Here is a 71479-nt window from a genome sequence, read left to right as displayed (position 1 = left end):
AGTCACAACCCACAATACTGCCCACCCTGCAAGCCCCCTGCCTGGGTGGTGTGCACGCGGACGGGGCCGACATTTCTCCAGCCTGCTTGCTGCTTTAAGGAACAGATTATGATTCCTGCATGGGCTGCATCTGCAACCAACTTGAGAGAAATAATTGTCGAGTGAGTTGAAAGAAAAAAAAACTGTAGTAAGGAACTTCAATCCAGTCATCCATCCGTGTCATTGAATTAGGATAATCTAAATCCTCAGAGCCTAATTTAGCAGCCTCCAGGCAACCTCCCTATGCCTCTCTGGAGTTCCTATTATAAAGTCGTAGGCAGACAAGCTCTTTGGCAACAGTGGACAGTAATGGCCTGGCAGACTGAAGATACAGGGCCCGTGAGGGACACCAGCTGCTTTCCAGGGACCAGTGCAGGAGGAAGCCTGAACCAGCGCCTGTCCTTGCATTGCCTCTGCCTCCGAATGAGCTGTCCTTACACCCCCAGGACCCTCGTCTTCACCCTAACCCTCTACTATTTCAGTGGCCAAGAGGGCTGAGGAGGAAAAGAACCCTCAGACAGAGGAGCTGACACCTGAACCTGCAAAGTTGTCCTAGCGATGCTCATCATGTCTCACACCACGGGACTTCTCTGGAGCCCTGGTTTCAAACACAGGACTCATTGACACTGAGCCACAGTTGGCTGGAAGGAGGCACGAACTGAGCCTGCATGATAGTACTTGCTTCATCGGAACCTCCGGGCTCATGGCTTCACCAACTCACTAAGACACTTGCTGACTCAATTCGATGACCCCCCCCCCTTTACACATTATTTTCCCTCATTCTGTCTGAGATTCACTCATCCACCCATTGCCTCTTTTCCACCTTCCCTCCTTCTATTCCGTGCTTTGTGAGCTGCTCAGAGGATTGAGAACCCAGGGAACTCCTATATCTACACTGTGCCCCCACTTTTCCCATTCCTCTCTTCTTACCTCTGGCTCCCTACTGCCCCTTTGGTGGCATCATCTCCTATCAGCACCCTGCACGGGGCATACAAACTGATGGTGGCGAGTGGAGAGGCTCTGGCCAGGGGAACTTGGGAGAGGGCAAGGTGCTGAACTGACCTGATAAATGAACTAGTGGAGATGTGTGGCCTGGCTCCCCCACCCCTTTGATCAAAAGCCTCTGAACCCCTGATGACATCCCATGGCGTATTCCTCTATTAATCAGAAAAGCCTTGACAGATGTAAGCAATTTGTCTTTGGAGAGGACCGAAGGGGGGTGTGGGAGTCGAGCTCAGCCATCAGGCTAGAGAAGATGGTGAGGGGAAGGCTTGAGATGGGGGCTGAATACATGCATATTAAGAAGGCAGGAGCAAGAGGGACCAGGCAGATCAGAAAGGGAAGCGTTTTCATTTCAAAGCATATTTCCTCCTTGATTGAATGGCCCCCCAACTACTACCACCAAACCAAGATGCAGGAATGAGGCTGAGATCCAGGGGTTAATCCTACCCAGGCCCCTGAGGGGCTCAGAAGCACGACTCAGTGGGCTCGGTGTTGGGGATCAGGATGGTGTTCTCATTCTTAGGACCCTTGTGATGTTGCCGGGAGCTTCTGCCCTGGTTGGTTGATGCTGGTGATACAGAGCTTGTAAGCACTGTACACCCTTAATAAATCTGCCATGCATACAGAGGTCAGGAGCTGGGCACTAGGGATTCAGAGAAGCAACATTAGCTCAGCAAAAGTCTATAGACCCCAGTCTATAGGCTGGCTTCTGAAACCCCATATGGAGTCATAGAGTACAAGGTTTCTGGACAAGAAAAGACCAAAAATAATTTAAAATCAAATGTGCAATGAATCAGGCATTTCTGGCAGTGCTCACCTGTGTTGTGTCATGTGACTTCACTGCAGCCTTGGTTCCAGATGAGTACATGCTCTCTTTGAACTATGCATGCCACTCTACCATGAAATGCTGTGAATAGCACCTGAAATAGTCTGGCTCAGAATTTGAGAGGACTGCATGTTATGAATGACAGTGTTTTATTTCACATGTAAAGTTTTCTGCCTTTCTAGGACCATAATGATTTAACTACTGAAATGGACTTTTTATGCACACATATGTGTATGTGTGAATGCAGATATGTGTAGGTGTTTGTACAGGTGCTTGTGAGTTCATGTGCAGGTGCATGTGAGCGTGTGTGCAGGTGCATGTAGGTGCAGGATGAGGCCAGAGGACAACTTCAAGTGTCATCCTCAGAAATGCCATCAACTTCCTTTTGAGACAGATCTCCCCATTAGCCTGTACCAGTCAAATTAGACTGGGTGGCCAGCAAGCCGCAGGGATCCTCCTGTCCCCATCTTTCCAGTGCTGGGACCTGATGTAGGATTCCCTGCTGTATGCTGTGAATACCATTGGTTAATAAAGAAACTGGCTTGGCCTGCTAGGGTAGAACAGAGCTAGGTGGGGAAAACTAAACTCATTGCTGGGAGAAAGAAGGGCAGAGTCAGAGAGAAGCCATGGAGCCTCCTCCGGAGACAAATGCGCTGAAACTTTGCTGGTAGGCCACGATCCCATGGTGATGTACAGATTAATGGAGATGGGTAAAATTAAGAATAAGAGTTAGCCAATAAGAAGCTAGAGCTAATGGGCCAAGCAGTGATTTAAATAATAAAGTTTCTGTGTGATTATTTTGGGGCTGAGCAGTCAGAAGCAAACAAGCGGCTCTCTATACTACAGGGACCTGCTACTGTGCCTCGCTTTTATGTGGATTCTGGGTATTTCGCTCAGATTCTGAAGTTTTCAAAGCAAACACTTTACCGACGTTGCTTTCTCTGTAGCCTAGAAAAGAAAGTTAATATTTTCTTACCTTCATTCCTCAACACTAACATATCAAATTGGTATATCTTTGGGTTGAACTGAATTAATTTTACAAATTGCTATTTGGGATTCTGAATTAGGTTTAATAAAACAAAAATTATTCAATGAATTTAGGCTTGAGATGAGGACAGATTTCCTAAGAATTAAGAAAGGCCCCAAACATTCTTCTGCCATTCTGTACTATACACATTTATGCAAAATGGTGTTCTCAGCATCAATGATTACAAAATCAATTATCATTATCAGTCTCCTCTGAGAAAATTTCAAAATGCTGTCTGCCCTGCAGTATCAATATCCAACCAAGTTATATTACACCTTAATCCTTATGGATATAGCCCCAGAGAGGATAGCAGCTAGCTTTTGCAGGATGAGCTGATCTGCTCATCTGAGAAGGCCCCTTTCTTGCCTGCCTGTTTGGAGGACTCTTGCTCATCCTGAGAATTCAGCTGGGTTTCTTCCTCCACCCCACTCTTTCCCTTGCTAAGTTTTGAGATAAAAAGCTGTGTCTGACTTTAGTCTCAGTGTCCAGGCCAGAGCGCTTGGGATAGAGTGGCTCCCTGTGAGTGGGATGTAGGTAGCAACAGAGGTAATGGTGTGTGCAAAGGTATGGAAGCCAGCACGAGGCAGGCTGGGTGACAGCCTTGTGGCCTGGGCCTCTGCGCAAGGAGGCTGCATCTAAGCAACACAGAAATTGAAAACAAAACTCATTTTTTTAAATCTCAGTTTCCACACTTGGGAATCTGGCTCTAAACTAATAAGAGCCTAGCGATTTGACTGCAGCTGAGTATCATAGGATCTCTAGCAAGTGGCTTGGGAGTGGAGGAGTGCTCCATGAATCTGCTTAGATGCTTCAAACCGAACCTTTAAAACTGACTCTTGCAAGTGTCCTAGACTCAAGCCACGGCCAATGTTTTGATCATTCGCCTCTTTCCCCTTCCAATAAACACCTCACGCACTTTGCCAAGCTTTCTTGTGGGCGGGATTTACAGATGTGTGACTCACCAGAGTGAGCCAGGGAACATGAAAAGATGTCGCTGGGGAGAAATATGCAGGAAAGGATGGGAGAGGTCAGTGCCTCCGCCAAGCAGGACAGACTCCCACAGCTTTTCCTAATAAACAAGTTTCCAAGGCCCTTTGAATTCTTCCGGAGAGGAGAAGAGCATCCGCGTCCACAGTGAGGGGAGGGGAGGAAGATTATGGACCACATGGTCCTGGTCGTTATATGGGAGTGAGTGGAACTGGGAGGACACAGAGCTGGGAAGTGACTGGCACCAAGGCCATGGCTGCTTACAGCCATCATAGGTCACCTGCTGTTTGCCAGATTCTGGCTTAGGCCCATGTCATAAAGCTCTGAGAGTCCAGGGGCTATGTCTCTGGTGGCCACTAAGAAAGAAGGGAGGCTGGAACTGCTGCTTCTTAAGCCCCAGTCTGTCCAGGCTCCACTGTGATTTGGGCAAGTCCTGGATTGTTCAACACAGCTCTGACCTGGAGTCTGGACTGGAGCTACCTTACTGTGTAGACCCCAGTGCTATGGTAACAATAAGGATGCTTTTCCGAGGCCAAGAACCCCCAGCTAGTTTGGAATGTGAGGGTTCTTCATGGGACTTGCCCCAGTCTGTGATCATCATTTTGCACATATGATCTGAATTAATTCAACCTATGCAAAGGTGAGTTCTCTTGTCTTTGATTACCAGATGAGATCATGGAGACCCAAGGAGGCTATGGAACTTGCCAAAAATCACATAGACTGTGACAGGCTGTGCCCTGCCGTTGATCTTAACTTCCTAGGTGAGAGGGGACCGGCCTCTCCGTCCTCGGGTGCCATCTAAATCTACTTTCCCCTGTCTATTCAAGATACTTTGGTAGGCTCAAAATTCAACACATTGCTTCAGAAGGTCTAATGCGTCTGAGTGTGCATGTGGTTCTCTGAAGCTATGTGCACATATGAAATTCTATGTGAGCTGATTTTGTGAGTGTGGGGGGGGGTGTGAGTGTGTTGGAGGTGAAGGTGTAAGCAGATGAGTGAGCAAGACCTAGAGGGCTCCTGTTCTCGGCCTTACCCCATAAGGAACTAGACAACAACAAGCAGACACTAGGGTCCCAGCCGGAGGATACAGAGACTGGTGAGCCTGGGATGGCTGGAGCCCTGCAGGGAAGACACCCCGCCTCCACGATGGACTTGGTAATGGCTGCCAGGAAGCCTGTGACAAACATGTAGGAACAGCCTAAACAGATAAGCTTTGAAGAGATAGATAGTGCCATTAACTGAGTGCTTACAATGTGCTAAGTGTTCTGTAGATATGAAAGCATGCAACCCGCAGACCACTGTAGGGACAGGCTGTGATTCTTTCTTGTTGAATGAGGAACATGGCTCAGAGAGGTGATGGAGCTTGCCAAGGCCACCCAGCAGATTGATGACGATGGTAACCACGACAGGACAAGCTGTGTTTGCTTTCCAGTTACTGGGCTAAGACCTTTTTGAGGTGCACAGTCAGTGACCTGAAGCCCAAATGATGAATTCCAGAAAGCTGCAGAGGAGAAGCGTATGGGGAAGCTCAGCCAGAAAACAGGTCTATTGACATGGAGGAGGCAGGGGAAGAGAAGGAAAGACCATTTCCATGTGCTAATAAGACAGCAGAAGGTGCTATTCATGGCTTTCTATGGAGTATCAAATAGACAGAGAGCTGGAGTCGGAAGACAGCCCTGGGAACTGGTGGGCACATCTTTGTAACAGCCAAAAGGGTACCTGAAGAGCCTGTAGATACTTATCTAATTAGGAGACTGTGTATAAATGCCTCTCAACATATATCCCAACACCAGGACCCTTTGAGCCCTCCTATTGAAAAGTCAAAGTCAGGAAGTTGGTGCTGCAGAATGAAGAGCAGGCATGGCCCCAGAAGACTGGCAGCCTGGGAATCCCATCAGAAGACAGGGGCGACAACCAAGTCGTATCATTCAGATTCCACACTATACCTCAGGAATCCTAAGAGAGACCTGGTGTAAGGACATGCAGGTAAACTGAAGGGTGGATCTGACTTCAGGGATTATTATTCCCAAGGAAGCAGACGAACGTTCTCAGAGAAGTACAGCCTCCAACATGGTGCCACCAGCAAAGACAGCATCAGGGCTGAGCCAAGAAACCACAACCCCAGTGACGAGCTTCTGTCCCCTAACAGAAGCCTGGAGCTGTCCTCAAGTCCTACCAGCGTGAGAAGCGGGAGGGAGAGCTGTGTGGGGCAGCCACCGTGAGGGTAGAAATGGTCCCTCAGAACAGGGGAGACTGGGCAGGGCCAGTGGTGCACATGGATAAGGCAGAGGATTCCCCAGAATCCCGGAGACAGGATGAGCCAAGCCAGTCCAGGGGTCCCAGAGCAGAACACAAGTTCTCAGACCCAAGTATGAGAGGAAGGACAAGAAAACAGCCAGGCTTCTGTCTCGCTTCTTTCTCTCCAGTCTCTCTTTTCACCAAAGGCGAATCCTCACTGACTCTTCGTCTACCTGCTGTCCCTAAGAACCACTGCTGTAAACAGCCAAGACAGCAGGCCTTCAAAGACGTTCTGCCCTACTTTTCCCTGTAAGTGGGAGTGTTCTAGCCATGCCCCTCATCTTTTCACTCAAACCCCAGAAGCAGGGGCCAGGTGGGAGAGAATGAAAAGAGAGCGGTGGTTTCTCCAGTTCGCCCGGCTTAGCTGCTGTCCCATAGGGCAGGAGGACAGACAGATGCCAATCAGAGCCTCATAGATAGTCTGAAATAGTCTTTGCTGTCTTCGTTTTAGGGATAAGAGTAACCAAGAGATTTAGAAAACCTGACTGTGCACAAGAAGATGAATCTAAAGCCGGTTTAATGACACAGAGGTCGCATGGAGGTTCAAAGCTCTTTCTGTGTTTTACCCTTCACGGTGGCATTATCGCTTCCGTACATGTTGCCTCATGACTACAATATTGCAACCACAATTCGAGACATCCCATTCCCGTGCAGTTGTGTTCAAATCTGCATCACGTCTTTCTCTTTTCTGAGAAGAAGGACATTTCTCCCAGAAGGTTAGCTAGGACTACTTTCTCTAAAATCAAGACACCAATCACGGAACCAGAGAAGAAGTCGGAGTGACTGCGGGCCAGGAAACCAACAGTGTCTGCTACTGACGTAAGTGGGACAAGGCAGAGCAAGGAGCTTCATGTGGCAGAAATGAAAGTCAGACCAGAAAGAATGTTCACAGTGGCCCCTGCTGAGCTCAGAGCGGGTGGTGCTGATGCTGCCAGTGATAGTGATGGTTGTGATGGAGGTGAATTCTCTGATGAAAAAAAAAAAACTGAAGGAAGGATGTGTTTATTTTGGCTAGTAGTTTGGGGACACAGTCTCCATGGTCGGGAGGCATGGTGGCAGGATCACATGGAGGCAGCTGGTCACATTGTATCTGTAGTCAGGAAACTGAGGGAGGCTTGCTTTCTCCTTTTGATACAGACCAAGACCTCAGCACAGGGAATGGTGGCACATTCAGGGTGGCTCTTGCCTGCTCCATTGAACCTTTCTAGAAATGCCCTCATAGGCACACCCAGGGTATGTATGTTTCCGTGGTGATTATAAATCCTATCAGGTTCATGATCAAGAACAGCTGCGACACTGATGACGGTCATAGCTGTGGTGTGGAGAAGATAAAACTGGGAGCTACAAGTTAAGGGACACAAATCAAATGTCACCTCAATTGTTCTAGCCCGCTGCTTTCTCTAGAAGGGAGCCGAGGCTTGGTCTCAAGTGATGGAGCTGAGATCTTTTCTGTGTGGTCCTGCTGCTGCTGCGGGCTGTAGGAAGTACTCCGAGGCTTGGTCATGCACATGTGCAGACGCCTGCTCTCTTCTGTCGTAAACTTAACCAGTACCCAGTGTCTTTCCTGTTAGGCCCATCAAACACACTGGCATTCCTGGGGACAGTGGAAGACAGAAAACATCAAGATCCGTCTCCCAAAGAGCTCCCTTCTAGCAGGATGCAGGCATGCTAATAATCAACTAATCAATAAACGGAGGAAGAATCAGATCAGGATAAGGATAATGAGGACATTGTGACCAGTTAGTGCCACCAGAGTGCTTGGGGACACAGCTTTTTTTGCTTATGAGTCTGGGAAAGAGTGGCTGGAGCTTCCAGGTGAGATGGGCCGCATGGAAAACCCCAGGGAAGGGAATTCTGGGCCTGACGATCAGCGAGGGCACAGGAAGCTGGGGGTAAGAGGAAACAACTTTTGAAAACCACCCTGGCCGGAAGGCTTTGCAGATCAGGGGCTGGTGTGTGCTGCCTTGGAGCCTAGGTTTTCATTTCTAGTGATGAGGAATGCAGTAGAGACAACAACAGTAAAATGCATCGTTGACTTACGCTTCTAGAAGGTTTCTCCTGGGCATAGCATGGCCCTTGCGAATGGCACGTGCTCATGTTCCTCGCCCCATGTTTCTTCTATCGTGCCTCCCCAGACCTGTAAGTTCATGCAGTGAGAGAGGAGTTTCCCTCCCTTTGCACCTGCCTGAGGGCATCAGCTCTGAGCCTCCAGAAGAGGTGCTGAGTGCCAAAGTGTTAGAAGCTCCCAGGGTTCCCTGAAGGAACATGAAAACCACAGCCCCCTGCAGAAAGTGGAAGGTACCTGCCTCCCAGAAGCTCCTGAGCCTACCAAAGTAGCAAAGCAGACTGGGAAACCCTTCTCCTGGTTACGTGGTTCTTCTCCATCCTGTCTTCTGCACCAGCCAACGGCATCACTGGGTCTCATTAGGAGGGGGCTGTCAGTGGGGGAAGCTCAGTGTCCGGCGGGTCATTCCTGCAATGATACCTGATAGGTAGCAGACGTGTGTGCTGGGGGTGACCTGGCATGCAGTCATCCCTCTGCCCCTGCCTGCCAACTAAGGGGCTCCCCTGCCCCTCCAAGGTGCTCTGCAGAACTCGGCTCCAAATACATGAAACATGAGGCCATCCTCATAATCAGAGCTGACTTGTGGGAAAATTAAACACAGAAGGGCACGCCAGCCCCGAGCAGCCTCTCTGTCTCTCTCTGCCTTCCTGGAGGCACAGTCTAGGGCTGGGCACCTCAAGGAAGAGAGGCTGACCTGCTGTCAGCCAGAGAGTTGTGACCTCGAGTGACAGTTGCCTCGAGATGACATGTTTGTATCAACTAGAGCAGGGTAACTAATAACAAAAGGTGATAAAAGGGGAGATATTTTTTTGGTTTAGAGCGGCTGTCCACTCTCCTAAGTTCTTGTGCTTGGATGTCATTTGTTTTCATTAAGTTTTACCAGGTGAGTTCGTTGCAAGTTACGTAATTCCTTCTGAAGGCACTGGAAGGAATGCAGGGTTTGTGGACGATACCATGTGAGCTGTGGTGGAAAACTTTCAGTGTCAACACACAGTTGGGCCAGAGAGCTCCGGGCAAAGGTTTCAGAGGACAGAACCCGGTAGGGCCGAGGCAGAGCTGGTCCCCAGATCCACTCAACAGACACCTGTGTGGGTTGAGGGACACGCCAGAGGTCTTCCTTTTGGGGTGTCATTAACCCCGTCCGCAGGACCCCAGGGCGGCACTGAGCTAGAGGGCTTCTTCATGTGTCCTCTCTTGTCCAGAAAGCCCTTTGAAGGCTGCTGTGGGCTCCCTTCTCACTCCCAAAGGTCCTTTCTCATTAGGATTTAAAGCATATGCCTGGCCGAGGCTGTCAAAATGCATCACAGAGATGCTCCCAAACCAACCACAGAGCACCCCCCTGTCCTGATCAAAGCGGAAGAGGCATCCTCCTGCTCCCAGGGGTTGGAGCGGAGTATGGGGGAAGCAGGTGGGACTTGAGGCTGACAGGCCTGCCGGCTAAAGACCAGGGGCCCTGGCCCCACAATGTGGAACAGTTGTACAACTGGAGAGGTCTAGTATGGAAGGTATTGGTGACTTCTCTTTCCAAAACCAGAGCCTAGGGAATCCATCAGTTACATGCCGTCAGGGTGATGGGCTAGGAATATAGATGAGGAGTACCTGTGGGCCTGGTGTGGGAGGCTGTGTGCTTGTATCTAGGAGGTTGGTGAAGGGCCAAAGGAAAACCTAGAAGATGAATCAGAACTGACTGCAGTAGCTCTGCTGCTGGAGGGCTTACACTGTTTAATTTCTTAATTAGAAATTCTATTTAATATTCATACATGCATATAATATGCCTGGATCCCTCCAACTATGCATTTCCCTAGCTTTTCCCTCCCAACTTCATTCTATCTATCTATCTATCTGTCTGTCTGTCTGTCTGTCTGTCTGTCTATCTCTCCCTCTTTCTCATTTAAGCCACCCATCTTCACTGCACTACGATGTCCTGGGATAGTTGAAGCCACGTTTTCCCCTTCCCATGGTAAATTTTACCTGCCTGTCAGGCCGTGCTGAGAAGGAAGGGTTGCTAGAGGAACCTGCAAGGTTGGAGACTGAAGGGACCTGCAAGGCTGGAGGCAGAAGGGACCTGCTCCTTCATCTGGGCTTTGTGTTTCCCCCTAATGTGTGTGACAACCAGACCTTGCACCCTCTACCCCTGGTAGCAAGTGTTGGTTCTGCACATTTCCGGAAGCAGCGCTGAGGGACCCTTACAGAGGTCCTTCGAAAGCCCTACAGGCCCCTCTTCCGAGTGTGTACACCTTTAACCCCCAGCTCTAGCCTTTGCTGCTGCAGCCCTGGGGATTGCTGCTAACCTGAGCATCCTTCATACACTCATTTCTTTAAAGTATCTGTGCAAACCATTTGCCTAGTTTTTAAAAACCTGAGCTGATTTCTCACCACCGAGTTGCAGGAATCCTTTCCTTGTGTATCTGTGCTGTCATTTCCACTGTGAAATTTGCTCTTGGAAAGATGTATCATCTCCTGATGGAATCACCTGTCCATGCCTCCGATTTCTTCTTTATCTTATAGGACAGGGATGTCACAACACAATGGCTATGAGGAGTTGGCCAGGAAACTCCTTGTAAAAAGTTTAATCCAGACCTAGTAATGAAGGGGAACTTCACTAAAGGTTCAGCAGCTCCAATAGGACCCTATTCAGGCTCCTTCAAGCACGGTGGTCCCCCGGGTTGCTTTCGGATCAAGGGAAGGCTGAAGTGTTCTTGCTGGGGTCAGTTGTCTCCTCTAGAGATATTTTGTTATTTTTTCCTGGAAAATCTATTTGTTATTCATCCAGACGGAGAAGAACAGACCGGAGAAATATTCCACCCAAGTCCAGCTTGACCCAGTGACTTGACTGGGGTCCCCTGATAAGAGCGAGGTTGAGGGGTGATGCCTGAATGACCCACAGGCAGCTGCATCACCAAAACACCCACAATAGTGTGGGTGAAAGCTGCGTGCGGGGAAGTTACCTACAAGGCCCGCCAAACAGTGCCCTCTCCCTGAGCAACTGCCTACTGCTTGCATGACATGGGACATGCAACCCCCCTCCCCCTCCCCCCGCGCGCATGCAGTGTGAGGCGCATCCCCGCCCTGCAGGAGGGAACATTTCAATGGAAGGAAATGGCAGCACAACAGAAGGCAATTTTTGAAAAAAGGACTGAGAACCAATGCCCGAAGGAAAAATAGTCCTTTTTACTTGTACAGCCTAATCATGCAGAGTCTTAGTGAGAAATTTTAGAAACTCTCTGCTCTTCAAACTACAGTGTTTAGAAATAAAAAAGGTAAATCATAGACTTGTAGGAACCAACTCAACAATTTGATTATCAGTGATTAAAACAATTAAGCAAAAGATCTGAGCAGACAGCTCAGGGAGATATCTAAACTACTAGCAGGCACGTGAGAAACTGCTCAGTGTAGTTAGTCATCAATAAATTCAAGTTAATTTGAATGCAGCCCCATCGCCACCTGCTAGACTGACTGGAGAAACCCAGTGTTGGCAAACACGTGGCGCGGCCGGAACTGTAACACATTGCTGGTGGGTTGCAAAAGTAATAATAATAATACGGTTCCCTCAGAAAATGGTCAGCTTCTTATAAAGTTCAACATACTTATAATACGACGCAGCAATACCATTCGGAGATATTTACCTGCGGGAAGTGAAAACATATGTCCACCAAGCTTTGTATGCAAATGTCCATTGATGTTTTATTCACTATGGCCAAAACCTAAAACAATCCACATGTCCGACCACTGTGACACGTTAGCCCAGTGGGATACAAACTCGGCCAGGAAGCCAGTGAATAGTGACAGGGTGGATCTGGGAGCAGCAGTGCAGAGAGGCTGAGAACAGACACGGGAGGGAAGACGTGCCGTTTATAGGACTCTGTAGAAAAGAATGATGGAATCTATAATAACAGGAAGTCAACCAGTGTGTGCTCAGGACCAGGCTGGTATGAGTCCAATAGAGTAGGGCAGTGGTTACTTTAGACTGAGGATAAAATTCTATACATTGTGTCAGTATTTATGTGGGTCCATACACTTGCCACTAAAATACATGACTAACACAGATGCATTTTATTGTGTATTAACTGAACCTCAATAAGGATGATTTAAAAAAATAAATCACTTTGGCATGAAGCAGCCTTCACAAGACTGACATCTAAGATGGGGACTCAACACCAATGAGAGGCTCCAAATGGACCCTGTTGTGGTGATATTTTGTTTGTGCTTTAACAAATAAAGCTTGCCTGAAGATCAGTGTGGAGCTAAACCACTAGTCAGCCGTAGAGACCAGGCAGTGGTAGCACACACCTTTAATCCCAGCACTCAGGAGGCAGAGGCAGATGGATCTCTATTAGTTCAAGGCCACCCTGGGCTGTACAAGATCCATCCCATCTAAAAGAGAAACAGAGCCAGGTGGTGATGGCTCACACCTTTAATCCCCGTAGTTGGGAGTCTCACGCCTTTAATCCTAGCACTAGGAAGGTGGAGACAGGAAGGGATATAACTGGGCAGAGAGAGGAATATAAAAGCAGGAGGAGATGGGAACTTGGAGCATTCAGTGTGAGGACTTGTAGAGACAGAACACCCCATTTGGTCTGAGGATTTCGTAGAAGTGACTGGTTGCTCTGCTTCTCTGATCTTTCAGCTTTCACCCCCTAATATCTGACTCTGGGTTTTTATTATTAAGATTAATTAGAATTCACACAACACCCTGTTAAAACGAAACCCTTTTATACACACCTGTGTCCAGGACTCTGCCCAGGAAGGAAGCTGTGAACAGGTCTTGCCCCTTGTTAGATTAGACTGAATCAGGGTACCAGCAGGAGCTCCAAGTGGAAGATGAGGGTAATGTTTATTCCTCTAGCCAGCACTGCAGGGGTGCTCCAGGCTTCCCACATCCCTGCTCTGAAGGTCCCAGATGCCTCTAGACAGCCTGTCTAGACTGTTTGAGCTCTCCAGGGTCGGGCAAGCCTGACACCCTCCTATCTGCCAGTCTGTGCTGTCCAGCTGCTTCCCAACAGCTTCCTCACACTGCCTGGCTTGTGATAATTTCTTAATTAAACCATCTTCAAATGATTCCTATCAGAGTGTCGTCTCTCCCCCCCCCTCCCGGGACCCAACTGACATTTGCCTGATGTTGGTGGACTGAAACGGAGGCTGGGACTATGGCAGGAGAATCAGGGTGCCAGCGGGAAGGAGGACAGCAGACCAGGAGGCACCATCTTTCCTGTTGACGTGTGAATTTTCATGCCACCGCCTGTGCCAGGACTCAAGTTCTTTCCCTAGGATCCATATGGAGTTAATCTTTTTTATTATTTTTTTACTTAGTCAATACTAATAGGCATTATTGGGAACGCGGATGGAGAGAATGCTAGAGGCCCAAAGCATTATCAGTGGTGTGGTGCAGGGATGAACATCCCAGGCGGCCCCGCCCACTGAACTACTTCAATGAAGCCCACAGTGGAAGCTGCTGATGGCGGTAGCTGATGTGTCCTGGGTGTTAGAATGCCCCTGCTACATTACTTCATCTTCCCTCATGCCAACATTGATATGTGCTCATGATACAGACATTGGGTTTTATGCATGATGTAATTAGGGCTCAACTAAGCTAAGTAACATGTCCAAGCCCTCGTGGCTTACAAGAAGCAAGCCAAGATGCAAATGCTTCTGAGTGTCAATTCAAACTCCCTTCCTTATGGATTTAGAGGTACAAATGAGTCTGTTTTGAAGGTGTGCCCACAACTGGAAGCCAAGAACTGAAAAAAACAAATCTACTTCCAAGAACCACCCAGAATGCCACAGTGAAGCCCTAGAAATCTACACCTTCTTAAGAAGTGTGTTGGGGTAGGATTGCACACCCCCATCTGTCTCCCTGGGGTCTTCCACTGTGCTCCTCACTTTCCCTTGTACCTTTTGCTGTGCCCTGGAGTGGAGGAGAGACCAGCGAACTCATATCCCTGCTCAGGGCACTCAGCACTGGCATAGAGAGCCCCACCATGCTCTTCTTTCATTTAAGGTTAAAAATGAGGGTTGCACTGCCCAGATAGCTGACGTGCTTGTAAGAGTTTCCCTGGGCATCCCTGGCAGCTGGGTGACAAGACTGGTTTCACCCAGATCCCCAGATGCGCAATTGCATTCTTCAGTCTTAGCTTCGGAGTTTGTAAAATATTTACAGTTTAAAGGGTACGACACACACACACAGACAATTTTGTATATTAACAACCCCTGTAAGCATCTGGGAAGGTGTCTCAAAATCAACACTATGGCATTTGGGGGAGGATGACTCTTGAGTGTGTGGTGGGTGCGAAACTGTCCTATGTTGTAGCATTCTTGGCCACCTTCCTCATCAGAGCATTCAGTGGATGTCAATGATGTTCTTCCCTCTTTCCCCCTGGCCCTGAGTATCACAAAACCGAGCTCCTGACACTGCCAAATACACCCTACATGTGAGTTAGCTGCCTGTCGCTGTGAGATGTCTGAGAAAGGCACGGTTTACTTTGGTTCTCAGTTCCCATCCATCATCATCTGGTCCAGCTACTTCCGGTGTGTGGAGAAGGCGCATGGTGGTGGAGGCTGCTCACTTTGTGGTGGCCAGGGAGCAACGAGGATGGAATGAGAAGGGGTGGGGCTCGTATCCCCAAATCTCCTTTAGGAGTAAGTCCCAGTTGCCTAATTTCTTCCCACTAGCCCCCAGCTCCTGCAAGTTCCCTCATTTCTCAACAGCACCACAGGCTGATGACCAAGTCTTTCTCACAAGGGTCTTTGCAAGTCTTTCTCACAAGGGTCTTTGAGGGAAACCCTGGGGAAAGGAAATCATCCCCAGCTGAGACTCGGTCCTGGAAGAAACCAACAAATAGGCAAACCATTCTTCTGACTTAGGGTATATCCCGGCTTTGGGGAGTGTTTTCTGACTTGGGGTACATCTTGGCTTTGACTTGTAGATTTATGATTCCCCTCCTAGAGGCAAACATCCAAAAAGTAGTCCAGTTTTGCCCTACATGCTTTGAAGCATTGTAGAAATGGGGAGTCCTGCATCTTCCTGTGTCTGGCTTCTTTGGCTTGTTGCTGATTCCTTGGGAGTCATCTTTATTTGCCTGTGCAGCCTCATACGCGTTTCCATTGCCCTATAGCTGGCCTCGTGTGTGTTTCCATTGCCCCGTAGCCTTCTATGGTGTGACCTGTTTATTCACTCATATTCTAGCTCCTGGGGAGTGGGGCGGGGCTGTAGTGTGAAGCGGCGGGGCTGCGTCCCGCCGCCCAGTTCCCAGCAACCGGCTAACTTTATCCGAAATAATTACACGGAAACTGTATTCTTTTAAACACTGCCTGGCCCATAGTTTCAGCCTCTTATTAGTTAATTCTCACATCTTCCTTTAACCCATATTTAGTAATCTGGGTAGCACCACGAGTTGTGGCTTACCAGGAGAGATCTTAACCTGCGTCCATCTCGGAGAGGCTCAGCATGGAGACTCACTATGGCGAATGCCTGAAGCGTCTCCCCCACTCTACTTCCTTGTTCCCACAATTCTGTTCTGTCTACTCCACCTACCTAATTTTCTCTTAAAGGGCCAAGGCAGTTTTCTTTATTAATAATGAAAGTAACATAGACAGATAACTCTCCTCCATCATTTCCCCTTTTTCTGTTTAAACAAAAAAGAAAGGCTTTAACTTTAACATAGTAAAATTACATGTAACAAAACAGTTATCAAGCAAGTATTACAGTTACAATATTTAAATCTATTTTATCTTTTATCATAACTAAGGAAAGCTATAACTATCTATTTATTCTTCAACTCCATCAAAGACTCCAGAAGGATATAATGCTACCTAAGTAAATAAGAAATAAGTAACTTATAAAACTCTAGAAATGACAGAGACAACTCGCTGCCTGGACAGTCACCCAAAGTTCCTCTGTACCGTTGAGGCATCCATCTTCAGCCTTCAGGCCCATAGTGTCCAGCAGACTTTTTCATGAAGCAGGAAATTCCAAAGACAGTTCAGTCACTTTCTGCTGTGTCCTGCAGAACGTCTCGCAGACTCTTTCACGAATCAGGAACCCTGAGAGACCATCTCACCTTTAGGCAAGTTTAGCAGTCCTCTTTCTGTGGGTTCCTTGTGTCCAGTTTATGCAACAGTCCAGGCAAGAGCAGTTTCTTGCCCAAATGGCTAACAAACTCCATAAGTAGCCTCTTCGATGCCCATCTTTCTCTTGAAGTAGATTGGTGCTGCCAGGAGCAGACGTGTCTCATTGTCATGAAAAACCCTAAGTTATTAAAACATTAAATGCCATATTCTGCAGTCTTTGAAAGATATGAAGAATGTCTATCTAACTGAAATATATCTCTACATATCTAGAAAATCTAATAACATGACTATAAGCTTAACTATTATCAATGATTATCCATTAACAACCTATATTTCCTAATTATACATTACAATTTTTAAAATGAACTACAATCACAATAGCTTAATCAAGATCAGAAATACATATACATATAACAAAATTGACCTTAAAATCTATACCAATGCAAATTCATATCTATATCATCTCCCCCTTTAAATGTAAAAGAACATTTATAAGCAATATTTGGGAAAATGGGCGCAGTTTTTTCTCTCCAAACTGCTTCCTGCTGAATGGGGGCGCTGTTATTTAGGTCTTTCATGGTGTAACCTGTGTGCTAGGTTCCTCTCAGTTGGCAGTTGAGTGAAGTAATTTTTTGAAGATGTTCACAGGGGAAATGATGGAGGAGAGTTATCTGTCTATGTTTCTTTCATTGGTTAATTAATAAAGAAAACTGCCTTGGCCCTTTAAGAACAGAAAATTAGGTAGGTGGAGTAGACAGAACAGAATTGTGGGAACAAGGAAGTAGAGTTGGGGAGACGCTTCAGGCAGTCGCGTGGTGAGTCTCCATGCTGCTCCTCTCCGAGATGGACACAGGTTAAGATCTCTCCTGGTAAGCCACAACTCGTGGTGCTACCCAGATTACTAAATATGGGTTAAAGGAAGATGTGAGAATTAACTAATAAGAGGCTGAAACTATGGGCCAGGCAGTGTTTAAAAGAATACAGTTTCCGTGTAATTATTTCGGATAAAGTTAGCCGGTTGCTGGGAACTGGGCGGCGGGACGCAGCCCCGCCGCTTCACACTACAGTTTGGCGCGCCAACGTGGTGACCAAATCCACGTAAAAACCTGAAAAAGCTTTAAATAAAGGAGAGAGAGAGTTTAACACGGCTTTTTGCTGTTTGCCTGGACATGCTGTAGAGAGATCTCCTGTTTCCGCAATAGCGGCACAAAAAAAAAAAAAAAAAAAAAAAGCTGAGTCATTTTAAAATGCAGCTTCCTGCGCTGTGCCGCCAGTGCAAACTCTGGCTATAAAACATTTCAGTGGCTTTTATGGACTGGATGTTTGTGTGCCCGCTGGGGATCGGAAAGAAGGTTCTCTGAGACCATGCTCTGAGGCAGGAGTGGCTTTGGCTCTGCTCCGCCATGCTGAATTGTGCTGACCTCAGGCAGGAACTATCGTAATTACCATGATAACAGCGCAGTTAAGGTTTAGACTTGGCTATAAACAGGCAGTACCGTATTATTTTAAGAAGTGGTTAACCTTTTAAGAAATGCTCCTGGATAGTAAAAAATTACAGATTCACAATAGAAAAGATTCAGACATAGAAGGCCTTTAAATGGCTCACGTAGGCTTAAAAGAGAGAAAAAGAAAATATAGAGAATAAAGTTAATGCCTTAAAAAAAAAAGGTTAAAGTCTTTAAAGAGACAGAGTACAGATAGTTATAGATTAAAAGAAGTAAAGTGATAGAGTAAAAATAAGCCACGTAAAAATGGAAAATTCACAGAGAGTCTGGATTATGTATTTTGTTGTGTTTTCTTTGATTTTTTTGACTGTAAAGGAGCTAAGTACAGAGAGACATTTCATTATATGGGCTGCCAGTCTAGACCAGAATGGACATCTTAACGGTATGACTTCAGGATTTGGATCTAAGAACATGATGCTTTGGAAAAGAGTTTCTTCTTTTGTTTTCACAGAGGACGAGACTCTGTGGATTGCTTCTATCCCAATATGGTATGATAGACCACGCCCTCCTGAAAGGTTGCTATGAACATCTTCAAAAAATTACTTCACTCAACTGCCAACTGAGAGGAACCTAGCACACAGGTTACACCATAAAAGACCTAAATAACAGCGCCCCCATTCAGCAGGAAGCAGTTTGGAGAGAAAAAACTGCGCCCATTTTCCCAAATATTGTTTATAAATGTTCTTTTACATTTAAAGGGGGAGATGATATAGATATGAATAATTTGCATTGGTATAGATTTTAAGGACAATTTGTTATATGTATATGTATTTCTGATCTTGATTAAGCTATTTTGATTGTGTAGTTCATTTTAAAAACTGTAATGTATAATTAGGAAATATAGGTTGTTAATGGATAATCATTGATAATAGTTAAGCTTGTAGTCATGTTATTAGATTTTCTAGATATGTAGAGATATATTTCAGTTAGATAGACATTCTTCATATCTTTCAAAGACTGCAGAATATGGCATTTAATGTTTTAATAACTTAGGGTTTTTCATGACAATGAGACACGTCTGCTCCTGGCAGCACCAATCTACTTCGAGAGGAAGATGGGCATCGAAGAGGCTACTTATGGAGTTTGTTAGCCATTTGGGCAAGAAACTGCTCTTGCCTGGACTGTTGCATAAATTGGACACAAGGAACCCACAGAAAGAGGACTGCTGAACTTGCCTAAAGGTGAGATGGCCTTTTGGGGTTCCTGATTCATGAAAGAGTCTGCGAGACGTTCTGCAGGACATAGCAGAAAGTGACTGAACTGTCTTTGGAATTTCCTGCTTCATGAAAAAGTCTGCTGGACACTATGGGCCTAAAGGCTGAAGATGGATGCCCCAACGGTACAGAGGAACTTTGGGTGACTGTCCAGGCAGCGAGTTGTCTCTGTCATTTCTAGAGTTTTATAAGTTACTTATTTCTTGTTTACTTAGGTAGCATTATATCCTTCTGGAGTCTTTGATGGAGTTGAAGAATAAATAGTTATAGCTTTCCTTAGTTATGATAAAAGATAAAATAGATTTAAATATTGTAACTGTAATACTTGCTTGATAACTGTTTTGTTATATGTAATTTTGCTATGTTAAAGTTGAAGCCTTTCTTTTTTGTTTAAACAGAAAAAGGGGAAGTGATGGAGGAGTGTCTATGTGTTACTTTCATTATTAATAAAGAAAACTGCCTTGGCCCTTTAAGAGAACAGAAAATTAGGTAGGCGGAGTAGACAGAACAGAATGCTGGGAAGCAGGAGTTGGAGAGACGCTTCAGGCAGTCACGATAGTGAGTCTCCATGCTGCTCCTCTCCGAGATGGACGCAGGTTAAGATCTCTCCTGGTAAGCCACAACTCGTGGTGCTACCCAGATTACTAAATATGGGTTAAAGGAAGATGTGAGAATTAACTAATAAGAGGCTGAAACTATGGGCCAGGCAGTGTTTTAAAAGAATACAGTTTCCGTGTAATTATTTCGGGTGTAAAGCTAGCCAGCGGCGGGTGGCGGGACGCAGCCCCGCCGCTTCTCACTACACGGGGCTTCCACTTCACAACTCTTGAGAGTGGTGCCAGAATGCAAAGGTCCAGTTCTCCTGGGGCACAGGAGGCTGTTTCCCTGGGTCACACACCTAGAGAAGGAATCCCTGGGACACAGGGATGGGCCTTTCCAAAAATCATTCTGGAGCCATTGTTCTGAACTGGCTTTTCAGTGGTAGGATGTGACATCCTGGTTGAACAATACCTTTGCCAGCAGTTGAGGTGGCCAAATTTTAAACTTGCCAGCCATGCCTACATATACCGTAAGTGTGTATGTGTGTGTGTGTGTGTGTGTAAAATAACAATTATTATTATTCACAATCCCTTTTGCCCACATATCCTTGGGCATTTGCCTGCCCCTGAATACTATCCCAAGGAACCCAGACTTCCTCCTGTGTAAGCTCTCTTCACTTAGTCATGGCTACTTCATCTCTATGCCACCCTCTGTGTGCCCTGGACCCAAGAGGCAGCAATGCAAGTGGGTGAGTCAGCCACAGAGGCAATCCATGCATGGGCTTCTCTCCCTATGACAAGACAGAGAACTGCAAGATACCAGGGCAAAAAGAGGAGCCTGGGGCTCCTGTGGAGGCAGGGCAGAGGCTCCTGTTCCTTAGCTATAGTCCTCCCAGTGTGACACATGATTGTTCCATGGGCTGATGGGACCCCAGATTCTGCCTCCTTATCCCTTCCCCGAGGATCTTGGTTACTCTGCAGGCTTTGGCTGGGAATGAGCAACGGCGGACTGCTGGTGCAAGCCCCTCTATCTCTCTGCTGTACTGGGAGCAATGCCAGTGCTGCCAAAGGAAAGCATACCCAGTGAGGGCTGGGGAGGAGACAGCAGGCAGGTGCTGAGGACGCAAGGCCGGCGGCTTGGAATGCTGAGAGCTATACAGACAAGTGTGGGGGACCAGTGTGAGGGTGACCCTTCCTCCCAGATAGACCTTCCAGTGGCTGCCAGGAAGCTGTCTGGCATATCAGAGCAGGTAAGAGGCAGTGAGAGTAGCAGGTGTCTCCGGTCAGTCAGGGCAGGAGGCTTTCTTTTTTAAAAAAACATCAGCTCACTTTCCACTCAGACGCACCTTTGAGATAGGGCTGCATCCATCTTTCCCAGGGAGTGGGGAGATGCAAGCGCTCCAAGCTGGCAAGCAGTCTTTCTTGGGTTCTTGCTTCTCCAGCAGAGCACACAGCCCACTCGGGCTGTTAAATGGACCCATGAGCCCATCTCCGCTGTCCTACAGACACCCCTCGATGACTCCAGTGGCAAGTCAAGGCCACACTGATATCAGGGTGGGGGCGGAGTATTGTGGGTAGAATTGTCATCTCCCCAAAACTCATATTCTGCAGTATGAATAGGGATAAGATCTTCAAGAGATAGTAAAGCGTTGGTGATGTCCTAGAGTCCCCCAAGAATGTGTGGCCTCATAAAAAGAAGAGAAGGGACAATGGAGATAGCTCAACTGATAAAATGCTTACTACAGAAGCGTAAGGACCCGAGTTCAAGCCCCAGGACCCACATAGAAAGGTGTACCTGCAATCCCAACACCAAGGAGATAAGGTAGATCCCTGGAGCTCACTGGTGGGTTAACAGAGTGTCTCCCATGCTATACTCCCAAAGCGCTCTCAGTTTCAAAGCTCCTCCACCCTCGTGACTGCTTATGAAAGAACTCTCTTGAAAGAATAAGTTTGCCAAATAAAATACAGCATGACCAGTTAACACTGAATCCCAGATAAATGTTGAATATTATTTTTAATGCAGGTATGTACTAAAATGTTACGTGGGAAGCACTCGGACTGAAAGATTGTTGATTATTTGAGGTTCACATTATGTGGACATATTGACTGTTTGCTCAGCCTGGCTACCCTGGGAAGGAAACCTGTGCTGGTGCCATCTCCAGGTTACTGGAAAAGCTGGATAGCGCCCCAGAGAGGAGTATGGGGTCTGCCTGGCACAGGACCTAGGCTCTTCACTGCACACAGCTGCCACCTCTGAGAGCTAATTGTTAAACAGAGCTGCAACCTGACATCTGGGCATGTGTCAAACCACAACAGAGTCCTTCTTCTCTTTCATCGGGCCGGCCGGGCTGCGGGGAGCTGCCAGAGCCAGGGAGGGCGGGGGAGCCCTCACTTCAAAGGCCTCCTCCGCAGAATCCCAACCTCAGCCCTCAGGTTTGCTTTGGGCTCAGTGTCTTGAACTCACTTGGCTTTGGGGGTGGAGGTTTGGCTTGTGTGTCTTAAAAACACATTGCTTTTTTTTTCCACTAGGGAGCAAAAAGCCCTTCACTTAATGGCGCACTGCCCTTCCCCGGATCCCCTTACGGCTACCCGCTAGTCCTATGACAGCCCCAAGCGCTGCTTTGAGTGCTGCTCGCCCCATTCTGCAGAAGGAAAGATGGACTGACAGAGCATACTTTGGGGGCTGTTCAGTAGCCCCAGAAGGGGAACGGGGAAAAAGGGGGGACTTTTTGACATTTTCCTAACTTGGAGCCTTGCCAGGCTCTAACATAAGAAAATCACTTGACATGCAAAATGGCTCCTAAATCTATGAACCTACATCTTTAGCGCCAAAGGCATAAGCAAGTGTCCCCCTGCTTCTGCCATCAGCGTATAGGCGGTAGGATCATCAGGCATGAACAGAGACTCCGCCTATCTTCTGGAGGCTTCCCACACATGGGTCTACAGGCCTACTCAGTTCTCTCTGGTGTCTGTCATATTCCTCTTTCTGTGGCTGGGGCTCAGAGTTGTATTCAAGGGACCTGTCCTCCAAAGCTGCCCAAAGCCCTGGCCACTGTGAGCCTGTGCATCTCAGGAGATTATCAGCTGCGGGTAGATAAAGCAATTTCAGATTCTTCTTCATTCCACTTCCCCAAACCTCCCAGCAACAGCCAAGGCCTCCAGGGGACAGTTCCAAGGACAGTTCTGGGGGACAGTCCACAAGGTTGTGGTGGAAGGAGACAGTGAGGCCAGGCTGGCTGCCACAGCATTGCAAGCTGGCATGTAGACATAGAATGTGGCCTTACGGTTTCTTGGGACTTCCCTTGTAGGCGATCCTTTCCACGGCCGAGTATGTGCGCGCGTGTGTATTGGGGCTGCCCTGGATTCCGTAGACCAGATTTTCTCTTGAGAGCTCCCAAATGGACTTCAAGCTTGATTTCCTGTCTTTCTTTGGGCTGGGAGATGAAGCCACGGGGACACTTTGTAGCGCCGGTGCACTGGGTGGGACGAGTGCTGTGTCTGGCCAGCCCTCCCCACCCCCTGCAGACAGAAGCATGAGGTCATCCTGACTCTCCACTCTTTTCAAGGGTCACGAAGAGCTGGAGGAGCCATGACTCAGTCCCATCAAGGGCAGGGTGAAACAGTGGTTTCTGGGGCCTCCAGGCCCCTTTCCATCTCCACCCTTCTCAGCTGCTGCAGGGTCCTTGTGATGGAAACTGGGAATTACAGAAGTCCCTGGTGGTGTCAGCACTGGGTTTGCCTGAGGCTCCTGGCACCGAAGACACCCTGATTGGGCTCTGTCATCTCCTTTCAGCCACGAAGGCTGGGTCCCGCTAGTCTGCACTGTTACAGTCCTGATTCGGCTCACGGGAGTCCGGCTCTCACGGCCCTCTCTTCTAACCTCCCGGTCCGCCTCTGCCCTCTCAACACTCAGTGTCTACCCAGCCGCAGGGTACTTTTCCCCAAGCCTGCTGAAGTTGGTTAGTGTTTGTGTCTGCATGGTGACCTCCTTAACACAGATGCTGCCGGGTCTAAATTAGGCCCAAGACTTCCCCGTGACACTGATATCAGGATTTGCGGAGACTGCGCTCCCGTGGACTCCTGATGCCTTCTCTCTCTCATCCACTCCACTTTAAAAGACCCAAAAAGCAGGGCGGTGGTGGTGGTGCATGCCTTTAATCGCCCCCCCTACTCGGGAGGCAGAGGCAGGTGGATCTCTGTGAGTTTGAGGCCAGACTGGCCTACAAGAGCTAGTTCCAGGACAAGCTCTAAAGCCACAGAGAAACCCTGTCTCGACAAAAAAAAAAAAAAAAAAAAAAAAAAAAAGACCCATGACAAATCCTCGCAAAGAGATGCGGTAGAAAAGGCAGGTCCCAAAAGATGCAGACCGTGGAGATTTATCATTAAATTTCAAAACCAGAAAGTAGAGTCTGTGGATTTTTAGTGTTTAAAAGAAAGGGGGAAAAAAGATCTTTACAGTTGGGCCACCCTCTCTGCCCGAGGGGTCTTCTTGTACCCTCCACCTCTAATACTGGGATACACCTGTCTTCTGGCTAGGAGAGGGAAGAGTTAGTTGTCTGTTGTCCTCCAAGCAGTGGAGAAGGTAATATGAGACAGCATGTAAAAGGACGCTCCATGTCCCTAGAGAAGATGACAAACTTGGAACTTGGAGCAGGCAGGCCTGCTGAGGCCTGGCCTGGAAGGGTGCCCAAGGCAGAGCCTCCTGGGAGGCCCCTTGGGCCCGCCTGGGTACCCATCGCGGTCCCACAGCGCCACCTAGCGTCCCTCTGGGAAAACACGGCTGAGCGTTGAGGTGGGAAATTGATCTGCAGTGATCAGTCCCTCCTAACAGGAGGATTCTCCTCCCACCTCTAGCATTGCTCCTTTGAGCTTCTCTGTTCCCCATCTGTGCCCATAACCACTATCCTTGCCCTTTCCCGCTGTACAGATATATTGAGAAATTATTTTAAGATAGTAAATACAAGTTTTCCAGAGTCACTGAAAGCTATAATCTACTGTTGCGGAATATAATTTTAACCAGGGAAGGATGGGTTACGTTTGTTTATGCTGCATTTGTTTAACTATGCAAAGATGCTTTGCTTTGCCTGCCTAAGGCACATGGTTGGGCTAATAAAAACCGAACAGCCAATAGTTAGACAGAGGAGGGACAGGAGGTCTGTTGGGCAGAGAGAATACGTAGGAGGAGGAATCTAGGCTCAGGAGAAAAGAGAGAAGAGAGGACGAGGGAGAAAGAGACAACTAGTGATACCTTTATATAAAACTCCAGACAATGCAAAACATCTAGGGTGAAAGGAAGCGATAGGGTTATACAGAAAGAGGAAGAGGTTACTCAGGAGCACAAGGAGAGCATGAGATGGCCCGGGTACTAAGGAGCTTCTCACAGAAGCACAGGACCTGAGTTCAAACCCCAGCACCCACATTAAAAACAGACATACTGGTACAGGCCTGCAATCCCAGCTCTGGAGAGGCAGAGACAGGAAGATCTCTGCAGCTTGTCAGCTAGTCTTTCCAGTATCAGGCAGCTCCATGTTCACTGTGAGACAACATCTCAAAAACTAGGGTAGAGAGCAGCAGAGGAAGGCTCCTGAAGTCAATCTCTGGCCTCCACCCACACGCATGCACATCCACATACACATGAACACGCACACATACGCTATGTCCCCCACAGCCTCCAAATATAGATAGAAACATAAGGAAGCTTTTGGTATGATGGTTATGGTCATCGCTTTGACTATAGCTGCAGTTATATGGTGTATATATGTCAAAATTTAGCAAATGATATGCTTGATATATGTGCAGTTTATTATATGCTAATTTATCTGAATGATCCTGGTTGTTTGCTGCTTGTGTGTTACTTTATATAAGAAATCTATCAACTCCGCTGAGGAATCATGAATGGTGTGTGTTCCATGTGCACGGACTAGAGCTAAGAAGGGTTGATTTCTGGCATCACTACAAGTCACACCCGTATAGAAGCAGCTCACTGGACAAGGATGTTTCCTAGGGCCATTTAATGGATGAGAATTGACTTACTAAAGCAGCCAGAGACGTGTGTGTGAGCGTGCTTAGTCATTCCTTTCCCTGGAGTATCAGTTCAGATAAATCCATCTCAATACGAACTGTTTTCAAATGTAGAATAAATGGTACCAACTAAGATGAGGAGAAAGGACAACGGTGACAGTGATATTGACAATTATCATGACAGTCATAACAGCCTTCGCTGTTTGATGGCCACTGACACATGGGTCTGTAACCCCAGTTCCTGAGGCAAAACGGGAGACAGAGACATGAGAATCCCTAGAAACATGTGGACCAGCTTGCCTGGTATACTCAGCCTCAAATAACAAGAGACTGTATTTCAATCAAGGTGGAAAGTGGCAACTGACACCGAGGTTGTCCTCTGACAGCCACAAACATGCCATAGCATGCACACACTTGTAGTCACACACACACATGCGAGCGCACACACATACATGTGTAAGCCCAAGGTTTAATCAGTTTAAAAGCAAACAAAAAACAAACAACAATAACAAAACGCTTCCGAGGCTGTTTGGCGTCACCTAGACTACACTTCCCAGCAGGCTATACAAGGCTCGAGAACCGGAAGTTGATCTAGTCGATTCCGGCGCAAGGTGCGGCGGGTAATCATGGCTGCTCTCAGAACTCCATTGAGGTTGTGGAAGTTCCAGTTGGGCTCTCGGCGAGCACAGCGGGTCTGCCCTCGAGCCGCAGCCCAGCGCCACCCCGATGCTCTGCTCGCGACGCGGCCCCAGCCCTTCGAGGTGGGGCAGCCATGCCGCCTACTCAGCTCCGAAGCAGGTGAGTGACCGCTGGAGCTCCGCCGCGCGCCTGAGAGACCTAGAGCTTGCTCTAGCAGGAGAAAACTGCGCCCCGGCTTCTTAGACTCATTCGTCTTCCGTCGTCCTTGCAGAGCTTTTCTGAACCCTCCTTTGTTCATTCATTCACTCAGCCAATTGTGCTTGCGATGCGCTCGTTGCAAAGCACGACATGGTTGGGACGTGGGTTCTCTCCTAGCCGAGTGGCGATTGACCGCACGGTGATCCCGGCTGCATCGGGCGCGCACCTTAGGGACTTTCAAACTAGGTAGGATACACAGGGATGGGTTCAAGGAAAATAGAGCCAGAGCGGCTGCCATCTGGCTAACCATGCTAAAAGGTGAAAATAATTTTTAACGGAGGGGACCGCACAGTAAACAGAAGTACAGAGAAGAAAGTGAACGTAGGTATTTTGGGGGAGCCAATTTTGGAGTTAGAATTGAGAGAACCTGAGCAGGTGTCGATCGTAAGCAGTTGGATGGAGACTAGTGCCAAGCTGGAGAATATTAATAGTAGAAACAGGGTTTGTTTGTTTGTTGAATTGGGATTGGTGAGTAGGTAAAATGAAAATAAAAATGGCAAAGAAGGCAGAATTGTGTTTGTTTTGTATTAAATTTGCGTTTGTTATTCCAGCTTCAGTATACAGCTAGGAAAGAACTGAAGAGCTTTAGAGTAAAAATGAAAACTAGGTTGTGCAGGCGAGATTGTCTGGAGAGGGTGTGGTGCTGAGCACCTGTTGTTACGGGACACTCCTAAGAGCTCGCGGGTGCTCATGAGAATACAACGGGATTTCTGTCTCCAGAGAATGTGCTGGCTAGTTTTATGGAATCTTAATATCAGCTAGAGCTAATCTGAAAGGAGGGAACCTTAATTGAAAAACTGCCTCAGTAAGATTCAGTTGTAAGGCATTTTCTTAGTGATTGATGGGGGAGGGCCCAGCCCATGTGGGTGGTGCCATTCCTAAGCTGGTGGACCTGGGTTCTATAGGAAAGCAGACTGAGCAAGCCAGTAAGTACCCCTCTGTGGCTCTGCATTAGGTCCTGCCCTGGAGTTTCTGTCCGGATTTCCTTCCATGATGAACAGTGTTGATGAGGCATAAGCCAAATAAACCTTTTTCTTCTCCACTTGCTTCAGGTCATGGCGTTTATCACAGCAATAGGAACCCTAAAACAGAATAAATTTCCTAGTGGGGAACACAGCCAAACAGTCACTTGAGTTTTAAACAAGAGTGTCATCCTGACTTCATTTTGGCAGGTTACTCTCAAGTAATCTCTTTGTAGGAACGGTTTGTAGTGAGTCAGAGAAGAGGCAGGAAAGCCAAGGTGAGGGATAAGAATGGCCTTGGCCGTAGTAATGGCAGTGGGAAATAGAGCTAAAAAGAGACAGTCAACTAAAATGCTGTATTCATGTTCAATTTTGTAAAAAAAGGATCATTGCAATATTACTTGACAGGATTACTGTGAGCGTTGATTTTGCCAAGTATGGTATATATTTAGCTCAGTAAGTACTGCGTAGTAATAACCACTCATACATGTTAGTAATAACCACTCCTGTCGTTTTAATTGCTTTCTTGGCTGGATGTGGTGGGTGTGGAAGAAATCAGGAATAATTTTAAGATTTTGGACAGAGTCACCCAGTGGATGGTGCTGTGATAGGGAGCAGTAGGGAAAGCAGGTATGAGACCAGAAAAAGCAGGGGGCAGGGGTTATGGTTTGGCAGTATCGAAGTAGAGATGAGATGTCCATTGGGTAGTGGATGTAGAGGATCTTGGCTAGAGCTTGGGGTTTTAGAGTCCCCAGCGGATGGATGTAATTAAAGCCATAGGAAGCTAGGAATGCACCCAGTAAGAATATGAACAGGGAGAAAAGGAAATTGATTAGGATCCTACAAGACACCAGCATCTGTAGGCCTAACAGCAAAGAGGAGCCTAGGAACAGATGGCCCCTTTTCCCGGTGGAAATAGAAGATGTAGAGAGACCAAGGATGAGGGAAACTGCATGAGCCAAAGCTGAGCTTAAGATTGGAAGTGATTGAGGCTCCAGGGCCAGTGACCCTGCTTAGTCCTTCCTCCGTTCTTAATAGCTTTGGTTAAGCTTAATAGCTTTGGTTAAGCATTGGCACCCTCATCCATAAAATTGGAGTGTTAGGATCTGTTTCATGGGCGTGCTATGTCTGGCTTCTAGGAAGCGGATCTGAGGGCTGAAGTGTAGCTGTGTGCTGTGTGCCAGGTCCTGGGTTCTTTTTGCACCGTCTCCAAAATACCCAAAAAAAAAAAAAAAAAAAAAAGTAGTGGGAGTCTGAACGGTAACAGTTCTTGTCATCTTCATTTTCCAGCATCCTCTTGGCAGAGTGTTTGCTTGTTGTGGTGGATGTTCAGGAAATTTTAAGTGCATTTTGAATAAATGAGAGAATCTCATAGCTATTAGCATCACGTAATTCTGAGGTGTATTCTGTACAAATGGTTTTTACTGTTAACTTTCCCGCTTACATGTCTTGGCTTGCCGTTGTCAGCTTCTTATTACTGAAATCTATTTTAACAGACTCTGGTAGCTCAGAAGTCAAGAAACCTACATTTATGGATGAGGAAGTCCAGAGTATCCTCACCAAGATGACAGGCCTGGACTTGAAGAAGACTTTTAAGCCTGCTGTACAGCCACTGAAGCCACCCACCTATAAGTTAATGACCCAGGCTCAGCTGGAAGAGGTATGTCCACCCCGGAGTATTGACAGAGTCCCTGTGACTCACAGAGTTCCCTGCAGATGCTCAGTGCTGGTCCTGTGTGGGTGAGGGGAAAGGGATGTGAGTAGGGAGGCAGAGAGGAGAAGGGGTGTGACCACAATTGAGCAGGTGTCCAGGCTGAACTCCTCCCTGCCCCAAACCAGCCTGCTCATCGTTCATCTTGCCTGCTCCAGCTCCCTTCCTGGGGGAACTTCTGCTATGAGTTGCCGTGGAGCTGAAGGTTTGGTGACATTAAAAGTCTGGGTCCTCTGGAATATATGAGACAGCGATGCTTCCTCCCACTCAACAGTGACGTCACTACCCAGTAGCGTGTTGGAAGAAGAGTGACACTTTGCTTTTCTCCTTGCAAAGGGCACCAGTGGAAATAATGTGGCATAACGTAGTGTAGTCCCTGGCTGAGAGTGGAGGCTTTGGAGCTCAGTTCAACACCAGTGCTGCAGCTCCTAGTGCTTACTCTTCTGTGTAATTCTTGTTTTCTGTCAAACAGAGATGCTAATAATGGCACCAGACTCCTGTAGGTGTGGGTTGTTGAGTGAAGCCAGTAGTTTGATTTTCTTTGTTTTCTTTGTTTTAAGTCTGAGTTTTCCCTCACGGGTTCACGGCTGCAGCTTCTTTTCTTTGTAGTCATCAGCATCTTTGATGAGTGCCTGTTTTTATCAGGTGATCCCTTTGGACACTGTACCTTTCCTTCAGAGATGTTTTGTTTCCTTAGGCTACTAGACTGGCAGTTGAAGCAGCTAAAGTACGGTTAAAGATGCCACCAGTTCTGGAAGAACGAACGCCAATAAATGACGTCTTAGCTGAGGATAAGATTTTGGAAGGAACAGAAACAAACAAATACGTGTTTACTGATATATCATATAACATACCACATCGGGTGAGTATATGCTAGATTGCAGAATAATCTTTGAAATGCCATGTGGAGATGGGTCTGAGGCTCAGATGATGTGACATCCCTCTCTCTGAAATTCAAAAACAGAGGGCCTCTGAAGAGGCAGGAAATGCTGGCAATTCCACATCATGGTGTTATCATTTCTTTACATACTGCAGACTTAGTGCATTTCAGACTGATACCAGAGCCCTGTGCTGGCTAGTTTGTCAACTGGACCCAAGCTAGAGTCATTTGGGAAGAGGGAGTCTAAACTGAGAAAATGTCCCATCAGATTGACCTGTGGGCAAATCCATGGTGCCTTTTGTTGGAGGAGGGGCCGCTTGTTTGTTCCTGGCCACTTAGCCCCGAAATTATCACACAAAAACTTTATTAATTAAATCACTACTTGGCCCATTAGCTCTAGCTTCTTATTGGCTAGCTCTTACATATTAATTTAACCCATTTCTGTTAATCTGCATATCACCACAAGGTTGTGCCACATCGGGTAAAATTTCCAGCGTCTTTCTCCGGTGGCTCCATGGCTTCTCCCTGACTCTGCCTTCTTCCTCCCAGCATTTTGTTTAGTTTTCCTGCCTAGTTCTGTTCTTCCTCGCCATAAGCTCAAAGCAGTTCTTTATTTATTAACCAATAAAAGCAACACATAGGCAGAAGGACCTCCCACACTAGCCTTTTCTTGATTGATGTAGGGGACATAGCTCATTGTGGGTGGTGGCACCCCTGGGCCAGTGGCCCTAGGTGCTATAAGCAAGCAGGCTGAGCAAGCCATGAGGAGCAATACCATAAGACGTGCTCCGTGCTGGCCTCAGTTTCAGGTCCTCTTCCAGGTTCTTCCCTTACTGCCTTCAGTGATGTTTGTGACCTTAAGGTTGTAAGATGGAATCAAGCCTTTCTTTCCCAGGTTGTTCTGGTCACAGTGTTTTATCACAGCAATAGAAACCTGAGGCACGTGTGCTAAGACACAGCAAGGCGAGTGTGGCCAGGCAGACAGCAGTGGCCGAAACCGTAAGACGTTCTTTTTCCCTAGGCTGTACTGATTTCCTGCTGAAACCTAAGGAGAGGATTGTTTGGTGTTTTCTCGTGTGTATGTGTGGAGGGGAGAGGTCATGGCACCCTTCTTTTTTCTTTAATTTTAAGAATATTCCTTAACAGCATCATACATGTGTATAATGCGTTTTTGGTCATTTTCAGTCTTTAGACTCCTCTCTTATGCTCATTCCTGTTTAAATCCTTCTTCACCTCAAGGAGTCGCTTTACTTTTCTCTGGCTTGTGTTTGTGATCTGCTGACATCATCGGGGCTGCTTGCATGAGCTTGAGTGAGAGGGTCTCCGTGTCCAGCACTGAAGAAAGTGGCATCTCCTTCTCCCCAGGCCACTGTAACTGCAATAGACACTGTGCCAACTAGTTCTCATGTCAGTGTGGCACACTAGAGTCATGAGAGGAGGGAGCTTCAGCTGAGAAAATGGTTTCATATGAGCTGCCTGTAGGCAAGCCTGTAGAGCATTTTCTCTAATAAGTAATTAATCGGGGAGGTCCAGCCCAGTGTGGGTGGTTCCATCCCTGGGCTGGTAGTCTTATTCTATAAGAAAGCAGGCTGAGCAAGCCAGTAAGCAGCACCCCTCCATGACTCTGCATCAGCTCCTGCCTCCAGGTTCCCACCCTTTGGAATTCTTGCCTTGGCTTCCCATGATAATGAACTGTGAGGAGAAAGTGGGAGCCACATAAACCCCTTTCTTCTCAACTTGCTTTTGGTCATGGTGTTTACCACAGCATTCGAAATCCTAACTAAGACAGAAATTGGTATCAGGATTGTGGGGTATTGCTATGACAGACCTGACAATGTTTTGGGGAGGATCAGAGAAGGTCTTTGGAACTTTGGGTTAGCCAGTTAGTGTTGAGAGTTCAGTGGGCTGTTCTGTGGGAGCTTGGAAGATAAGAATGTTGATAGCTATGCAGACTGCTGTGGCCTGGCTTGAGGTTTGAGTGTCATGTAAAGACTCTATGGAGGCCATTGCATATTTTGAGTTAAGACTCTGTGGTTCTGGTCAGCTGGGGCTGAAGATCAGTCATGATTAACAAGAGAACAGCACCACTTTGCTTTACTGGGGCAATTCATGCTGCTCAGCTAGAGCTGAGAAAGCAGTGGTTAGGGAGCGAGCAGCATCCCTGAGGTGAACTCTTCAGGGAAGTGTTTTCTTCAGCACAAAGTGCAGTTCAAATATAGCAAGGGACCCAGCATTTTGGAGATGCCAGTATCATGGGATGACAGCCAAGAACAGCAGTGACTGGAGTGGAGCTGTCCTGCTCTTAAGAGACCATCTATGTGGGGTACAGAGAGTAGAACCAGAGAAGTGATCCAGGTCCTTCAGGGGAGCCCAGATCATTGAGTGGATCCCAGGCATTGGACACTGAGTTATTTACGCAGTGGAGTTTGGTTTTTCTATGTTCAGATTGTGATTGTGCCCTGGTTCTTTCCTCTCGAAGTAAAAAAACATTTATTTTTTTACAGGAGTCCACAGTTAAGGGGCGAATTTTTAAAAGAGATTTTGAAGTTTCACTTTGGATTTTTAGAGACTGATCTTTTATTTTATATTTTATGCTTGCATGGATGTCTGTGCACTACATGTGTGCAGTGTATTACAGGGCCCATTAGAACTGGAGTTATTGACAGTTGTGAGCTGCTGTGTGATGCTTGGAATCAAACCCAGGTCCTCTGGAAGAGTAGCTAAGACTCTTAACCACAGAGCCACCTCTCCAGCTCGAGACTGAACTTTTAAAGTGTTGGCATTTATAAAGACTCTGTGTTGTCGAGGGGTTTCTTTCCTGCCTAGTCCTTGTCCTGCCCGGTTCCCGCAATTGTTAAGTCCCAAAGAAATCCCAGAGGTCTACATTAACTATAAACTGATTGGCCCCTTAGCTCAGAGATCCCCCGCCTCCCAAGTGCTGGGATTGAAGTTTTGTGCCACCACTGCCTTAGCTGTTTTTCAGCAATGTAAAAATCACCAACTTCCCATTGGATTTTCCACTTTTTAGTAAAACCACAGGAAGTTTTGCCAATACTTTTCAGATATCATTGCTTCCATTTCGTTCCCAATTGCCAATTTAAAAGAGAGATCTATTGTCTAAATACAGCAGCTTTTTATAGAGCAGCCCTCCAGGATGAGGGTGATTTGTAGTTGGGCCCACAGAATACATTCTAGTGCTGCCAAACGCTGAGGTTAGGAAGTGATCCCACATTTCTTATTCTGGTCATACGTGTTTATGGTTAGAAGGCAGGGTTTAGCTTTGTCTTTATCTGTGGGCCAACTTCTGGTCACATTGCATCCACAGTCAGGAAGCAGAGGGATGAGTGCTGTGCAGTCCAGGACCCAGCTGCCCACGTTAGGATGGGGCTTCCTATCTCAATCTACATAATGCCTCACAGGCACCCCTACAGCTTGTCTCCAAGGTGATTTTAATTCCTGCCAAGTTGGTAGTATTAGCTGTCACAAGACCTGAGCGGAAGTCTTCATAAATCATACTTGACTACTTTCTTTTTCAGGAACGTTTTATTGTTGTTCGAGAACCAAGTGGCACACTACGCAAAGCTTCTTGGGAAGAACGGGACCGGGTGATACAAATTTATTTCCCGAAAGAAGGTCGTAGAGTTTTGCCACCAATAATTTTCAAAGATGAAAACCTTAAGGTATGGTGAATTCCATTTCCATGATGGTCATTTGTTTGTTGAAGCAGTGGGCCCTGGGGCTGCTGGCATTTCATTATGGTGAACACGGGTACTAATGTAATAGTAACTTGATGGGGGCTCTCGTACAGTTAATTTAGTTGGGATTTGAATCCAAGTGTGGCATTTACAAAGCTTGTGCTGTTTCTGTATGCTTTTTAAAATGTATTTATTTTGGTTTTTTTGAGTCACGGTCTATATAGCTTTGACTGTTCTGGAACTCACTGTATGAACCAGGCTGGCCTCAAATTCACAAAGATCCTTCTGCCTCTACCTCCCAAATACTGGGATTAAAACCTTGTGCCACCATATCCAGCTCCCTATATGCTTTTGATAGGCATATAGGTGGCCTCTATATTGGATAGGCCTGACAAGGTGTCGGGACAGATGGTAAACTTTTATGTTCTCCTCTGATTGTCATTTTGCTTTGTGGTTTTAGACCATGTACAGCCAAGACCGCCATGCTGATGTCCTCAATCTCTGTGTTGCCCAGTTTGAGCCAGATTCCACTGAGTATATCAAGGTAAGTGTATTTAATAGTTTCCAAAGTGGGATTTAAATATGGTTATGTGAAGTAACACTTGATTTCGGCTACTGGCTTTGATGAAGATTATAGGAAAGGGAATTACCTGGAAACTTACTGATTGAGGTACATGTTTTATGCTTTCAGTCACCTTTAAGAATAAAGAAGTCGGGCTTAGAGAGTGAAATAGCTTGCTCTGAGTTGCACTGCTGTTATGGTTGGTTTAGGACTCAGATGATGACAAAGCCTTTTTTCTATTCATCTTATAGGAACAGTTACCCACTAAAATTTGTCAAAGTGCAGTGTATACGGTACTGTGTGTAAAGTACAGCTTAGTGAGGATGTGTTCATTAGAACTTGGTTTTGTGGGCAGCAGAGCTGACGCCAGGAACTAGGCCTGCACTCCATCAGTGATGTGCTGGGACGAGACAGTATGCAGATTACTGCCGCTTCCAGTCTGAAATGTTAGATGTTAAGAGTGCTCTCAGGAAAGGCTTCATAGGGGTCTTGAAAAGGGCTCTAGAACGGCAAGGAGCGGTGTGAGTGAGGGGTGTGTGGTGAATAGAGCTGTTTCAGAGAAGACAGACTAAGCAGTAGGTAGAAAATAACCAAGTAAGCTTGAGATATGGCCAAACATCTAGTTTGTATGTACGCATAGCACATTTGCAGGGGGGTGGTTCAAAGTAGATGGGCTGTATCACATGTGACCCCAGCACTAGGTGAGGAACATGGTCTTCATCAAGAAGTTCTAACCCTTTCGAACAGGACTGTGTAAAGTGCTGTGTGAGCTTCAGATTCCCAGCACCCACGTAAAATCCAGGCAGTCTGTAACTCCTGTTGGAGTGGGCAGAGACTGGGAAACCCTGGGGACCTTGTTGGCCTGTATACTTACAAGAACACACACATACACACACACACCCGTGTTGGACAGAAATGTCCTCAGGAAGATTTGTCTGGAAGGAAAACTGGATGGCATGGGTGAGCTGGTAGGTAGAAGGGTTGTGATAAGGGGAAAGAGCAGTTAAAAAATCCTGCTTTCTTCCCAGAGATCAAGAGATTTTGGTCATTATTAGTGGTCATAATATATCATATTGGTGCTTACTTAAGATTGGCTGCTCAAGAGTAGCTGACAAAGCATTTGAGTGTTTGCTGTTATTTGCTCTAGGTTGCTACATTCTGTAGTAGGGAAGACACAGATTTGCTGTCATGTAGACAAATCTCTTCCTGTATTCAGACAGGAGGACAACCTTGGGTTCTTTGTGTTCTGTTTTGAGATGGGGTCTCTCATGGACCTGGAACTTGGCTTGGTTGGCTAGACTAGCTGGCCATTGAGCTTCCAGGGACCCATCTTGCCCTCACTGGGAATACAACTGTGCCTACCACGTAGAGTTTTTATGAGGTCTCTGGGGATCATACTCAGGTCCTGCACTGTGGACAAGCACTTGACTGAGTTGAGGCTGGAAAGGCAGTGTGCAGCCTGCAGGTAGACCTGGTTGCACTGACTTGTGCCAGGATTCCTGCTAGTTGGTCTGAACCATGTGACACTGCCTTTTCTGTGGATAGGTTCATCACCAGACCTATGAAGATATAGACAGACATGGAAAATATGAGCTTCTGCGTTCCACAAGACACTTTGGTGGCATGGCTTGGTATTTTGTAAATAAAAAAAAGATTGATGGTTTGCTCATTGATCAGATCCAGAGAGACTTGTAAGTATGATCTGAATAATTAAAACAATTGTTTATTGTCCAACAGTAAATCAGTGTTTTCCAGTGGCAGTGTTGTCCAGTGATAAATGGAAGTTTGCACTTATCTCCGTTTAGATGCGCTTTTCTAGGTGTTGCTTTTGTTATATAATCATCTAGATTGTTAGAGAAAATATGTGACTTTGGATCTTAATATAGACTGAGTTTTTACCCTTCCTTGCCAGTGTTCCTGGGTATTGGTGGGTTTTTCAGGCACTCAAAGACATTACATGGGAATTGTAAAGAAGTAGATGCAAGATCTCTTGGGTGCTTATATTCTGGCAGAACTACCCTACCCATAGGGCTTCTAGGAGAGCATGTTTAACTTATAAAAATAACATTTTTTTTTAAATAGCCCATGCTGTTGAGAGGCCTCTAAGGTTTCAGAAAGGTTATTTTCAAGTAGTGTGAAGGAAATGTTGTATTTTTAGCATCAAGTTGACATGCTTCCACGTTTCTAGCTGAGAATAACACAAACGTAGTTCATCATACTGTGCTGTGTAGGTAGTGCACATATTGACACATTGAGGTCGCCCTGGGGGGTGTTCATGGGTGCAGAAGTGCGAGGCTTTCTGAGTTTGAGGGCAGACTGGTCTACTTAGTCAGACCCTCTCTAAAAACAAAAACAAGTCGATGGTACCTTAGGTTGACCAAGTTTCTTGATATTTTTTAAAAGATTATTATTTTGTAAAAAATATTTCAAATAGTATACAGTTAATCGACTATATTATATATATATACATACTATATATGTAGTATAGTGTAAAAATAACTACACTGGTAAACTTAAAAGGTTATATGACTTGTTTATTGCTGTGGTTAGGAACTAATCTTTGTATTTTGGAGGTCTATTTGAAATAAATATGAAATTTATATGCTATTTGAAATAAAACTGGAAAGAAAATAGCTTTGCACATGAAGTGAAAACAATCTAAAACCACAGGGAAAGAAGCCAGCATGGCTACTGTGAGAAAACTTTCCACAAAACCCTAAGATTGAATAAGGAGGTGTCGGTAGTCAATCCCTCCTCAGACTGTAGAAGTATCTTACTTGAACTTGAACATCACACACAAAGGTTACACTTGTGTTGCCTAAGATGCAGCATTGCTTCTCATCAGGACAACTTTTCTAATTATTTCCTGGCTAGCTCGCTTCATCAGCACATACAGTGTGATTCAATTCAGAAGGCAGCAGTACTCCCTCATTCCCCACCAGCTGGCTTAGTTGGGGATGATCAGTACTTTCTGGTTTACATGGCCTATGAACTGTCTCAAGCTTCTCAAATGCAGACATCCTGAACTTAGTATAATGACAGCGTAGTTTAGATGTTGAAGCTAAGGTATGTAGTAGTATGTGGTATTCTCCTCTTACTCCTTATCGTGTAAGAGTTACAGCTGCAGTTTTCCAGGCCTGCGGGCGGGCAGCTTTCTACCTAAAGATTCTGGACAGTGAACTGACTGCAGAGCCCAGGCTGGACAGTAGAGGGTGCACTCTTCACTGGACAGAGACCAAGCCACCAATCCAGAACCTAGAATTCTGAACCCTCTTTTAAGTTATTCTTGAAAGTTTAGTACATGTAGAGAGTTCGGAAAGCTGCATTTAAATTATTGAGACAGGCACAGGCAGGCATTAACTTGAGCATTGACTTGACATGCATTAATTTTGACATGTGGAAAGAACCCGTAGAGCCAGCATGCCCAAGTTGTAAATGTTTTCTACTTATTGGGGAGAGACATTTTGTTGCTACTTTTATTGAACTGATTATAGTAAGCTTAATAAATAGTTAATGGCCATTTCAACTTTTTTGCCTCAGAAAAGCTTGTTCAGTATGAGCAGAGCTGTTTCCTTTCTTGAGAGACAGCCTTTTCAGTGACTGGGAGGAGCCCAGAGCATCTCTAGGCGATGTGGTTTCAGGCATTCTGTACTCCTACTGTGTCTCTCAGCTCAGGTATTTAGATAGTGGGACTGGTCAAAGAGGACAGCTTTGGCATAGCAGTGAATTATGATGGCCTCAGCCCTACCTCCCCACCTGGAAGCCAGGGGCTACATGCACACAACAGTGTCAAAATGTGAACACTTGGGGATATTTTTATGTCCTCCCAACCTTCAGCTTTGGGGTGCATGTGGACAGAAAGTGTGCACTATGGGAAGATTGTGACTGTTAGTTTTGTGGACAGCTAAGAGAATCTTCATGTTGATACATTGTCTAGAAATAACCTCAAACGTATAAAGCAGAATTTGTAGCCTGAGTAGGATCAACCTGTTTCATGTTGCCTAAGTGGGCCGGCCTGGAAATCCTCTACCACTAGGAATGAATGCTGTTTCTGTGGGAAGGGATGTTCCGTCTCCCAAATTTTCATAGAGTGGGCACTTCCTGTATTGCCTCTTGCCTTACCTGCCTCCTAGGTCAGAGGATAGCTTTGTGGACTTGGTTTTGTGCAACAAGTACCTTACTCGCTGAGCCATCCCTCTGGCTCCTTCAAATACTTTTGGAATTACAGAACTACCCTTTCCTTTACCAGAGTGAAGTCTGAAATGTAATTTAGTTTGGAGTTGGCAAACACTGCAAAAACCCTTTGGTAATATTAAGTTCTTTCATTCTCAGGATTGATGATGCCACCAGCCTGGTCCAGCTGTATCACATGCTCCATCCAGATGGCCAGTCAGCTCAAGGGGCCAAAGAGCAGGCTGCTAAGGGAGTGGATTTAATTAAGGTAGAGTCCTTTTTGTCAGTTTTGTGGTGATGATCAAGTCAGGAAAGATCCAGAAATGGGTCATATTTAATAATACACAGTTGTGACTGACTATGGAACATTTTGGGTCTTGAAAACATTAATGTGACTATAAGCCCTGTATTTCTTCTACCTGGATGGGGGGCATTTGGGGAATCGTGCAACACTCTAGATGGTGTGGTAGGCATGCTGGCAGCTATAGTTGAGAGGTTCAGATAGTGGGAACAGCATGTTCTTTGGAGCATTGGAGTCCATGCTGCACTGAAGGTAGTCAAGTCCCCGCAGGTACCAAGCAGCCTCCCCTTAGTGTAGGCATAGGCACATTCTCATCACGGCTGGAAAAGGGCAGGTGCCAGGAAGCCTAGGTTGTATGATCATTTTCCAATTGCACACCTCTCAAACCATGGACTCCCCAGATTTATCCTCATTGCTACGTTGAAAGGGTATATTCATTTGGGAAGGGAGGGTCACCTAAGATTTGCCATTTCGGTTTTGCATATTACAAAAGCAGATAGGCTTCCTAAGGACAGAGGTGACATGGGATGCCTATAAGAAGAGCATAAAAACTGGTACTCACCCTGACTTTCTGTGCTAAGCCAGGGAAAGCAGTGTTTTTGAGGGGGTAAGGGGTTTTCAACACAGGGTTTCTCTGTAGGTTTGGGGCCTGTCCTGGAACTAGCTCTTGTAGCCCAAGCCTCCTTGAACTCACAGAGATTCACCTGCCTCTGCCTCCTGAGTGCTGGGATTAAAGGTGTGTACCACTACTGCCCAGCAGAAAGCAGTATTCTTTTGGAGAAAACTTTAAAAAAAAAAAAAAGCTAGCTTTTCATTACAAAAATGTTCTTTGTCATCTTTGCTCTCTAGGTTTCTATTGAATGTAATGGTTTTCATTTTGATCTAGCAGAAGGTGCAATGTCAGGGTCTTAATCTTAATAAAGATGAAAGCTGTTCTGGGGTTTAGAATTAGTATTGCTGCAGTTATTGGATACAGTACTTCTGTCTACATAAACTTATTGTTTCTGTTCAGGGAGATAATTCCCTTATTGGGAATGGTGTTCCCACTGCAGAAATGTTAATGATGTCTTAAAACTGATATGCACTTGGTATCCTGTTGCTCTAGAACTTTTTTTTTTTAATTTCAATAGGTCTTCGCACAAACAGAAGCAGAGAGAGGAGCATATATAGAATTAGCACTCCAAACTTACCAAGAAATAGTCATCGGCCATTCCGCAGCGTCCTGAGAACAATTAAAAATACTGTAATTTGTTTCTGCCTTTTAAAGTCTGAAAAATTTGTTGCCCTACTCAGTTTCTGCACAACATGGGGATAACTGAAGTGTATATTTGAGTGCCTGGTTATGAACTTCTCTAATCACGTCAGTGCAGGTAAAACAAAAACCACTTCCAGAGTACCAAAGTGTTGACAGCTCACAGCCAAACCATGGAGCCTGAGATGGTGATACAAGATCAGAAGGAGGGTTGAAAAAATGTCCCTAGCTATTCAAAGAAAGAAGGATGAAGCTGATTTCCAGTGAGATATTTGGCTCATCTAAAATCTAAAAACTCGATATCCATTTTCATTAGGAAGGAAACTCAGGAGTTTTTCATTAGTTCAAAAGATTTATGAGAGCTGGTCTAATGACAGACGGTATGAAAAAACAAGTGCACGTCTGCTTCAGTTAACAAGGAGAACAGAGTAAGTTAGATGCTGCCCATCGGCTCCTCTGAAGATGAGGAAAAGGCAATGTTCCCCCTGTTTACATATGCAAATCAAGGAGTTTCCATAGTTCCTGGTCAGGGTGATGATCAATTTGTATTTGTCTTGATCTGTTATTGAAGTAAATGGCAAACTGTTCAATCATCCAGAATATCTTCATCCAGATTGATGTCGGTTGTGTCAATATCTTCTAATTCCAAATTATCCAAATCAACTTCTAGTTCTAGTAAGTTCTGCAAGGAAAGGGAGATGGCAAACGTTACACAGTGCTGTGCTAAGTTACCTGGTTCACAGTCCAAACCCAGAACCTAGTTCCCTTGATACTGACAAGAGCATCGTCCTACTTGAAGCCTCTTTGAAATATGATACCAAAGACATCTAAAAGCCTGCCCTCCTGATTGAGGGTGGAGGATGTCTGACCCACCTTTTCTTCTTTCTGGGTAGGTTGGGAGGCCATGATAACTGGGCTAGAAGCAGGTTTCCCATCAGGTTCCTGAAAACTCAATAAGAGGTAAATATGAAGCCAAAGGAACTTGCCAAGAGATTTCAATCAACAATGTCAATCATGCTGTCACACATTCTTCACGAACCTGCTGAGCTGTGGCTCTCGAGGGCTGAAAACCTTTTGCCTCTTCCATGACATTTCTCTCTTCATTTGGCTATCAAAATAAAACAATGATAAAATAATACTCTGAACACTTGGCCCAAATCCCAACATTTAGCTCTTAAACCATTTGGAGTTAGGCTCATGGATGTTTCCTCCCTGCAGTCACACTAAATGAAGCTGGCGCTGCCACTCACCGTGACAAGAGGGTACTGCTTGGCTGGCCACAGATCCACATGTGTCTCCTTGACCCACTCTTCAACAACAAACGCTTCTTTTAATCCAGGGAAAAGGTTTTCATACTCTGTGGGGTCAGCAAGGGACTCTGCTGCTTTCTGGTTGACTTTTGAGAGGTTCTCCCTCCACAGCTTCACCACCCTAATATTAGAGACATCAGAGAACCAAACAGATGGAGCAATTGGGCCCTGTTTTCAGCTGAAACATTTCTCCCTAAACTAAGTGCATACCTTGAGACCTGGCTGGGTAAGTAAGTGCGGGCCAGGAAGGCAGCTTCTGGGAGTCTTCCTGTTCTGATCAAGAGCTCTAGGCAAGCATCAAGCCTACAGAGGAAAGCAGAGGTATTGTTAGGGACACACACATAGAGCTTAAAGTGTGAACCTGTTGCAGAAGAAGAATGCCCCCACCCCTTACACATTCACTTCTGTTGCCAGCCTTTTAATTGTCTTATGTTGAACAAAACCAGGGGTGTGAGGGATAAGACAGCGTTCATGGCAGCACTTAGCTTATTTAGTCTGAATAACTAAGAATATAATGGGACTTTTCAAGGAGGGTTATGGCAAGCTTGGTATGCACTCTTGAGTTTTATACCTGAGAGTGTAGCATGCCATAGTATAGCGGTAATACAGTTCAGAGAAAAATGATAACTGAGTCCAGGATTTTTAAGAATTGGCATGTACAGCAAGGGTAATAATACTTCCTTCCCAAAAGGCAGACTGATGGTCACATGACTTGGCTTGCATTAACTCTGCTAGACCTAGAAATTCATGACATTTCCAAAGTGGAGCTCAAGCAGCAAATAGCATTTTCATCTCTCATCCTTGCACAAAACAAACCCAAAAGGGTACAGTGTAGATAGTCCTCTGCCATTAGTCCTCTTGGAAGAGAACAGCTGTCTCCTGCTACCATTCGAAAAAATGGTCTAGGGGTAACTGGTAGACTCTAACCCTGAACAGCCCATGCAACTACGGTAGGTAACACTATTCTCTGGCTGCCCCCACTATTCAACAACACTCAGCTGTCCATCAGCTCCTTGCCAGGATTTGTGTTTCATATTCCTCTCAAACACTGCTATCCTCCCAGTCAGCGTAGAAGTAACTGCCCACAACTCCTTAAAGTCTTTTAGACCTTGAGCTAATACTTACTTGCCCTGTAAAAAGTAGCTCATGAATGCCACGTTGTTTTTGCCATCTCTCTCCGCGCCTTCTGCTAACTTGTTCACCATATTGGCATTTCCAGAGGCAGTGGCCAAGAGCAGCAGACCCCCATAATCCTGGGCATGGTGCAGACACTCCTGGGCTAGGCTGAACTGACATTTGCTAATGGCGAGTTCAGCAAGTTGTTTCCACTTCTGCTCCGACTATAAGAGATTAAGATAAAACATCTTTGGAAATAAACATTTAAACTATCAGAATTATTCTGTTAATTTGAACATTGCTGTGATGACATTTGAAGACAGACACACATTATATAATTTTTGAGTTACGTTTGGTAAATGGGCCCTGTCAGTCAATGAAAGGCATGATAAAAATGTGTAATGAGGGGGCTGGAGAGATAGCTCAGAGATTAAGAGCATTGCCTGCTCTTCCAAAGGTCCTGAGTTCGATTCCCAGCAACCACATGGTGGCTCACAACCATCTCTAATGGGGTCTGGTGCCCTCTTCTGGCGTGCAGGCATACACACAGACAGAATATTGTATACATAATAAATAAATACATAAATAAATATAAAAAAAGAAAGTTTAAAAAAAATGTAATGAAAGAAAAATCACATGAACAAAATTCAAATGGTACATGGATAATTAACTCATTTTTATGTTTAATTACATAGATAAACAATCTAAGCCATATAAATGGAATTTGAACATTAGACTGCAATTATTTTAACAAATCAGTAACACTCTTTGAGGAAGAGTAGAAAATTATGTCCTTAAATATTGAGTAATGAATATGGTCATTTGTAGCTTCCAAGAAATCAAATAAAATACACATTTAAATGCTCTTGATAGCTACAATTTTTTGTACAATATTAAATTAATTTACTTGTAAATGCTGTACTTAACCCATAATTGCTAGTACATAGTATATACAGAGATCTACAGAATGTCAGAATTCTTTAAAATCCATGCCTCTCACAAGTTTGTAATACAGCAAATTGTTGACATGTTTATATTTTGAGAGCCAGGCTAGACAGGAAAAAACTTCTCAAACAGATTACACAACTAACAGTATGTTAAGTTTAACCCATTTAATTTATGCAAAGGCTTTGTATCAAAGCATTTTTGAAAAAGATCAAAAAGACAACAGCTTCACCAAAATGAGTCACTAATTCCTTGAAGAACATTAGTTAGAAAATGTTTCAGCAAAAGCACATAAGTACCTACTAACCCTCCTGGAATAGGAAAGTCATGGGTTAGAACATACCTCTGCTTCCACTGCTAGCTGGTAAGCTATTTTCAGCTCTCCAAGTTGAAGAGCAAGCTCAAAACGATGTTCAGGATCTGTGGATACTGTAAGTGCTTGCTGCTTGAAGCCCTACACATTATTAAAAAGAAAATGTGTGACTTACAAAGAATGTGCACATAGAGTATACAGACTACAAACTATTTCTCAAAAGACCTTACTGACAGGAAACCATAGCCCACAGTGAATGGAATTTAACCCCAAGTTATTTGACATCCATTAGCAGTCAAGAAGATACTACCAGCAGTGCAAATCAGGAGCCATTTTTGGCATATGAAATTTTACACATTCCTATTTCTTGTGCTTTTATTTCTAAAATGAAAACTTTATATTTACATCCTTAAGGTCATCCTGTGACAAGGATGCTATAGGAATAAATACTCCACTTAAAACGTTTCTGGGAGAGCTGGGTGTGGGTCAGAACTAAAGAACTGATGTTTTTCATACATTTTAATAAGTCCTACTTAAATACAATTTAAATAAAATTTTAGTGACTGCATCAGGGGCTCAAGGGGCACATGGTTCAGGTAAATGCAGCTGCTGGTAACTTCAAAAGTGGGCCTTAGAGGTCATCTAGTTCAGGTTTCATTTTATAAAGGTTAACGACATAAACAGGAAGAGAAAGGCAGGTGAAAAGCAAAATCTTTCAATTTTCTATCATCTGAAGGTCATCTAGCAGTTGGGGTCCAGGTAGTGATGAGCTGTCATAGTTATGCTTTATTTGGGCTCAGATTCAGCCTATCAAGTGTCCAAAGGAAGGAAGCCAAAGGTCTCCTTCTCATGCTCTATTAAGCCATCAGGACAGGATTTTACAACAAATGTAATTACAAAGTTAACTTCTATAAGACAACCACCGAGGGGCAAGTTTTTAGCTCTGGGAATGTAGCAGTGTCAGAGGAAATAGGATGCTTTACTTCTCAGCATACTGGAGGAAAAAGCCTAGTATGGAATGGTCAGGACAGAAGCCAGACAACTTTCAGAGTTCAATCTGGACACATCAGGATGGCTTTATGTTGCTGGATATGTAGTACCACTCCACTTCCCCCAGCTACCCGCTGGTGCAGTGTAAATACTGGTTCAAAATAATCCCAAGTTACCGCTTTTCTTCACTAGCACTGACACAAGAGAACACCCCAGAGCAAAGGCGGAAGTTTGGAACTGGTCAGGTAGGGACAGAGCAGAACAGAGGTGACATGTGCTTGCTTTTGTATTTCTAATATCCACTAAGATGAAACTAAAGGTATTTTTTGTTTGGGGGGGCATAAATTCCTAATAATAGGTAGAGGAACTATGACTGTGAAGTGAAATTAAAATATAATAAAAAATCATTATTAATGTATTAATAGGGTTAGTAATAACTTGATAACATTAACAATAAAATGAAATTAAAATATGAATTTTAAAGAGAACTTTAAGATTTATTTTTATTTTATGTGTATGAATGTTGGCCTACATGTATGTAAGCACACTATGTTGTTCTGCAGAAGTCAGCAAAGGGCCTTGGATTCCCCTGGTACTGAAATTATTGACAGTTGTAAGCTGCTAAGTATTTTCTGGGAACCAACCAAACCTAGGTCCTCTGCAGGAACAGCAAATACTCTTAACCACTGAGCCATCTCTCTAGCTACATAACTGTATCTCTAGCCCCCTAACCAAATGTTGAAGGGTTGAAAGCTGGTAGAAGAGTAAAGAGTCAGGACAGGAGAGCACAACCTGGTGCACAGCTTAGAACCCCAAGGCAGCTAATAAAGAACTATACTAGGATAGAACTGCCTGAGGCAGGCGGACAGTACAGAGCCAATACAGTCCCTCCAATCCCTGACACAGGTCTGTTCTTTGAGGGTCTCCAGTCTAGGGGATACACAACACCTGGAAAAGGGAGTGTTGAGTATCGAGAAAACAATGTTAAGAATGCAGAGAAACTAAAGAAAATCCTAAATGTCCAGCCTCTGAGCTGGCTTCTACTCAGTCCACAGAACAATGGCGAATGGAGTTTCTCTATCATATCTAACTAGTTCAAAGGGAAGCTGCATTAAACTACTCCATTAGAGCTGTGGATGGGCTGAAATGCTACCTAAGAAGGTTTTAAAGTCACTAGATTCACTAGGTGACTGTCTGGACTACACCCCTTCCTGTGATGTCCACACCCAAGAATCCCTACTCACACAAAATGCGTAAAGTTGAAAAATAAAGTCAGTTTATCACTCTATCCTTAGGCAATGAAAACAGAGTAAATGCCTCTGGAGGACAGGAAAGAACATCTGATTTATACCTTGTAAAACCTACTCTATATGCTGTGAATATGTAACTGAAGAAAAAAATGTTATATTAGGCAAAAGGCACATTAATAATGATTTGTTATGGGCACTTAACACTTTTTTTAAAAAAAAAAAAGTTAAAGCAGGATGCAGTATTTTTTGTTTTTGTTTTGGCAGACAGAGTTTCTGTAGTCCTGGCTAGCCTAGAACTCAAAAATATCCCTACTTCTGCCTCCCTCGTACTAGAATTAAAATTGTGCACTCCCATGCCTACCTAGAAATAAAAATAACAAGAACTTAAAAGGGGGTGTGATAAGACGATCAGCACCAACACTGACAGGCACCGAGGGTGCTGAGCTTTAAGATGAGTACAAGCCCAATGTGCCGCACGCTGCCACAGCAACTCAACTGAGAAACCTGACTTGGTGAGACAATCAGTGGTCAGTAAGAAATAGGAGACAACATTCTACAATCCATATCAACATTCTGTCAAATGCTCATTTTAAAAATAAGGAAGAGAAAAAAAATTAAAAGGAAGGTAGGCAAAACCTCTCACCTGTTTTTCCAAAAAGTGTGCAACTCTGGTCCTCTGTTCTTTGGGAATGGTAGGGAGGACTTTATCAGCCATGCTGAAATCTCTCCGCATGACAGCAGTCTGGTATTCCAGGACTGAAACCAGCAGGGAGTAGCTAACAATGTTCAATTCCTTATCCCCCAGATAAAGCCTATTGTCTTTAGGAATATAGCCCAGAAGGTACATTGTCCTGTAACAGACAGAGAAATAAAACTGAAGCCCTATTCTACGATTACAGTATTACACACACATACACTCCTCGCTTGCTCAAAATCTTTACATTTGACGGATGTGGTTTTGGTTACCATCAGAAAGTTTACTAAAACTAGAGTGGGGAAATTATCCTATCACTGTTCCAAGTCAACACTACCTTTGGTTCACAAAGAACTTTTAAATTTAGGCTGCTTAAGAGAAAAAAGCAAAATGATATTCAGTACCTGTCCAAGTGGGCGATGGTGACTATTTCTCCTCCCACGTAGTAGTTTAATCTGTTCACAGAACTTGTGTAAATGAAGCAGTCACCCACCCACAGCCCAGTTTTTACAATTTCCTGAATTTCACCAAGAACCTATAGAAAGAAAACAAAGATTATTACTATCGTAGTCAACACCAGACACCTGTGAACAAGCTGGATATGATGAAGGTGGTAAGGGAACATAAGGAATGCAAAGTAAAATTCATTTCGAGAACATTCACCCAGGAATTTCTGTCTTCATTTAAAGACAGTGTTACATGAATATTTATACTGTGAAATCTCATTGTTGATCTAAACTGCTCAACACACATGAAACTGGAATGCTAAGTATCCCAGATTCCTTTAGGACATCTATCCCCACAGTGGGTGGTTTGTTTCTCCCATTTCAGGGCTCATTTGAATTATTCCGGCTCAACAGTCCTAGAACCAAACATCTTCAAGTTTCCTTAGTGAAGGCATCAGAGTATGCCTGCAGAGTTCCTAAAAGTCAGAGCACACATTTATTTCATACTTATTTTCAACTTGTTTGTGCCAAGATTTTAAAAACTTATCAAAGTTATCAAAACTTTCACTCTCCCCAAACCTAATTTACACAGAAATGTTAAAATCAGCATAATCTGTTTTAAGAATACAAAATATTAAAAACAAAGCCTAAATTGAGCTGAGACACTTACCTCAAAGGCATCTTCAATGCCATCTTCAGTAACCCCCTCATGTGTTTCCTGTGCAGCCAAGACTTTTTCTGACAGATATTTAAGAATAAAAAATGACTCCTCAGTGGCAATACAGACCAGCTCTCCAGAATCAGACCAGAATATCTGCAACCCGACAAAGAGAAACACAGATAACTGATCTGCCTTCCTGTGCGGCCACCACAAACTGTACACTCTGTTCACTCCAGGATCAGTCTCACAGGAAGGGTAGCAACTGTGCAGTATACTACATACATCTGGAAGGCGACAGCACAGGACTGTTGTACTTAGCCCAGCAATGGAAAGCCAATGGGAGACAGGAGTGCTGCCATTCAGGAGGGGTGCTCTGCTCCCAATTCTCTAAACCAGTGATTCTTACTCCTTATTTCTCTCTCTCCATGCACATATGTGCACTTATACGTAAAGAAAAAACACCACCACAAGCCAATACCCTCTGTGGGTCATGGCCCTATTCTAGCAGACAGATTCAGGACCACAGGGAGTCAAGATGCTCCCTAATGGCAATGTCTTAACAGTGAAAGCTGTCAACCAACTGGCATCTCTAAGGTTGTTATTGGAGAAGGGCTCCTGACCATCAGCACATGAAGCATGGAAAGGCTTTTCCACATTAAAAATTCCCTAATTTCTTTTCTTCAACATGCGTATTCACTTTGTTAAGGTCATTTAAAATTTGACTGGCATTTGGAATTTGTATAACATTCTATGTTTTTAAAAACAGCCAATGTTTACTATCTGATTCCAATGTAGAACTGATATTGTGAGCACTTCTTAGATAAATGGCAATGGGACCAGGATAGCAGTGTGCAAAGGGCCCTTCTTGACATAAGGGACTCAGACATTTCAAAGAGAAACCTCCCAAAAGCAACCGGAGGGGGCACTCACATGCTTGGGCTGAATTTCAATTCTGCGGATGAGTTCTGTATTGTCCCAGTCATAGAAGGCTAAGCCATTCACAGACCTGACTCCCAGCAAGAAGCCCCCATAGATACCTTTAAAAGGACACAAAGAGATTCCACTCAAATATTCTGAGCCATTACAAAGATTCTCAAAATGTGTTATAAATAAATTGCACTCACTTTCAGCTCCAAAATCGGGCTTAAATGACTTTTTTTCCTTAAAGTTCTTAAAAATCTTTACAACACTGTTGCTTTCTCTTATGGCATACCTAAGGAACAGAGGAAATGACATATTACACACTAAACCATAATTCCATCAAATATTAGAAATATCTTCAAATACTTCTGATTTAATATTAATTATTCAAAAATATAAAATATATCCCCATTTGAAAATTCACTGACCTGTTTTTGTCCTAGGATATAGCAAAAACTTTACAGTGAAACAAATAAGTTTCATGCTATATGTTATGCAAATTACTAAGGTTTACAAACCATTTTAGAAACCAGAAATGACACCAATATCCATCAAAAGGTGAATGCTTAGATTGTGGTACATCCATTCAAAGAAATACTACTTTACACACAAAAGAACTACTTATTGATACAGATGAAAACATGGATGATCTCAAAAGCCAGATCCAAGAATGCATGCCTTTAATGCCCCATTTATATGAAACTCCAAAGACATCTAAAGAAGAAATTCTGACCTATACCATAACAAAAAGCAGATCAGTGTTCGCCTGGGACTGGGGAATGAGTTGTCTAGATGGGAATAATCTGGCTTTGTTGGTGGTTATGAACTGTATACACTATAGACAGGTGACTTCTAAGGTGACTTCTGCTTTCATGAGGGCACTTTATGAATATTCTGAATTCAGACAGAAAGGGTTAAGAATGAACAGTAGGGGACATGCAGAAATTGAGTTTTTAAAAAAGATCCATTAAAGTTCTTGTCCAGGTGACATGGCATAGCACCATCTCTCCCAACTACTTCATAAAGGGCAGCCAGCCCCTTGGGAGGCCAGGCCTGTGATGGCTTCCTAAGGACTTGATGCAGGGCCTACTTTGCCTTAAACCTCAAGCATCAAGTCCTGTCACAGGTTCCCTCAGATATAGGTCTTAGATCCCCAGTTGAATGGATTTATTACATTAGCCTGAGTGAGCCGGCTCAATGGACTCAGACAGGAGAAGGGCAGTTTATACTCTCCAAACGCCTCAAGGAAGCTGTTGTGGGGGAACTATCTTAACATGGAAAAGCACCAACCACACTGGCACCAATACCCTATCTGCAATCAGGCATCATGCAACTAAAACTTACTCTGAAGAATCGTGGGCCCATGCAAACTCCTGGGCAGACCCAAAGCTCTTGTTTCTCAAAGCCATTGCTGTGTAGATGATATACTCCCCATCACCACACACCACAACAAACCTAGAAATGACAGAAGTCACAATGACAATCGCAAGAGGTGTCAGGAAACAGTAATCCACATTTATAAAAGAATAACTCAGTAACAAATGCTTCTTTAGTCAATTATTATAATTTAAAATGTTAGTTACACATTTCTTTGAATATGCTGTATATAATATTCTAAGCAACAAGTCCAAAGCAATTACCAATATAGGGCAAATGACAAAAACATTGTTGCAGTGGCTGCTCTGGTGAATGAGAGCCTGGAGACAGGAGAGCAGGCACAGCTGGAGACAGAGAACTCCAGTCATGCGGTAGTGCTTGCTGAGCACCAAGATGCCCACCACCGTGCTCATGGCATTCACACCACAAGAAGGCACTACCTTACAGCAAGTTTACCTGCATACAGATGTGCATCATTTAGATGAACAAAAAATCTTATTCAACTGATAAATTTATTAAAATAAACAGGATCATTAACATTTAAATAACAAAAATAGAATGTTACATACCCAAACATCTTTCCCCAATAGACAAAATACCTCTTTTCAAATTCCATTTAGAAAATAATGTCTGTTATTAAAGGTCAAAGGTAAAATGAACCTTACAGCAAAAAAAAATGCTTCAAGATATTAATATATATGCTTTAACTTTCATAATTAAAAATGTAGTCATCATTGATTAAACTTTGATACCATACGTTGGTCATTTATGACAGCGGAGATGGCTTAAGACATCCAGATATACTATAAAATGATTTATAAGGCTCTAGAGCAGTGGTCCTCAGTCTTTCTAATGCTGTGACCCTTTCATACAGTTCCTCACGCTGTGGTGACCCCAACCATAAAATTTTTGTTGCTACTTCATAACTGTAATTTTGCTACTGTTATGAATCGTATATACCTCATATGTGATCCCCCCAAAGGGGTCAAGATGCACAGTTGAGAACTGCTGCTCTAGAGATTTGAGTTAAACTTCCTGTTGTAGAAACCTCTCTCACACAGCAGTTATTATTTTATAAATCTTGAAGGAAAACAGAACTGACAATTCAGATTGTGAATAAGAAAAACACGTTTTCTAATCCCAAACTTTCAGAAGACACGCTGTTGCTAGTCTTCCATAAGAGCAGTAAGGAGTACTTAGCACCCACTCGTAGGATAGGACCAGGTCCTTAACCCCAAGAACACAAATCCAGTGTGTTGGGAGCAGTGAGACCCCAGATCCTGAATTTCTTGTTAACAACTTGTTTTCCCCTGATCTGAGTGCCTACAGCTGCTCTGAGCACGAGACCTTCAGGAGTTCCTGATGGCAGGAGAGTGGTTTCTGGTGGGTTTGGCTGGGGCGTGGCTATCTCTATATAATCTGCCCCTGAACACAATAAAGGGGGCATTCTTGGGAAATCAAGGATGACCTGTGTCACTGTCTCTCTGTGTTTTTTTTAAAACATGATTTCTTTCTTTTCAACATTTATTTAACTTTATTTTTATCTGCTTTTAGTATGAAGATGTCAGATTCCCTGGAACTGTTACAGAAAGTTGTCAGCTGTCTGCCTTGTGGGTGCTGGGAATTGAACCTTGGTTTTCTGGGAGAACAGTCAGTGCTCTTAACCACTGAGCCATCTCTCCAGCCCACTTTATTAACACCATGTAGACTTAAATACATTGCAGTTAATGGTCAACAGGTGATCCTCTGATCCTCTAACTAGGCATAGCTTCTAGAAACTTCAATTAGAAGGTTCTAGCAGGGTAGAGCAGTTCAAGGCCAGGACTCATCAGTCCCAAAATCCAGCTGAAGGCCAGGTCTCATTAGTCCCAATTCTTGGGGAATTCAAGGATGACCCGTGTCGCTGTCTGTCTGTCTGTGTCTGTCTGTGTTTTTTAACCTCCAGCCCCTTGCCCGAAGCTCAGTAACTGGGTAATAGCGCACAGAGCACAGACACGGGTGCACGGCACCAGTGCATCTGAAGTACAAGGAAACAATACCATGCACTGCAACTGTGCCACTCTGCATGTCAACTCCATCAACTGACCAGGGTGCCTGCAACTGTGGAACCGTGGAGCAGGGTCCAGCATGGGGATGGATTAAGGACATGCGGCACAGATGCGAAGTTGCTCTGACGGGGATGTTAGTGACAGCTTACCTCCCGTTAGGATTGTGCTGAATAGTCTGTGGATATATTTCACAACTGCCCATATCCTTTACTGCCAGCGGCAATCTTTCTCCATCTTTAATTTCAGCATCACCCATTGCTTTTAGGTTGGCCTGCTGAACTTCTGAATGCTTGGCCCAGATTATCTTTCCATTGGCATCCATGGACATGGCAGGTTCCTCCCGACCAAGCTGGAACAATGACAGATAGCTCTTAGTGACTAAAACAAAGTCAAAAGCCACACAACAGTCGTTTCCCCCTCATGGAGTCTTATTTCCTTCCTTCCAGGTTAAACTGTCATTGCCTAATCTCTCCTAGTTAACGACAGAAATGATAATTTACCACAACTGATGACTTGGAAGATGGCCTTACAACAGTGGCTCTGCCTATGTCTACACATTTAAAGAAAGTATAATTACCTTAACAATGATGCTCCCTTCATCATAGCCCAGAGCGACATTGTTGGACCCTCGCAGACTGGCCACACACCACACCCTCTCCATTCCATAATTCAGTGTGCTCTCAAGCCGGTAGGTGCTAGAATGCCAGATTCTCACCGTTCCTAAAAAGCAACATGAACATTCCCTTTGGATATGAACAATGTGAGCTTTCCTTTTGGATATGAACATCCAAGATAAACTGTTTGTGGTGAATGAGCTGCATGAAAGTCTATTTCAATAAAAGTAATTTCTAGTAATTTTATGGCATTTAGATCTATATTATCTGAGTTTACAAAGCAACAAAAATGAAATAGCAAAATATTTACAACTAGGAAACTAGAACTAGGCAATTAAATTTAAGTGTAAAAGCATGTATCACGTGTTTGCTGGTGTGACTTTTTCTCCCTCTTGCTATATTTCTGAGTAGCATGTTCTCATCTTTTAATCTACCCAAACCATGTATTTGCAAGGTGGCAGAGCCTAAATTTGAACTCAGGTCTGTCAGACTCCAGAGCACAGGCTTTTTCAGTTTCTCTCTAGGATATCTGATGTCCTTTTATTTAAGTGATAGTGTAAAAGACACTAGAATGGTGGTGATAAAGCCGCTTTATTCTCCTCATATTCTAAGCCTAGAATCCTAATCCAGATATGGAAACAGCTAGAAATCTCCCACTGAGTGCCGGGCACCACTTGGTTTAAACACGCAGTGAGTCATGTCAAGCACACAAGTAACACTGACTCTGACCTACCGTCTTCTGACCCTGTGATGATGATGGGCAGCTCAGGATGGAAGCTTGCACAGGACACATTCTGGGCATGCCCCTCCAGGGTCTGCACACAAGTTTTATTCTGAAATCAGGACACAGAAAACAGATTCAGTACTGAAAGCAAATAACACATCTCTAATTTTCTCAGTGCACTTTCTCTCCGCCTGATAGTGGTTATGGCAAACTCAACAGACCTAATACAGACATTTTAAAAGCATTATTCTTTTGTTGTATATATGACTATTTTCTTCAATTATGTCATAGGTAAATGTAAATGTGATTATTACACTTAAAGAAAATCCCAAGAGATAGGTTTCGTCTGAATATTATTTTCCTGATAATTACATTACTTTTATCTATGACAGAATCAATTTCTTTATTACACAGACTTCACCTGTGGTCAAAGGAGACCATATTGTTTTAGCCTTTTAATTTTTTTCTAGATTAACACAAATCTAAGAAAGTTTCAAAGTAAAATTGCGGTTTATTTTTTTTTAGGTCTACTTGCTAGTGGAAACTTTTTTCCCAGACAGAGTCTTGCTATTTAGTCCATGCTGGCCTGGCAGCAACCCACCTGCCTCAGTCTCCCAAATACATTGATGGTACCTCTATACTCTGCTGTTGGGAAACTACTTATGATGTGAGAAGTGTGGAGTATGAGCGCACACCTAGGAGCGAGGTTACATCACAACACTCACTGTTGTGCTTGTGTTCTTTCAGATACAGAAGTTTGGGAATGAGGACACTCAGACGTGTGCTTTAATATGACAATGTAAAAGCCCTTTAAACAAACAATAAGCATGCTGGCATTTTGTGCTTAAAATATTAAAATGCATTTGTATTTGTTTTTATAAGGGGGAGAATTCTAGGACCACAATTTAGGTGCAAATACTGGGGCCTTAACTAAGACTCTCTAAAGAGTTCTTCCATCCAAGTCTCAGCGGGGCTATAGGAAGCAGTAAAGATCAAGTCCAGCATACAGCAAGGAAGGGTATAGGAACTGTACCTGATAATCCCATATCTTAACAAGACGGTCATCTGCACCTGAAATGAGGTACGGCTTGTCGCCACCACTGTAGTAATCAATGCAATTCACGCCCTTTTCATGTCCCTCCAGAGTGAAGTTTGGTGATGAAGAGCCTAGCTGCCACACCTTCAGAAAACAGCAACATTTGCCAGTCAGCTCACATAAGACATCAAACACCACAGCCAAGACAGAGAGTGTTAACTTCCAGGGAGCATAATCACCGCTCTCTGTATATGCCAATTCCCAGGCTTCTCCATACAAATTATGGTTCAGCTCGTGTCCAGTTAGTTTTTTGTCAACTTCACACAGCTAGTTATCTGGGAAGAAGGGCTCCAATTGAGAAAATGTCTCCATTAGAATGGCCTTTTCTTGATTAATGATTGATGCGGGAGGGCCCAACACACTAAGGGGGGTGCCACCCCTAGGCAGGTGAGCCTGGATGGCCTGAGAAAGCATGCTGAGCAAGTCATTAACTATGGTATTCCTCCATAGTTCTGCTCCTATTCTGCCTCCAGGTTCCTGCATGAGTCCCTGCTCTGACCTCCCTAGATGATGGACTAAAAGCTGTAAGATAAATAAGCCCTTTCTTCCCCAAGTTGCTTCTGGTCAGTGATTCATCACAGCAACAGAAAGCAAACTAAGAATACTGGTACACAGGCAGAGTGCAAGAATCAGTACGTAACACTTTGAGGATCTCTGCTTAAAGGTAAGTAATGGTTTGACAGGCCATTTAGTGGATTAGTAACAGGTACTAAAATGAAAGAAAACCTGTCAGGCAGAGAGGCACAAGCTTATGTTCCCAGCAACTGGGAAGTTGAGAAAATTGAGAATATGAGGCCAGTATGGGCTACACAGTAAATTTTGGACCACCTTAGGATACACTGGGGACCCTGACTCAAAAATAAATATATAAACCTAATTTAGTGAAGAAGTTAGAACTGATCTGTTTCCCACCTATGTCAAAAGGGTAATTAAACAAAAGGTTACAAGGTTAGGTAAAAACCTGAAGATCTTCAAACACATAATAGCTTATATGAGTTAAATTAATAAAAATATTATATATATGTAAGCAAAAATATGACTTGAATTTTAAGTCAATGTACAGAGAGACAGTATGAACAGAAATCTGACTACACTCACTGCAGCATGCATGTACTCAGTGTCCAGTACAGCCAAGGTACTCTGCTGTTCTCTCAGAATGTCTTCTTGGGGCTGTGAAAGGGGAGACACAGCTCCTGCCCCAAACATCCAGTTTGTCATGGGGATAAAGGATTCCAAATTGCATGAATTATGACTCAATGTGAAGACCGTTAATAGAAGTAAAAGCTAGAGAAACTGGCATACACTCTAGAGCTCAGGTGCTTGACTTGAGTTTCTCAGAATGACTCTCTGTATAAACCCTTAGAGAGCTGCAGAAGAGAAATGCCCAGAGAGAAATAATTCTAAATGGGAGAATGAAAAGATCAGAAGTCCGGAGGAATTGCTGATGGAAGGCAATGTTCTGCGAACAATCACGGCATTTCTAGAGGACAGTGAGTATATAAGCAAGGTTATACTGGTGTCTGTAACAACAGCCACGTTAGCCCTGACAATCCTGTATTTCACTCTTAGGTACCTGTAGTTTACTCTGAAAGTGTGAACTGACAAGACAAACTCGAGAGAGAAAAGAAGCCCGCAGGAAGAACAGACAGACAGGAAGGGGAAATGGCAGCAGACAGAATTTAAATGTGACACAGACAAAGGATGAGGAAGGGGTAACAGTGACTAAAGGACACACAGAAAACGGCGACTTAGAAAATCATGGCAATGCTTCCTATCTTAAGATCCTAGGGTGTACACTCACTTTACACCATGTTGCTTCCACATAGCAAATGTTCCTTCTATAAGAGCACAGGAGAGCACCGAAAGAGTGGACACCTACCTTGATGGTCCTGTCCAGAGACGCACTGGCGAACTGATTGTTATCTTTGGGGTTTATCACAATCTGCATAACGTAATGCGTGTGTCCTTCAAACACTTGTGAACAAGACCATTTTTTATCCCAGTCCCAGAGCTTAATAAGCATGTCGTCTACACCAAAAGAAAGTCAAGTCAGTTTTGCTTTTCATTTCTGTAGTGAGACAGTCTTGGTTTCTTTTAAGGCAACAAACTAGCAGAGTTTACACACTCCATTATCTAAACCATAGAACCAATGCTAGAAAAGATCTCCAAGTACCCATTTACCTCATGGCAAACCTAACTACAGAACAGGGACAAAATGTATATAATTAACTACTAAAAGCAAACAAAAACCATGAGGATGAAAAATCTTTTAATTTAAGAGGAACTGTGATCACTGTGTCTGACTGGACAGCGCTGACTGCTGAAAGAGGCAGCATTTGTCTGATGAGATAGACTGCTTTTATAAAAGTTCTCACTTGTTAATTTAAGAACATTTTAAAGACTACTACCAACTCAGGGCTACCTAGGGTAATCACCCTCCCATAGGGCCACTGCTTTACACTAATACCAGGGAGCTAGGTAATCTGAATATGCAGACAAACCAACCAGTGTCCATGGCAACCTGCTAATAGTTCGCTCATCAGCATACTAACGAGCTTTCTGCTCCCCAGATACTGAGGCATCTAGACCTTTGTATTTTCCCTGACAGGAATTGGAGCAATTGCAATATAATCCTAAATACAGTTAGTTATTTCATTAAAATACACAGATGGGCAGCATCAATGGCATAGTAATGCATTCAAAAGTTTAAAAGACGCTTGGAGTGAGAGCTCCACTGGTAGCAGCAGCTAAAGTCTAGCATGCCTCACTGAAAGGAAATCATTACTCAGTGCACACGACTGAAACAGGTTGTCTCTTACCACTGCTGGTGAGAATGAATGGCTGGGTGGGATGAACAGCAATACAGCGAATGTAATCTGAGTGTGCTTCAAACATATGTACTCTCTCCAAGGTGTTATAATTGAACACTCTAATCTGCATATCATCCTAGGAATAAAGGGTTTAAAATGTCACTACTATGAGGTAAACTGCATAAAAAGCTAAACAGTATTATTATAGGCTCAAGGCAAGGCATAATATCCATCCTTCAAATGCTACATCTAATTAATTATCTAAACAAATCAGGCATTACAATTCTGCAACTGGTATTTATAACCACTGACCAATCAGAGGGTAGGGTTTGATATTCAGAAGTACTTACTGCTCCTGTCACTACCCAGTTCTTCCTTGCGACAAACTTTGCAGCTCGAACAGGAAGATCACATACTTCAAACGTCTTCACCAGTGTCTTGAAATGTTAACAAGAATAAACAGGTCGAGTTACAAGGAAATAACTGAAAGGTCTTATTCTGCTGAACTAAAACATCAGACTATAAAGCATTTCTAGTTTAAAATGTTGTTAAAGAATGTATGATAGCTCAACATTAAAATGTAGGAGAGGGACTAATCACCCTTTCTATAGCAGATTTGAAAATAAAAAACTAAAAGAGAAAGCAGGTCACAGGACGGCATTCTGGACCCTCTGTGCTCTGGCCCTCCTCTCCTTTCAAGTGTTGCCTTTGGCTCTTTGGAAACTTTTACTCCCTTCAGTACCACTGCTCAGGGAGAATCATGTTCACTTTCTATCTTCCCACTATGCTCTCCAAGGGCAGGAGGCATCACCACTGTGCACCCACACCTACAAGAGTGTTGAATTCAGCTGCTGTGCAGTCCACTCAACTATCTGTTCAGTTAGCTTAAGTTTCCTTTAAAAATTGAGCCACAAGGGACTGGAGATATGGCTCAGGGGTTAAGAGCACTGGCTGCTCTTCCAGAAGACCTGGATTCAATTCCCAGCAACCACATGTTAGCTTACAACTGTCTGTAACTCCGGTTCCATGGGACTTGACACTCTCACACGGACATACATGCAGGCAAAACACCAATGCACATAAAAATAAATCTTAAAAGAAAAAAGCCATAAATGGGGTGTAGTGGTGCAGTGGCACACACCTTTAATCCCAGCACCTGGGGGCAGAGGCAGGCAGATCACTAAGTTTTGAAGCATGAGAGCCAGACCTACATAATGAAACTGTTTTCAAAAATAAAATAAAATAAAAAAAACTTTTTGAGCCCATAGAAATGACTCAAACAAGATATAATTCCTTTTTCACATCTTAGCAACATTATTTCTAGAAAAAATACGATAGGAATTTTGTGGTTGTTGTTTGTTTGCTTTAGTAAGTATGAAAACTAAGAAGTTTAGATGTCCCTTGGGTGCTCAAAATGAATCATTTACGTAAGTTACGGGGAAATTCAGGAATCTAGAAAAGTCAGATATGAACAGATTTCTTTGCTTTCCCATTTTAAATGCCAGTTCTTTAAATTTCTGAAAATTAAACTTTTTTTTTTTTTTTTTAAGTTTTTTGAGACAGAGTTTCTCTGTGTAGTCCTGGCTGTCCTGGAACTTGTTCTGTAAACCAGGTTGGCCTTGAACTCAGAGATCCACCTGCCTCTGCCTAGGATTACAGGTATGTGTTGTCCTGACCTGGCAAAGCTATCATTTTTAATACCTCTTTTTGTACCAAGAAAGCAATAATGAAGAGTTTCAGAAACATAACACATCTTACTGGCTCATTAACCAAGACACACTGAAAAAAAAACAGTAGAGTATAGTTTATAAAAACTGCTAAGGCCACGCTGGCTTCCCAGGACAGACTTCAAAGATTCTTAAGACAAAGCCTGAATAAGTTCCACCAAGATACACAGCTGCTACCAGGTAAATATGACATCAACAGGGCAGCTGAATGCAATCTGCAAGATAGCAGAAAAATGCACAAAATCTTTTGAATCATTAACAAATCCAAGGCTGTTTGGAGCAGGGCAAAGAGGCCAGCTGCAGAACAAACCATCATGACTGAGTAACACATGAGGTGCTGCGGTGGACAAATGGCAGGAAAAGTCAACTCACACTCCAGGAGCTAAACCACCTAAAGAGTGGAGAAGGCCACATTCTCCAGCCATGGAAGTGCTCCATCTAAGTCAAGAAAGCAACAGCTCGCACTGAGATGGTTCTTTGGGAGTCAGAAACAACTGCCTGTCATTTTATTCCATGGACTTACAGTTCTGTCATGCAAAGGTCACAACAATTATCATCCATTCAGAGTAATAAATCAAGACTCAGTGTGGTTAAAATTTGCCAGTAAATTAGCAGCAGGTAGGCACCAAATAATAAAACATTGCTGTTGTTTTAAAACACTTACCTACTACCTCAAAAAGGGCACCAAATTTCCTTATTTGAAATGTAAGAGCATTTGGAGTCACCCCTAAAAATGCTGTTGCCACTCTCAACATACATGAATGGCAACTAGTGACAGAGGGCAAAAGAAGCAGAACAAAAGTTGGTGATAATATTATCTACACCAACGTTGCTGTATTTAAATACCACATACAATACACCCAGAAGAGTTTCTCCCATAAGCAATACCCACACAAACCTAACTCCTGTTGAGAAGCAGCACACATACACCTGTTGGACTCTGGCGCTTCTTTATTAGTAGTGGTATTTTATTGCTACTAAAGTCTTACCTGAGTTTCATGATTCCAAACACACACGCTGCCATTGTAAAGACTAGCCAACATCCATGGCTCTGTAGGATGCAAATCCACACTCTTAACTCGATCAGATCTAGCAGTTAGCTTTCTCTTGATGTCAAGTCGAAGAGGCTAAGGAGAAAATTGTTGAGAAAATTAAATTGTTAAATCAAATAAAATATTCTTGAAATGGTGTATCAAGAAGCTTATGAAACAACTGTTTTCACTTTGTTAAATTTTGAATAGTTTCAAGTCTAATTCACCCATGTTAATCACACTTAGAAAAATGAGATTTTTAAAGTTTGTATTTATAGCAGTGGTTTTTAAATTTTACTTATCCAGACCTCCTTCTTTATACACTTAAAATTTATGAGGACTTCAAGTGATAATGTTGATAGGTAACAAAAACAATCACCATCTGCCCTCAAACACATCTAGTTAAGAAGCAGAGTACGGAAATCATTTCTTGGAGAATGGATGTTGATTGATGCTGCCTGAGTGAGAAGGGGGTTCCTTAAAGAACACCTGTATTGTGGGATCTGAAGTCACAAATCCACGGGTCTATCCTATACTCTGAATAGATATCAACTCCTGCCTGGCTTTTTATAACATAATACACTGGTCATTTGAGAAATGATGGTTCACTGAGTTACACAGACCCACAAATATGACATATTTTATTACACTGAATCAAAAGTCACATTTATTAATACTACTACCTACTTTAGCTGATAGGCCTTTGAGTATGAGAAATACACGAAGTTCAGTCTCTAAAATTTTATCATCAGTAACAGTAACAAACATGGTCAGGGACCAGCTAATGTCTTTCAGTTACCAGACTATGTCTAATAAATGTCTGGATATTTAATAAAAAAAATGAGAAAAAAAATATTAAAAAAAAATAAATGTCTGGATAAGCAGCACCATATCAAGTAATGCCTGCAGCCTGAACGTTTATCTGTACTGAAGTGCCTTTTGCACCAGATGTAAGTTGCTTTACCAATATTTTCCACATCCTCATTCTGTCATGCAAATATTTAGAAGATGCCTACTCAGTGCTGAGATTACAGCAGAACAATAGTTACTGTTTTATCAGAGCATGCCTACAAAAAGTCTTACTTTAAAAACAACTGACAATCAAGAATATATCAGGTTGGGTGTAGTGGTGCACTCCTGTAATCTCAGCACTTTAGGCTCTGGAAAAGAGGACTGTGAGTTCAAGGTCAGCTGGGCCACAAGGTAAAAACTCTTGTCTCAAAAGGGGTGTGTCATCAACAGTCTAGCATGTCCCAGCATGGTCACCTTTCATCAGTGCAAATATAAACCTAATGGAAAGGCCAATAGCATCCTACTACTGGTGAAATTTCAGATCTGTGACTTCAGAAAACAGTAAGGGACCTCTAAGGAACTACAGATGATACTTCTAGAACACCTACTTTATAGACAGGTAAATACATGCAAACTAAACTAAATTTAAACATCAACTAAATCACAATTTCATGTCCATGCCATTGCTGTTATATGAGGAACTATTGTGAAGCTGTAGTCATCCTAAGGGATAGTAAATGAGCTCTTTGGAACTAATCAGACGTGGGGTGGGGGATATTTGTAGACAAGCAGTAATGTCTGATCAACAAAGGTTTATTCATGTCTATGAAGGCCTTTTGAACTTATAGGAACACTGAAAAATTAGAACTAATTTGAACAAAACCAAGCCATAAAATAGCAATAGTTTAAAACTGCCCCTTTCCAGTCAGCCTCATTGTCTGAACCATGGAACAGAAAATGATCTGACCAACTATTTTCTGTTTCTCCCAGGGATGCCATTTCAGAAGTAATCCATTAGACAATGATGCCCTGGAGCAGTAGGTTCCACTCTCTCCTGTGGGCTAATTTAAAATGCATTTCCCTTTCAACAAGCCTAAAGCACAACCTGAAAGCTTTCTTGGCAGGATGAGTTACTGGGCTAGCTTCTTTGCACTGTTCCATTCATGAATAGGACAGAAATTTAGGATGACTTTTCAACACATGAGGATCCAACAGAGGTAATATCCTGAAACAAACACCTACCAAGGTCTCTCTTCCCCTCTTTTGGATCTCTGTCAGAAGTAGGTCACTGTCTACTGCTCTTCAGTGCATGCCTCCCTCACCTCCAACAACTGTTTTCAAGAGCCATGTTCTAACTCTTCAGGTCCCTTGAGAACACTTCCACTGTCACTTGTTCCTATCCATCTCAAACTTACTCACGCTACCATCTTTCAATCATATGCCAATTTCAGGAAGGCAGCATCTTCTCAGTGTCATCTGAACCCTTGCCCCACTCACTACTGTCACAAATTTAACTTCTTCCTCTCATCTTAGAGTCAACAGGAAGAATATTTATGCCAGGGGCCATAGTGGGATCTTGCACATAAGCCACCACATCCAAGTATATATATTATAAATATATACTTTATGCTAGCCATGATTTAAAATTGATCAAAGTGCTCAGGGATCTCTGAACAACCCAGTACAGCGCCACATACTCCAATGCGCAGATTCTACTTTAAAATGTCCATCAGCGCCGGCAGGAGCTCCTGTAGTCACACTTCCATCAGTCACAATGTAAAAGCTATTGTAGCAGGTCCTGGGTGGTTAAAGTACTCACAATGTGTCCTCATCCCCAGACGTAGTTTAAATGCCGCTGTCACCAATATGCCCTTTCTGATCAGCCTAGCCAGAAGGACTCCTCCCCATTCACCATGGTACATCTGTGCACACAGCTCTTCTGGCTTATTGAGTGAATATTTCTTAAGCGCAGGATCATTGCTTATAGAGGTCTTTCTCTCCACACTTTACTTATTTGGGAATGGGGAGAGGAACAGGTGGATTAACAAGGCCTAGAGTCTTGCTACATTCAAACCTCAGCTGCAACAGTTAGATAGATGCAGTAGTAAGTTTGACTTTCATAAACAGGGATAATAATATCTACCTCTTGGTGTTTTGAGAAGTAAATTCAGAGTTCAGTTAGAGCAGTGCAAGGCTTACAGTAACCATCTCATAAGCATTACTCATAATTATCTACAGGCTGCTATGAAAATCAGCTGGTAAATGTTTAGCAAAATGCAAGACAGTAAATACTCCCATGGTAAGCGGGCAAACGTATACATTCATATTTTGTGCTTTCGATCCAAGACTTAAAATACAGTCATCCTTTGGTGTCTGCAGATGGTTCCAGTACCCTCCACCAAACCAAAACCCAGGGTTGCTCAAGTCCAGTTATATAAAATGGTGTGGTATATGCTTCTAATCTACCCATTGCTCTCTGCCATCTCTAGATTAGTTAAAACACCAATACAAGGTCAAAGACTTATATTATACTATCACAAAATAAAGGTCAATGCATGTTCACAGTATTTTCCCCCAAATGTCTTCCACTCAAAGCTGGTTCAATCTGTGGGTGTGGAACTCGCATAAAAAATGAAAGCAATATTTGACTATTAAAAAATGTCTCAAGATGATATTAGGCATATCCAAGGGCTTTCTCTAAAATGACCCAGTCAACATGAGCTGTTTAATATAAAATGATTACCATACAAGGTCTGTTGAGGTGGCTTCTCGACTCTGGGGACCCAATAAAGTGTACAAATGAGGATGGTGTGGGAAGAGCTGGAAACACTAAATTTTATGCCAAACTCTTCCTCCAAGAGGTTTCCTGGGAGTCGCCATGCCTTTTTTAAACCATCAGGTAAGGGACTTGGAATTATTTCCCCACAGTCTTCAATTGCCAGAATATTTGCTCATGTGAGCCATAAAAAAATAAAACAGGCAAGAAAATATTTACGAATACAATATTTTTTTCTTACTTTTTTTCCCAGGAAAGATAGCCTCACACGTTTTACATTGTAACAATCCTGAGCAGAGGCATTTCGGGTCACATTTGAGCGTGACGGTGATGATCTTTTTTAAAAGTGCAGAAAATCACGTAAGCTAGTTTTATAAACAATTTCCCAATCTTCCTTTGCCCCTAGAGAACGACAATTGAAATGCCACCTTTGACTCCATACACATTTGACTTTGTTTTCCTCTAAGTTCGCAATGTGGGGTCTGCACACTATCAAAACACCGCGCGCAACCTGGATACTGGATTAGCAGACAGACACCAGCTTAATGACAGAATGAAGTGATTTTTGTTCAAGTTGCCTTTGGGGTCCGTTTTCTGCCCCTGGCATTTACTTGCGCTACTGGACCCATTGCAGAGGGCGGGTGCACAGACAAGCGCCCTGACTGTCAGGAGAGCCAGCAGCCGCTCACTCGCAGGCACCCAAACCACCCCAGCCTCCAGGACAGGCCTTCTGCCTAGCAGGGTTCCAACAGGACTGGAGGACCCCGCCAGGCCGCATCAGGGGCGCAGACCGCGTCTCACCACGGTCCCCAGCCCGGGAGCCCCCGGAACCCGCCGCAGCCGGTGAGCTTCGCTCTCTGTCCCGCGGGGCCCGACCTACCATGGCTCCGACTGTCCGAGCCCGAGCCTCTCACAGGCTCCCGGCTTCACTGATCCTGGGGAACCCACCGACCCGTGGACCGGCCGACCCACTGACGTGGAACTTCCGGGAAGCGGTTCTCGCGATACTCCGAACCAGGCTGTGCGCCGGCGCAAATTTCCCGAAAGGCGGTCTGTGCCAGGCCCCGCCCCAGTTTCCTAGGTAACGCGGCCTTCGGCGCCTCCGACTGCTGAGCTGGCTCCTGTGTGGCGCTGCGGCCTCGGGAGGGCGGTGGCTGTCCGCGGCGGTGACCGCTCACCTAAGGTCTTGTTCAGAAAGACGAGAAGATGGAGCGCTGTGCTGGATTCCTGCGAATGCCAGCGGCAGCGGAGGAGCCCGGAAGCTCTGTTCGACCAGCTCTGGCCTCGGGCAGAGCAAACAAGGCTCTAAAACTTTGTTAGACTCCAGAACGAAGCCCAGAACTGTTGGGATCTTGGGTGACAACCACCGAGGCCGAGAAGATGTAGGCGGGACTCCAGCCTCTGAAGTCCCAGGCGGCCCTGGGACCTTGGTTCCCGAACCTCCTGGACTCAGCCGCCTCTGCCCTGAGTTTGGTGGGCTGTGTACCTTCATCTGACCGTAGCTTAGATGCTTTCCTTTCAGATCTTCACATCAAACTTGAGTCGTCTCCATTTTATCGAGTAGGAAACTAAGGCTCAAGGAAGTTGGGTGTACTGGCCAGGATGGTCTAGTAAGTAGTGTTACTAGGATCTGGGCTCAAAGGGATATGCCCGAGAGACCGCTGTACTCTATCTACTATGCCACGGTAGCTCTTTAATAAGGTAGCTGAATTTTAGAAAGTACCATGCCATAGGAGTTGCCAAGAAAAGTGCAGAAAGCATTGTCTACTGATCACACACACACACACACACACACACACACACACCTTTTTTTAGTGATAACACCATGGAACTTGTCCCTGGAGACTTATAAAACTCTGATGTGAGAAAAGTCTAGGTTTTCAGAACGGAAGTGTGTGCACTGAGAGAGGAATCTAAGCTTTCAGCAAGTAGTTCCTGGTTCTTGTGAGATTTATGGGCCTCAATTTTCCAAGAACAAAAGGTCGGATAGTTTCCAAAGATCCATTTTTACTATTCTGTGTTTCAATAAAAACAAATTTTCTTTCAAATTTGGTGAAGTCTTATATAACTGAGACGAATATTCGCATACATTGCATACTGTACAGCAACCAACTGCAAAAATTAGTTTAAAACTTTTTAAATGTGAGCTATACCTAGAGTGGTAGAATAGTGGGGCTTCTATTATTTCTTATTCCTGAACTCTCCTGCATGAAGAGGTGCATTTTGAGTTGATACAGTACCAAGAAATACAAAATAACATAATAGCTCCATTCCCCAGGATCTCAATAATACTTAAATATATATAGTGCCAGGTGCCAAAGATTGATGTAGTTTACCTTGCTGGAGAGTTAAGCCCACAGTGTCATGCTCTCTTTGTATCCTAATATCAAATCCTGCAATAGTGACCTATAATCAGCTCTCAGCCAGGCCATGTTGGCATGCCCATGTGATCACAGCACTTGGGAAACGGAGGAGACGAGTTCAATGCCAGTTTGAGCAAGACTGTCTTCTGTCTTTCTCTCTCTAAACTTGTGTACTGAACTTGCACGGTATGAAATGTTATACTGGGTACTACCTTAAGTTAATGTCTCTAAAACTCTGCTCTTGGGTTTTGTTTGAAAGAAATTTCAAGAACATAGTCAAATTCTAACACATAAACATATATACATGCATACACACACACACACACACACACACGTATTCCTTAAGGGTTCAATTGTGAGCTTGAAACAAAATCTCTTGTTTACTCTGGTTTAGAGGAGACTGGAAGGTTAGGAAAATAGCTCAAGGGAAGAAAAAAAAATATGGTGAAGCTTAGCAAATTGGTGGAGGGTTTCCCATGGGGTTGACTGCAATTGATAACAGAGCTTAAAGTCTTACCTGGTCAATTTCTCGGGTGGGCGGTTGTCTTAACCCGAGGGAATCCTTCCAGCAGCACTTCCGGCAGTACTGTGTATGCACTCAGCCCTCCCCATCTGTCCAGTCTGACTTCTGCTGCTGTGATAAAACTCCAAAAACCAGCCTGGGGAGGAAAGGGTTCCTTTCATCTTCCAAGTTACAGTCCATCACTGAGGGAAGCTAAGGCAGGGAATCAAGACAGGACCCTAGCTTGAACCTGGAGGGGAGACCTGACACAGAGTGCATGGGGAAAGGCGGCTTACTGCTTGCGCTCTCCAAAGTTTGCTCGGATTTTTTATACAACCCTGGACCACCTGCCCAGGGTGGCACTGTCTACAGTGGGCTGGGCCCTTGCATAGCAATCATTAGTCAAGAACACACACCTAATCTGGCCTACAGGCCAGTCTGATGGAGGTATTTTTTTTCCATTGAGATTTCCTCTTCCCAGATGACCTGAGCTTGTGACAAGTTGACAAAAATTTCACTAGCCCACCGTCCTATTTCCACTTCTTTATAAGAGGCCAGGGCAATGAAAATTCTTTGAGGAAATGTCTAGATTTGTTTGTTTGTTGTTTAATACATGTGTATTCGCTTCGCAGAGAAAGAGATTAGAGCATGAAGCAGTAGCTATTTGCTCGCCTGGAGGGGCTGTACAGTCTATAAACAGGAAGGGTCAGTTATGCACAAACCGTTGCATGCTGGGCAGAGTAGGAGTACCTGAGGGAGGAGCCACAACAAAAGAAAGTGTCCAGCTGGGAGGATAACAAGCTTTATTACACATGCAGAATTTGAGGCAAATCTCAAGAAGCCAGAATAAACTAGATACATAAGGAGTTCATAGAGCTGATGGAGAAGTGTAGAAGGAAGCGGCGGGGCTGCGTCCCGCCACCCGGCCGCCGGCTAGCTTTACACCCGAAATAATTACACAGAAACTGTATTCTTTTAAAACACTGCCTGGCCCATAGTTTCAGCCTCTTATTGGCTAATTCTCACATCTTCCTTTATCCCATATTTAGTAATCTGTGTAGCACCACGAGGTGTGGCTTACCAGGAGAGATCTTAACCTGCGTCCATCTCAGAGAGGAGAAGCATGGAGACTCACTATGGTGACTGCCTGAAGCGTCTCCCCAACTCTACTTCCTTGTTCCCACAATTCTGTTCTGTCTACTCCACCTACCTAATTTTCTATCCTATTAAAGGGCCAAGGCAGTTTTCTTTATTAATTAACCAATGAAAGAAACATAGACAGATAACTCTCCTCCATCAGAGAAGGAAGAATTTAGTGCTGTTTCGAAACTAATAGCCCCCCCAATTTTGTAACTAGAGGAAAGTGGGGAGCCTTTGAATGACAGTGGGACAAGTGCAAAAACCAGTCATAAGAAGATCTTGGGACAGTAAACAGTGAGAGAAAGGACAGGGCACTCTGGAAGTGTCAGTTTAAGAAGCGGAAGGAAGCTGGATGCACAACAGAGAGAGCATTGGAAGGAGGTGGGGAGGCTGCAGTCATAGCAGTTTTAGAGAATCTAAGGAAAATTAGTATTTGCAACATTCTTCAAAATAGGATGTTCATCCTAAGGGATTTCAATTAAGCACAAAAAAACATTTGGGTGAGCAGTGCTAAGAGAAGCAAGTTGTAAAAGGCTTGAAATGATGGCACGGCAGTGAAATGGGAGTGGTGGGTACCGTTTGCCCAGAGATTAGTGATGCAAAGACAGATGTGGGTTTGAAACATGTAACACTGAACATGGGTTGACTCTTGCATGCAGGGTGTAGTTTATATAAATCATAACACTGCAAATGGATGCTTGTGAGCTAATGGCCCTTTGTGCTCTGGGTGGAAGGTAGCTAGGCACACTAAGACTAGATTTGCTTACTTGAGCCGGGGCAAGGGAGAGAATTGGGAAATGGTACTAAGACAGATGAGGCTGAGCTCTGAAGATGTGTGACTGTCAGTTTAAGGAGTCTGGACGTTATCCTGCAAGCTCTGGGGAACAGTGGAAGAATGTTAATCAGGGTAATCGTCACACTTCTTCATTGATTCATTGCTGCACATCAGTTACTTTCCCTATTAAAGGAAATGTTCAAAATTATTACCCAGATTTCTGCATAAAGTGAATGGAAGTGATAGTCTGACCACATGGTCACACTACCATCCATCACCGGACTAAAGTGAATTGGTTAACCACCGAGCTGTCTTGTTAGCAGAGTAGAGATGAGCCTGCATAACACTTACAGGCAGCGTCTTGACTGCAAAGGTTTCAGCTTTTGTTGAGGCAGGGTCTCATGTAGCCCAGGCTGGTTTCTGAACTTGGTATGTAGCTGACGCTAGCTTTGAACTACTGATCATCTTGCGCCAACCTCCTGAGTACTGATATTCCAGGCAAGGCTGATCGGATTGTAGATTATTTAAAATAGTCCTTTTGATTTAGCTTTTCAAGACTGGGTCTTGCTGTATAGCCCAGGCTAGCCTTAAACTCACCTATGTAACCTAAATTTCTGCCTTAAACTCTCAAATGCTAGAATTACAGAAATGTGCCACCATACCTGACCAATTAGGCCATCAGATCTCCTGAAGCTGGTGTTACAGATGGTTGAAAACCACCAAACATGGGTTCTGAGAACCAAACTCTGGGCCTCCCCAAGGGCAACAAGCATTCTTAACCTCTAGGCCATCTCTTCAGCCCTGATGCTTACATTTCTGACTTGTATGTATTGAACCTTTAAAATTTTTTCCATTAGCTTCTTGTCTTTAAATCGTTGTTCTGAAAGAGTCAGAGTTAGAGTGGGTTTGGAATAGAAATCAGGGGGTAACTTCCTAAATAGGATCAGCTTTCCACTGTGGGTATGATTGCAGAGTTTTAGGAGACTAGCACATAGTCCCTCCCATAGTGGAGAACCTGCTCGAGTATCCTGTACCTTGTTCTTCACCCATGGGGTACTAAGAGCACCCGGGGGCAGCTCATGATCAGAAGGCTCTGGGTGCTTCTCCAGCCCAGGGTTGTCCTGTGGAGCAACTTCCCTGACTCTGGGTTTTGTGGCCTACACGATGATGCTATATAGCATGAGTTCTAGTGTCCTATCCTACTCCAAGCTCTTAGATTCTGAGTCTGTGGTTCTGTGCTCTTGTCAACTAACATGTGTGGCAAGATGGATATTTGTTTTTACATCACGTGCTGTGTGGCTCTTCCCATGTGTTTCAGAGCATGTCTTCTTTTTCTCGGAAAGCCACACTCCGCCAGTGAATCTTGTGGTTGTCTCCATCATACTTGGGACAATGTTCTATAGACTCAAGGGTCCTGGGAACCCAGGTAAGGAGCTCAGCAGACAAGCGAGTCCTAGGAAAGCCCTACAATGCATGCTGGGCAGTGGTCCCTAGTCCCTGGCCAGCTCTCTCCTAACTAGCCCTTAACTTCCTTCCAGGGAAAAGATTCCACAAAGTTTTGTACAACCAAATTGGTAAGTTTGAAGCAATTATGTTTCCTTAAGAATTATGTCCTTGTAAGTGGCAGTCCTGCATAAAAATAAATGAATAATAATGACAAATAGCCTAGCTATCTGGCATATGGCAGCTACCTTTAAATTAATTGGGAAAAAATTGAATGTAAAAGTGAAATATCTGGAGTGGCAAGCCCCGCACAGTGTAATTCCTATCAAATTGCTTTCCTCTACTTTCTTCTAAGGAATTTGTCAGCTCAAGTTGATCTAAAGACATTACTGAAGCTGAATTCAAATGTAGTGCTGACCCTAAGATTTAAAAATGGAATCCTTGGGCTGAGCGCCTGGTGTTCTTTGTATATGAATACGATAATCCAAGTCATGTGCAGTTGCCCTACTGTGAACCTTTCTATTCTATGTCACAGCACAGCGGTGCTGGTCCATGATGAATTCACTAGAACCCAAATGATACTTTAGAAAGGGTAAATTGCTTTATTTTTTCTAAACAGGGCTGCATTTTGGTTGCAGGTGTAACTTCATCTTGAAAAGATTTATAATGAAAGTGAGCGTTACATTATATATTACCTGCCTTCGTACAAACAGACTGGTAGAGGCCAAGTCTGTGTGGGGGAGAGTGAGAAGGGTTACAGGTTATTTTATTTGTGCTTTCTGATTCTCATGTGATATATATTATGTAAAAAGAAAAAGTTACCCAAAGTGAATATAAGATGTTTCTAAAGACTTAGCCAGGGTTGCTTTCATTTTTTTGTTGTTCATTTGTTTGTTTTGAGATAGAATCTCATACAGCCAGGGCTCCTCTCAAACTCGATAAGTAGCCATGGATGACCTTGAACTCCTGATCCTACTGTCTCAGCCCTCTGAGAGTGAGCTTACAGGCATGCGCCACCTTGCTAAGAATTTGCCATTTTGAAAGAAGGCTAATTTAAATCTGAGTAACAATGAAAGGCCATTTATTTTCATTTTATAAACCCATTTTTGGTGTTCCACAATAATACAGTCATATCCAAAATGAATAGTTCTCAAGAGACTATATATACCAGGGGAACTGAGAGCCAGGTTTTAAGAAAGGAATGGCTTTACATTAAGGAATATTCCCAAAGAAGTTACTCTGTCGGAAGGTTCAAAATTGCAAGAAGAAGAATGAAGCAGGGATAGACAGAGTCAAGGGAGAGTAGTCAATGAGACTCATGGGAGGCAGGGCTGTAAGTAGGGCTCATATTCACTTGGTAAGTACTGGTTTTGTGAACATATATGGTATTAAAGTATTGAAACCCTAATTATTAAGTAGCCTTTGTCTTAAATGTCTTTATCACCCTAGTCAGTCAGGTTCCTTTGCAGGGAACATCCACATTCCAGCTCTCTGGGGTAATGAGCTCATTCTGTGTGGCTCCATCAGGATCCAAATCCAGAGCAAGCATCAGGCTGATAGGAGGCTCTTTGCCACCTGTGAGTACCAGCAGT

General features: G+C 44.1%; 2 protein-coding genes across 2 annotated transcripts; one reads left to right on the top strand and one right to left on the bottom strand.

Annotated features, from left to right (window-relative positions):
• The first annotated feature begins 26200 nt into the window (after positions 1 to 26200).
• On the top strand, positions 26201 to 40022 carry Mrps22 (mitochondrial ribosomal protein S22). Its single transcript, XM_038321756.2, has 8 exons — positions 26201 to 26388; positions 28946 to 29109; positions 29858 to 30022; positions 33577 to 33720; positions 34196 to 34279; positions 35843 to 35988; positions 38630 to 38738; positions 39902 to 40022. Exons 1-8 carry the CDS (start codon positions 26217 to 26219, stop codon positions 39995 to 39997), a joined length of 1080 nt encoding a protein of 359 aa, XP_038177684.1. The 5' UTR covers positions 26201 to 26216; the 3' UTR covers positions 39998 to 40022.
• A 333-nt stretch (positions 40023 to 40355) lies between these two features.
• Copb2 (COPI coat complex subunit beta 2) lies at positions 40356 to 64682 on the bottom strand. Its single transcript, XM_038321755.2, has 22 exons — positions 64545 to 64682; positions 60055 to 60192; positions 57689 to 57775; positions 57348 to 57474; positions 56408 to 56556; positions 54466 to 54612; positions 53442 to 53541; positions 52672 to 52814; positions 52244 to 52443; positions 50014 to 50124; positions 48873 to 48961; positions 48679 to 48785; positions 47758 to 47901; positions 47046 to 47176; positions 46591 to 46798; positions 43738 to 43848; positions 42459 to 42673; positions 41544 to 41636; positions 41274 to 41454; positions 41063 to 41131; positions 40897 to 40965; positions 40356 to 40705 (listed from the first exon to the last, which is right to left on the bottom strand). The coding sequence occupies exons 1-22, from the start codon at positions 64545 to 64547 to the stop codon at positions 40610 to 40612; spliced, it is 2718 nt and encodes a 905-aa protein (XP_038177683.1). The 5' UTR covers positions 64548 to 64682; the 3' UTR covers positions 40356 to 40609.
• Positions 64683 to 71479: the final 6797 nt, after the last annotated feature.

The sequence above is a fragment of the Arvicola amphibius genome, chromosome 3 (assembly GCF_903992535.2).
Source record: "Arvicola amphibius chromosome 3, mArvAmp1.2, whole genome shotgun sequence".
NCBI lineage: Eukaryota > Metazoa > Chordata > Mammalia > Rodentia > Cricetidae > Arvicola > Arvicola amphibius.
Note: the sequence above shows the minus strand (reverse complement) of the source record. Positions and strands in the feature narration are given on the sequence as shown.

Excerpts from the sequence above, each read along its gene's own strand:
- Mrps22 (XM_038321756.2), top strand. The coding sequence starts at position 26,217 with ATGGCTGCTCTCAGAACTCCATTGAGGTTGTGGAAGTTCCAGTTGGGC. Across the intron at positions 30,023-33,576 it reads CATATAACATACCACATCGG|GAACGTTTTATTGTTGTTCG; the intron begins GTGAGTATATGC and ends TTTCTTTTTCAG. Across the intron at positions 35,989-38,629 it reads GATCAGATCCAGAGAGACTT|GATTGATGATGCCACCAGCC; the intron begins GTAAGTATGATC and ends TTTCATTCTCAG.
- Copb2 (XM_038321755.2), bottom strand. Across the intron at positions 56,557-57,347 it reads ATTCATTCTCACCAGCAGTG|ACGACATGCTTATTAAGCTC; the intron begins GTAAGAGACAAC and ends CTTTTGGTGTAG. Across the intron at positions 47,902-48,678 it reads TTGAAATTCAGCCCAAGCAT|ATATTCTGGTCTGATTCTGG; the intron begins GTGAGTGCCCCC and ends GTCGGGTTGCAG.